The sequence below is a fragment of the Gossypium hirsutum genome, chromosome D08 (genome assembly GCF_007990345.1).
Source record: "Gossypium hirsutum isolate 1008001.06 chromosome D08, Gossypium_hirsutum_v2.1, whole genome shotgun sequence".
Classification (NCBI taxonomy): domain Eukaryota; kingdom Viridiplantae; phylum Streptophyta; class Magnoliopsida; order Malvales; family Malvaceae; genus Gossypium; species Gossypium hirsutum.
In genome coordinates this window covers 62,218,565-62,280,590 of record NC_053444.1, presented here as the reverse complement: position 1 = coordinate 62,280,590, position 62,026 = coordinate 62,218,565, and the positions used below count along the sequence as shown (strand labels likewise).

Sequence of the window (62,026 nt, the reverse complement as noted above, 5' to 3'; positions counted from 1 at the left end):
CAGAGCGTCACATTCTAGAACTAACGTGGACTAAAAAAGTTTGGGAGCTAAGTGGAAAAAGTTGCCAAGTTTAAAGATTAAATACATATATTCAATTATTATTATTGGTAAAAGCATTATGGAAGCCTTGTTCTAGGAGTCAGGTTGTATTTTGCCTCTTCTACTAAAAAAGTAGATAAATTAGTCATTGTACGTTAGATCAAAGAGTATATTGGTCCTCCTGATAAAAAATTCATCTATTTCTATTATTAAAAACCAGTCATTATATGTCAAAACGAGGTATATGTGGTACTCTATGTGTAATTGTTTGATTATTTTGTCAGTCACACCAGTTCTTAACAGAAATGATCAATTTGCTATTTGATCTAACATTAAAGAATTAATTTACCCCCTTTTTTAGTAAAGAAAGCAAAATACAATCTACTCCTAATACAAGGGTCTCTATAGTATTTTTAACATTTTTTTCAATTATTTTACATATATTAAATGAATATAAAAAATAAATATTCAAATAGGTAGGAAAGTGGGCTAATTTAGGTAAGTTTATAAGATGGTGGTATTGGCATATAGCATGTTTTTGGCCAAACAATTGTACTCTACACTCCTTCCCACGTGACTTAACAGCGACGAGGTAAGTGCATGAATCTTTATCCACCATATCGTCACTAAAATATCTCTTTCTAGAAAGTCTTATAATTTAACTAATAATAGTGTTTCCATTTTTATTTTATTTTTTGCAATTTTTATGTCACGATTTGGGAATTTGGGGTATATTTTAGTTAGACCAAAAATAGAAACTTTTGTTTGTGATCCGACGGTTTTTAATGATTATTAGTTTTAGTGACCGGAGATTATGACGATTTTGATGATGCGTGCATGGAGTAAAATTACATGAATTTTTATTTTTAATGGATTATGATAAAATTTTCAACCCACGAAAGTTTTCTTCATATGAAGGTTGTTTTTTAGGGGTTGAAATTAAATTATATATTTTTATGATAATAAAATTGTAATTTTATTATTTTAATAATTTATATTTTTATAATTTTTAAAAGGTTAAATCAAGATTTTATTATTTTGAGGACTAAAATATAATTTTACTATTACTAATTTAAAATTTTAAATGAGTTTAAATAAAAAAAAATTCCATTTTAGAAAGTATAAGTCCTTGTCACCCCTAAATTCGCTACCGAGGCATAAAGAATTAGGTCATTTAAATGTTTATAAACAAATTATTATTGAAAGAGTTCATGAATTCAAGTAACAAGTTAGTACTTTTAAAGTAAATTTATATCATATGGGCTGAATTTGGAGGCTTAATTATGTTTCTTTATGCCAACATGTGATTTCATTAATGATGCATTAATAGTTTTAAAAGGCTTTTGTAAGACCTCAAATCCGGTCTAAACGTTATGACCGAATCTGGCGATGTCACATTGTAACACCCCTTACCCGTATTCAACGCCGGAATAGGGTACGGGGCATTACTAGAAGACATACATTTGCTTACGTATTAAACCGAGTTACAAAATTTCATTCGAATTAAAACTTTTAAATTATTAACGTGCTTTTATAATTCTTTACAACATATTCTCGAAATATTATATTCATAACAAATAGGGCCTACGAGACCCGATATTTACTCATGTAATTCAAAGTTTCATTGCCATTTCATTCAATTCACAATTTCTCATGTTCACAATTCAAATCAATTTCTCAATCCAATATATATATTTCAATCATTTAAGAATATAATTCAAGTTACACGAACTTACCAGGCTAAATTGCAAAAATATCAAAATTTAGGGACGTTTTGGTAATTTACTATTTTCCTTGAATTTCCACCCAATCTTGATATAAATTAATATTTCATTCAATTTATTAATTTAAATAATAAAACAATTCATTTCATGCAATTTGGTCACTTTTGGACATTTTTACCAATTTACCCTTAAAATATTACTTTTATTCAATTTAGTCATTGAACCTAAAACATGCAAATTGACCATTTTTAATGAGAACTCATGCTAGTTGAATAATCATTTATTTTCCTCCTCCTCCTCTCCATTCCACATCCTTAATGTATAATATGCTTATATGTAACATTATCTATAATTCCACCATTTATTTATATATTAATTCAAAGTTGTCCACTTGAGTCAAAGTCACTAAATTATTTATATCTTGAGCTACGGAACTCCAAATTAAGATAAGCTAAATTCCTATGAAACTAGACTCACATATATTCTTACCATAAGATTTTCAAAATTTTTCGTTTAGCCAATAAGTACAGTTTATTCTTTAAAGTTTCTCCTATTTCACTGTTTGACAGTTCCGACCCCTCTTCAGTAAAAAATAATTATCTCTTTGTACAGAATTTGGATGATATTTCCGTTTCTTTCAATTGAAAATAGACTCATTAAGGATTTTAAAAATATAAATTTAAGCCTCTAATTATTTTTATTCAATTTTTGATGATTTTCCAAAGTCAGAACAGGGGAACCCGAATTCATTCTGACCTTGTCTCACAAAATTTATTATATCTCATGATTTACAATTTCATTACTTACATCGTTTCTTCTATGAGAAACTATACTTAATAATTTTTAATTCCATATTTTTTCATCCTCTAATTCGATTTCCACAATTTATGGTGATTTTTTTAAAGTTAACCTACTGCTGCTGTCCGAAACTGTTTTAGTGCAAGATGTTGATTACTAAGTTTATAACTCTCTAATTCTCTTTCTCTATAATATTTCCCATCATTTTCACTTATTTCCCTTCACTAATATATCGAGAACATAAGACTTTTGTTGACACCATTTTTTTGATGAAAATGGGTTGACTTGGTTTTTGAAAACGAAAACGAAAACGGGAGTCGCCACCAATCCTTTTTGATGAGGTGTGATCAGATCACCCTGAAGAGTGGTTATTTTTAATAAACGATTTGATTTTATTAAAACAACGATTTCGGTCCACGAAATTCAGAAAAAACGGGTTCGGGAGTCGGTTACGTATGAAGAAGGATTAGCACCCTCGTAACGCCCAAAAATTGGTACCTAGTTGATTAGTTAATGTCTTAATGTCAAAGATTGAAAACTTTAAAGAATTTAAAAATACGATCCCTCTTTATATTATGTTATTTTAAAATGTTTTAATTAAATCAAAAATGGAAAATGCCTTCTTATCTCAAAGTAACAAGATGTCACACCCAGTAAGTTAGGACCCGGCATCTCATATTTTGAGAGTAAGTTTGCATTTCACTTTTTATTTAAACCTCATTCATTTCAATTTTAAAAGGACATTCGGTTATTTAGGTCCAACGCGAGAAAAATTGAGGCTCAGTAAGTTAGAGCACGATTTCTCGAATTTTCTAAATACAGAATAGTGCCTTTATTTATTTGAAATTTTGTGTGTTTGGAAATTTAAAAGGATATTTTTCTATTTAGGTTCAATGAGAAAATTGAGACCCAGAGGGTACAATATCTCGAATTTTCAAAATGCGAAACATTGCCTTATCTTGAAATGTGTTACGAACTTGAGTAAAAAAACAATGAAATAAAAATGTTTAATTCATTATGCTTTTAATAGAATCATTTAACACACAAAAGGAATCATACATGGCTCTACAACATACATTTAAATAACCGTAGCATAATACGCATAAAAATACAAATATTTTGATATTTAAAAGTTCTAATGTCAACATGCATGAATAATAATACAAATAATCATATAACAACAACAATAATAATGATAAAGATAACACTAAAGAATCTAAAAGTTCAAAAAAAATTTAAAAATTGGCACATAACTAGATAATGAAATGATAATAATAATAATGACATAAATGAAATATACAAATCAATACACATATATAAAAAAATGAACAATAAATAACATAAATAATGGTGTAAGTTTGATTTAAAATTGAAAAATGAGCAAATACAAAAAAACATTAATTGAATTATTTAATGAAACTATTTTTTTTTAAAAAATATAAATGGGAATACTAAAAGAACAATAAATAAACAAAATAAAAAAAGAAATAATAAAAACAGGTTAGGGACCGAATTGAAATCTGGCCGAAAATCGAAGTTTAAATTGCAAATAAAAGGTTCAGGGGGCTGAAATGAAGCACACGCAAAGTGCGAAGGACTGATCGGGCAATATGTCCAAGTCCTGAAGCGAAGTGTTTATGCGCGGACTAAATTGGAACATGCAGCAAATTTGTGGGGCCAAATAAAAAAAATAAAGAAACAAGTAGAAGGATTAAATTAAAACAAAACAATAATGCGGAGGGACCAAGGGCACAAATTACCCATCCAGGCGCAATACGCGGATCCCAGCTATGTAGCGGGTCGGGTCGCAGGTCAGAGCCAATGAAACGACGTCGTTTCGACGTCAATACACTTTAAGCAAAACGGCGCCATTTAATAATATTATAAAGGCCAAATTTTTTTTCAAACCCCATTTCAGCCATTATGTTTTTACAAAAAATAGAAAAAAAAAGCTTCCATTCTCTCAACTCTTCCCCTTCTCCGGTTCGAGGCTCCGGCGAGCATTCGGGGTGGCTCCACCATAGCGCCACCGCGCCGGAAGACGGAAAGCGTCCGAAATCCTTTTTTTTTAAATCGTTCCTTTTACACACAAACCCGATTTGAGTATTTTTTGAATAAAATGAAAGGAAAAGGAAAAAAAATGGCCTTTCGGCCTCGTCGTTTCTCTTCTCAACAAGCCCTGAACGAAACCTTAGTGGCTCCGGCGACTCGTCGAACGGAGGAGGCCTCCAACGGCGGCGCACCACGAGGAACAGGTATTTCAAAACCCTTTTCTTATTTCTAGTTTTTTGTTCAAAATAGATTTGTAAAAAAACAAATAAAAAGAACGAAAAACAAATAGGAAACAATAAATGATTTTAATCAACCTTTCCGAATTTCTGATATATTTTTTTGATTACTTCGTGTGCGTAAAAAAGAGAGGAAAAATTACAAGTCTCTGATTTTTAGTTTTATAGCCGATCTAAACAACTCTTTGATGTCTATTTTTTGTTGTTTTGTGATTTGGTTGCTTCTTTCTGTTGCATGTTGCACGTTTTGCAGATGTCAGGGGTCGGTGATAGGCGAACGGCGGTGGCAATGGGCATGCGAGTGGTGGCTGGTCAGAAGAACACGCGGCATTGGGGGCTTGGGCAGAGGTGCGGCGCGCCTTAGGGTTGGTTGCTGCTTGTTTTTTCATTCTGCTGGGCTAGGGTTTAGTTTGTATTTGGGCCTGGTTTATGCTTTTATTTTGTGTTTGGTTTTAATTGGTATTTAGGCTGAGATTTATTTAGGTTTGTATTGGTTTCGGGCTCCAGGCAAAAATGGGCTCTTACAGCTGCCCCTCTTTGCTCATTGTCATGTAACAAGAATAGAGAAAAGACTAAGAAAGACCAATTTTGCCCGGTCTCGCCGAGTCTTGACATCTTAGTGCTTTTCTTCTTCAGATAGCTTCATTCTAGTCCACTGCGTCTTTTTTCTTCAATCCTCTTCACGGCCTCTTTAGAGAGATATGACTTCAATCTACTCTGTTGCAAATCCATAAGGATGAGATTTGCAGTTTTAGTCTGCTCCGCTGCAACTTTAGGGAGATAAGACTTGATGCGATCTGCTCCACTACTGCTTAGAAAGATAAGATCTGTAGTTTTAATCCGCTCTATTGCAACTTCAGGGAGATAGGATTGGTTTTTTTCATCTGCTCCACTACTGCTTAGGAAGATAAGACTTGATGCGATCTGCTCAACTACTGCTTAGGGAGATAAGACTAGGTGCGATCCGCTCTACTGCAACTTCAGAGAGATAAGATCTGTGGTTCTGTCTGCTCCACTACTGCTTAGGGAGATAAGATCTATGGTTCTGTCTGCTCCACTACTGCTTAGGGAGATAATATTTGTAATCTTCAATCTATTCCACTGTTGCCCAGGGAGATAGAACTACTAGCTTTAATGTACTCCACTGTAATCTCAGGGAGGTAAAATCTGCCATCTTCGATCTGCTCCACTACTGCTTAGGGAGATAAGATCTATGGTTCTGTCTGCTCCACTACTGCTTAGGGAGATAATATTTGTAATCTTCAATCTATTCCACTGTTTCCCAGGGAGATAGAACTACTAGCTTTAATGTACTCCACTGTAATCTCAGGGAGGTAAAATCTGCCATCTTCGATCTGCTCCACTACTGCTCAGGGAGATAAGATCTGTAATCTTCAATCTATTCCACTGCCAACCAGGGAGATAGAATTATCGGCTTCAATGTACTCCACTGTAGTCACAAGGAGGTAAAATCTGTCATCTTCTATCTGCTCCACTACTGCTTAGGGAGATAAGATCTGTAATCTTCAATCTATTCCACTGCCAACCAGGGAGATAGAATTATCGGCTTCAATGTACTCCACTGTAGTCACAGGGAGGTAAAATCTGTCATCTTCGATCTGCTCCACTACTGCTTAGGGAGATAAGATCTGTAATCTTCAATCTATTCCACTACCAACCAGGGAGATAGAATTATCGGCTTCAATGTACTCCACTGTAGTCACAGGGAGGTAAAATCTACCATCTTCGATCTGCTCCACTACTGCTTAGGGAGATAAGATCTGTAATCTTCAATGATCTGTTCTCTAGGGAACATGACCTGTACAATCTGTTTTATGAACCTAATTGCTTCTAGTGATTAGGATGACATGATCAGAATGAATCAAATGCTCCTAACTAGATGTGTATGAATGACATTTGAATGAATACAAAATGTCATGAAAATGATTCCTTAATGCTTAGATTATCATCATGCCAAAGCTTATTAAAGTTTTATCACTGACGTGCTACAACGCCTTCTTGTTCGACTGACATATCTGAAGAAACACTTAATCCGATTGCCCCATCAAAGTTCAATCCACTGGGACATAAAATTTGTACCATCAATCTTCCACTGTAACCCAAGGGTAGAAAAATATAGCTTTTTTCAATCTTCTCCTATCGCAATTCAAGGATACAGAATGTGAAGCTCTTTGGTCCTTTACCCCATTCTAATGGTGTCATACCAAATGCTCATGCACAAAATGGAGAAATTCTTCTCCGAAGAAACCTCTTCCTATTGCCTAGCAGTTATTGCTTGCTTGTTTATTGAAGCTTTATTACCGATACGACATCTTGTCATTTTCCTCAATCAATGTTTTTGACAACAAAATCCAAAGAGAAAGTCTTAATTTAGACTCTTTCTTCTCAGTTTTCCATCCTTTAAATTTGGCGCGTTCTAAACAATAGTCTTGTTTCAAGTTTCTGTATTATTTAGAAACTTTTTGGAGTAATATGCAAAACTTCCATTGTGAAAGTTTTATTAGTCCATTAATCATTATTCCAATACAATATGCTTGCAAAAATATCATAACAATGGATAAAAATAAAATTGATTTGGAAGCATAGCTCAAAATGAATAAATTATCAAGGATAGTAAGAATAAAAGGGGAATTAATTGGGAACACGTATCTTGAAAAAGAATGAAGTATTCCAAGAATCAATCAAAAAAATTAATACAAATAGTATGAAGGTTAGGTGCCCCAGATATCGCAGCTTGAACTTCTCTGTACAAACTTTCTGAAGACCTTTCTGAGTTTGACATGTGTTTAGGAGATCTACAGGACTTTGTCGATGCCCCAAGATGTTGCCTACCCTTTCCTGTTGATTCAGGTATCATCACATGTCCCGATCTAATTAAAATTTGAGCTGCTCTGATCACCTCATGCCCCAATTTGATCCAAAATTTAAGTCACCCTTTTCGGGTTTTCAACTCAAGCCCTTTTGGTTTCAAGGCGCCCTTTGCAGGTTTTCGCCTTGGCCTCTCCTTTTTATTTTTTTTTTCTTCTTTTTTTTTAAAATATTCTTTGATTGCATCTAAACTCACAGGATTAGGCATGTCCTTGCTATCATTTCTGATCAAGATTGATGTTTTTCCAAATAAGGCCATCCACACAAGGTCCTTTTCATCTTGGCATAAAGTTCTTTTTGTATGGGAATGATCTTCCTCAATACCAGATCCCTCTTTATGGAATTCTCTAGGACGAACTTTTCGTGAGCTCGCATCATTTACTTTTGGTGCATTTGACCATGATGGAAAACTTTGAACATTCCTCTTCAATTAGGATTGGATCCAAAAACTCAAAGAGAAGGAAATCTCGACCTCAATAGGTGAAACCACGATAAGCCCAAAAAGAGGGCGTTGCCCCGGCAGAGTTTTTTTTGCCACCATCCTTTTTTGGCGATATGGTGTTAATCTTGAACAGACTGCAAACTTCTGATATCGTGTTCTTGTTCAAATTTAGTGCATTGTCAGATATGATCCTTTTCGACTTTTCATGCTGACATGATTTTTCCAAAAATTTACTGTCGACTTTGTGACACTGGCATATGAAGTGGCTTCTTCCCGTGAAGATAAACTGATGACCGCCAGGCTCTTTTGGTGAGATCGACCCAACAACCTTCATGCCCCACATAGGGAGAAGTCATGGATTTTATTAATTCTTTGTAGGGTAGGATCTATTTTCCATATCGTTCTACCATCCTTAATAAGTCCAAAAATAGGCTACAATACATGTCATCTTCGAAGTCATGAGATCCCTCTAGACACATGCCTCGCTCAAATGGAGATTCTGAGTCTGTAGCAGCGTCACTCATGTCATTGATATCTGGGAACCTATTGTAGGTACAAGAGAATATACAAAGAATGTATGAATTTAAGAATAATTGTCTGCACAGTATGATTATGAATGAATGAATGATTTGGAAGAAAGAATGAAAGATTAAAAATAATTATTCATAAATAATGAAAGAATATTGGCTCAAAAATGATCGCAAAGATGCATTTCATTAAAATAACGACTTTCACACATGAGCCTATTTCACAAAAGAGTTCTTATTGCTTCTAGGCTAAAAGCAACAAGTTTGTTTTGAATATTACTCTAAGTAGGCTCTAAATACTATAGAGACTTCTTTTACAGTCTGATTTATTTAGAATACTTCCAAATTTATAAGGGCAGACATCTAACAAGGTCCCTTCTTCAGTGGTGTCTTCATGCATGTCATTGATGTGAACACTTTCCAACATCTCTTCATACATCGCATTCACCTTATTGTCAATCATGATTGGGTAGCAGATTTTCTGCAGTAGATGAGTCACCCAACTTGACAATACCCATGTTGATGAGTTTTTCAACTAGCTGTTTGAAGGTGATGCAATTCTCTATTGAGTGCCCTGTAATTCTTGCATGGTAGTCACATTGTGCGTTCGCATCATACCACTTTGGATACGGAGGTTGTGGGGGTTTTAAGTAGGAAGGGAAACAACATACGCATCGAATAAATTTTGATACAGCTCTTTATATGACATCGAAATTGGTGTGAACTGGAACTTCTCAGTACCTAGTTTCACTCCAGGTTCTTGTCTCAATGAGCCTTGTTGGTTAGCGACCATTTTTCTTGGCTGATTCACCGTGATTAGTTTTGAATAACCCTTGTTATATGTACTCGTGTTGTTCACCTCATTGTCTTTGTGCTTTGGGGTTGATCTCTTGATGCCTTCTCCCGCATCTATCTTCCCTCTTCTTATTGCATTTTCAATCATTTCACCAGACATCACTACATCTGAGAAGCTCATGGTAGCACTTCCTAACATGTGGTTAATGAACGGTGCTTTCAAAGTGTTGATGAAAAGCATCGTGGTTTCTTTCTCCAAAAGAAATGGCTGAACCTGTGTCGCGATCTGTCTCCATCTTTGGGCATATTGTCTGAAGCTCTCACTTGGCTTCTTTTCCATGTTCTGTAATGTGATTCAATCAGGTGCTATATCCATCACATGGCTGTACTGCTTCATAAAAGCCTGTGCCAAATCCTTCCATGAGTGGATGTTAGCCCGGCTTAATTAGTTGTACCATCTTACCGCTGACCCGATCAAACTGTCTTAGAAGCAATGAATCAATAGTTGATCATTGTTGATGTATCCCGTCATCCTTCGGCAGAACATAGTGATATGAGCTTCAGGACAACTTGTCCCGTTATACTTCTCAAACTCCGGCATTTTAAATTTAGGAGGGAGGACCAAATCGTGTGTCAAGCTAAAATCTTTAGCGTCTATTTCTCGATGGGACTCAGCATTTTCCATGGCTTTAAACTTCTCATCTAGCCATTTACACCGGTCTTCTAGATGTTTTGGCAGATCCACTCTTGCTTTTTCTATTTCTGCCATTTCATCTAAATCAGGAACTACAAGATTAGTTGGATTGTCCATCGTATTTGAACCTGAGCCTATTCGGTAATTCACCGGAGCTGAGGCGCCGGCCTGATATTGTTGGGGTAAGGGTGCCCATTGTGGATTTGCCTCCAGTTGTGCCTGGGTATTAGTCGGAGTGAAACCCGGTGGATAGGTAGGGTCTTCATGATCATCTCCAAGATTAACTGCAAGGCTCTTCCCCTTATCATACTCCCCAGCCATTAACTGCTTTAAATGACTTAACAAATCTCTTTGGGATTCTTCCATGTATTGCTGCATTTTATTTAGTTTTTCTTGCATCTGATCTTACATCTCCTTTTGCAATTGTTCCAGTCTTTCTAATATCTGATCCGTTGCTTTTGTTTTGCGACGGGTACCGTAGTTCTACTATTAATTTGGGTCATTTTGTAAAAATCCAATGCATATGATGCAATGTAATGAAAATGCATGAAATGAATGCAAAAAGAGATGTTGATTCTTGGTTCAATTATATTAGAACAACTTTACTAGAAAACAAATCTCTTTACATAAAGCAGATATATATACGGTTTTGCCCTCATAGGCGGAGTCATTCGATCCTCTTCTTCATTCGAGCGTTAAGATAAGTCTCACGAACTCTTCAAAAGGGACGTCTCTTCTATCTCCTTTTTACTTGATCCGGGCCGTGACTCGTTGCTCACTTATCCTCGTGATGCTCGTCGGCTTCTCTTTTAAGAAAGTTCAACGGCTCTCGAATAATCCTTGTCAACTTGTATTCTCGGGCAACGGAGCAATGGTTGTGTATTCCTCTATTAAACTATCATCCTTCTCTTCTCACGTTTTCTTGGACCATATTCGGACAACCGTATTATTATCCACTTTATCAAGAAACTCATTTCCTTATGACAAGCTCTCTATTTAACAACCGAATGTGAATCAACACCTCTTTTTATGATGAAAATGCAATGCAATCATAACCAAAAAGACAACAGGTTAGTACAAAGCAAAAGCAAGCAAGAATAAATAGAACACCTATTCGGGTGACCACTAGGGGTTTGAAGTGGTTCTACCTAGGGTGGCTCTTAAAGTCTTCTACATGTGGTTTAGCTCTAAAGCGAAGGTACCCGAACCAGCAGATTCCTCGATCCTCACCCATTATAGGCTCATACGGACCGAGTTCGGTTTAGGAGAATACATTTCCCTATGGCTGTACGGAGATGAAAATCTCACGAAGACATAGGTACGGATGTATCCCGAAAGCGATCCGCTATCCTGCACGGAGGCGAAGACCTCATGAAGGAAATAGCTTTTCACTCCCACTTAAAAGGTGTGACCAACAGTCATGCAATGCAATTCATAAATATATCAAGACTTAAACCAACACAACAACTATAAAAGCACAATGATGAAGATCGTAATAAAGACGAATCAAATGCAATGAACGGATCGTAAATTTAAATTAAATTCTTGATTTTCGACAAAAAGACAAAAAGTAATCAACACGTGGCTTGACTCACAAATTTCATCCCCAGTGGAGTCGACAAGCTGTTGACACCATTTTTTTGATGAAAATGGGTTGACTTGGTTTTTGAAAACGAAAACGAAAACGGGAGTCGCCACCAATCCTTTTTGATGAGGTGTGATCGGATCACCCTGAAGAGTGGTTGTTTTTAACAAACGATTTGATTTTATTAAAACAACGATTTCAGTCCACGAAATTCAGAAAAAATGGGTTCGGGAGTCGGTTACGTACGAGGAAGGATTAGCACCCTCGTAACGCCCAAAAATTGGTACCTAGTTGATTAGTTAATGTCTTAATGTCAAAGATTGAAAACTTTAAAGAATTTAAAAATACAATCCCTCTTTATATTATGTTATTTTAAAATGTTTTAATTAAATCAAAAATGGAAAATGCCTCCTTATCTCGAAGTAACAAGATGTCACACCTAGTAAGTTAGGACCCGGCATCTCATATTTTGAGAGTAAGTTTGCATTTCACTTTTTATTTAAACCTCATTCATTTCAATTTTAAAAGGACATTCGGTTATTTAGGTCCAACGCGAGAAAAATTGAGGCTCAGTAAGTTAGAGCACGATTTCTCGAATTTTCTAAATACGGAATAGTGCCTTTATCTATTTGAAATTTTGTGTGTTTGGAAATTTAAAAGGATATTTTGCTATTTAGGTTCAACGAGAAAATTGAGACCCAGTAAGTTAGGGTACTATTTCTCGAATTTCTAAAACGCAAAACATTGCCTTATCTTGAAATGTGTTACGAACTTGAGTAAAAGAATAATGAAATAAAAAAGTTTAATTCATTATGCTTTTAATAGAATCATTTAACACACAAAAGGAATCATACATGGCTATACAACATACATTTAAATAACCGTAGCATAATACGCATAAAAATACAAATATTTTGATATTTAAAAGTTCTAATGTTAACATACATGAATAATAATACAAGTAATCATATAACAACAACAACAATAATAATGATTAAGATAACACTAAAGAATCTAAAAGTTAAAAAAATATTTGAAAATTGGCACATAACTAGATAATGAAATGATAATAATAATGACATAAATGAAATATACAAATCAATACACATATATAAAAAAATGAACAATAAATAACATAAATAATGGTGTAAGTTTGATTTAAAATTGAAAAATGAGCAAATACAAAAAAACATTAATTGAATTATTTAATGAAACTATTTAAAAAATATATAAATGGGAATACTAAAAGAACAAGAAATAAACAAAATAAAAAAGAAATAATAAAAACAGGTCAGGGACCGAATTGAAATTCGGCCGAAAATCGAAGTTTAAATTGCAAATAAAAGGTTCAGGGGGCTGAAATGAAGCACGCGCAAAGTGCGAAGGACTGATTGGGCAATATGCCCAAGTCCTAAAGTGCAATGTTTATGTGCGGACTAAATTGGAACATGCAGCAAATTTGTGGGGCCAAATAAAAAAAATAAAGAAACAAGCAGAATGATTAAATTAAAACAAAACAATAATGCAGAGGGACCAAGGGCACAAATTATCCATCTAGGCGCAACATGCGGATCCCAGCTATGTAGGGGGTCGAGTCGCGGGTCAGAGCCAATGAAACGACGTCGTTTTGACGTCAATACACTTTAAGCAAAACGGCGCCGTTTAATAATATTATAAAGGCCAAATTTTTTTTCAAACCCCATTTCAGCCATTATGTTTTTAAAAAAATAGAAAAAAAAAGCTTCTATTCTCTCAACTCTTCCCCTTCTCCGGTCCGAGGCTCCGGCGAGCATTCGGGGTGGCTCCACCATAGCGCCACCGCGCCGGAAGGCGAAAAACGTCTGAAATCCCTTTTTTTTAAATCGTTCCTTTTACACACAAACCCGATTTGGGTGTTTTTTGAACTAAAATGAGAGGAAAAGGAAAGAAAATGGCCTTTCGGCCTCGCAGTTTCTTTTCTCAACAAGCCCTGAACGAAACCTTAGTGGCTCCGGCGACTCGTCGAACGGAGGAGGCCTCCAACGGTGGCGCACCGCGAGGAACAGGTATTTCAAAACCCTTTTCTTATTTCTAGTTTTTTTGTTCAAAATAGATTTGTAAAAAAACAAATAAAAAGAACGAAAAAAAATAGGAAACAATAAATGATTTTAATCAACCTTTCCGAATTTCTGATCTATTTTTTTTATTGCTTCATGTGCGTAAAAAAAAGGAAAAATTACAAGTCTCTGATTTTTAGTTTTATAGCCGATCTAAACAACTCTTTGATGTCTATTTTTTGTTGTTTTGTGATTTGGTTGCTTCTTTCTGTTGCGTGTTGCACGTTTTGCAAATGTCAGGGGTCGGTGATAGGCGAACGGCGGTGGCAATGGGCATGCGAGTGGCGGCTGGTCAGAAGAACACGCGGCATTTGGGGCTTGGGCAGAGGTGCGGCGCGCCCTAGGGTTGGTTGCTGCTTATTTTTCATTCTGCTGGGCTAGAGTTTAGTTTGTATTTGGGCCTGGTTTATGCTTTTATTTTGTGTTTGATTTTAATTGGTATTTGGGCTGAGATTTATTTGGGTTTGTGTTGGTTTCGGGCTCCGGGCAAAAATGGGCTCTTACAACTTTATTTAAGAAAACTCTACTATAACATTATTCTCATGCTTTTTCAACAATAACAAACTTAAAAATATATTGAAATCTTGATGTTCTTACCTTGTGCTATTGATTTCAATCTTTAACTTGATTTTCTCTCTCTTCCAGCTTCTATTTCTTGAATCTAACCTGACATTCTAGCTCCCTATTGTCTCCTTATTATTTTTCTCTCTTGGAAGCTATGGAAATTCTTTTGATTTCTAGGTGAAAATAGTGAATTTTTGGTGAAAGGACCAAATTGTAAAGAAAACAAAACTTTCTTTCTTCTCTTCTAACGTTGGTTGCATGGAAAGATGATAATTTTTTCATCATCTTTCCTCCCTTTTATATTAATCATTTAATAATAAAATAATACTGAAAATCTTAATAAAATATTAATTAAATAACATTTATCTAATTAATTAATTAAAAATATCACAAACATCATCATTACCTTCTAGAATTCTCTCTCTCTATTTGACCATTCTTCCCTTTATAATCTTTTGAAATTCTATCCTTGAGTCATCACTTAATTTGGTAAAATTGCAATTTAGTCCCTCAAAATTCTTCACCTTTTCAATTTGGTCCTAATTCATCCATTTTCCTTAGCTTCTAGATTATTCCACCCTTAAAATATTTACACTATTGGTCCTTCAACTTTTTTCGTATTTACACTTTAACCCCTCAAATTTTAAGTATTTACTCTTCGGCAACAAAACTTTTCTCAATTTTGCAAATTAATCCTTTCTTGAATTAATATGTCATAATATACTTCCCAATGTTGACATAACTCAATATTACCCTTTTTATCACTTTATTTTCTTATTTTATTATATCAATGATATTATCTTACTTTCTTACTGTAGTAATTTTTGGGGTATTACAGCTTTTTTTCTTCTTCTAAACTAGTTTGGAGAAGGTAATTTCTTATTTCTTTTAATTTTTTTTTCGATTTAGGATAACATTAGTCGTATTCATCAAGTTTAATCAAGTAAACATGATAAGTTCCATGACTAATAAGTCTCCTACTTAAATTAAATTTTATCAATAACTTATCGTTTAAGATAACAAGAAATCCTAGTTAAAGTTAAACTTATTATTCTTAAAAACTATTGTCGTATGAAAGAGAATTAAAACTCTTTTTAAATCTAGTTTCCTGAAAAATATTCAACAGAACTCCATTTGTTGCTTAATATAAATAATTAGTATTATTTTTTATGGGGTGTACTTTGTATTTTCGGTCGAACAGATGGTGACGTCACGACAAGAAGTTTCTCAATGTTACGACGACGAACAATGCAAATGGGATGTTGCGACGTGTCCCCACATAAATCGAGTTTCTTCTTCCAGTTAAACTCTGTTTATGATTACTCCAAGGAAATTTTAGTATGACTAGACCTCTAATCTTAGCCTATTAAAAATGACATTGTATCTCTATTTTAAGAGGACAATCTCTATTTTAAGAGGACAATTAAGAGGCAATTAAAGATATAGTACTACATGACTTTTCTTTTGGGGATGACAAGATGTAGTCGCAGATGAATTTTGGTGAGGGTTTTCGTGGTAACTATGGGGAGAATTTTATTCTCGAGTTAGGGTTTTATTTTCAGGATTTGAGTTTGTATGTTTAGTACATTTAGGTTTATTTTTTTATATTATACTCTCGTTTGTTTACTCATTTAGTGAAAATGTGAAGCCTCCTTTACTCGTAATTTTTATCCTCTTTGGAGGAGTTTTTCACGTAAATATTTATGTGTTTAATCTTCTCTATTTTACTTGCTCGTTCCTTATACAGATGATATTCAAATTGAAAATAAAACAAGATATACTTTCACTGCTCTAAATCGATTATTCTAATTGTTATTTGAACATGTTTCACAGAAACAAGTCGTCGGAAGTTTCCAACAAAAAGGATTGAAGATTTTTCTTGGTTTATTTCAAAAATTATTTATTTATCATGCAATCTTGTTTGTGGGTTTTATTATTATAATGATCTAAATTTATACGTAATTTTACTTAAATCACATAAATCAATAATTACATTTATATGAAATAAATAATTATATTTACTCATGAAATTAATTCATTCATTTTTTAAAATGTAAAATGAATAAGGTTTGTGTATAATTATGACAATTTGAAGTTATATTATTGTACATATTATAATTTACAAATTAAAAGATGATTACAACAGTGTTTGAATTTTAGTATACATACTTTGTATGTGTTTTTTTCGGATTCTTCATTTATTATGCTTTATATTTATTTACATTATACTTGCTTTGATATATATATATATTTATATTTATATTATACCTATAAATATACTCTGACTTCTCATACAAGATGAAGTAATTTGATTGCTTTAACCGGTTAAATCATTATGGTTATGTGATTGGTACCTTAATTCATTTAATTGGAAAATATATATATATACATTCAAGCATAAAAATGGAATCAAAGTTCTCAAACAAGCTATAAAGAAGATGAAAATATAATGATTCCATATGAAATACAATGTACCGATAAATATAAAATAACATAATCTAATAACAAAAAATTAACTTGTTTCATTCAATCATTAATTTAAGCTTTTTACAGCTTAAAAGGCTGTAAAGCTAAGTCAGCATCCCCTTCCATGGAATAAAAATTATCCAGGAACTCCTTGAATTGAAAACCTCTACACAGTGGTGGATTTGTTGCAGTAACCACAGATTTCGCAGGCTCTATATTGCTATTACCAGCCGGATTCATACAGAAGACGACCGATATCCGATGATCGCTCGAATTCGTCACCACCCGATGTTCAGCACCCTTCAACTTATTATTACTGATCACCTATATGTAAAATCAATGACACAAAATTAGCCATTCATTACCCTGCAAATAACCCATACATACATACATACATACATACCTGTAATATGTAGCCTATGTTAACTACAAATGCATTAGGAATAGGCCTAACACCAATCCATTCCCCATCTTTTAAGACCTGAAGGCCACTTATATGTTCTTGAAGTAGGATGGTTAAGATATCAGGGTCAAAATGTTTAGGAATTCCTAGAGTTAAACATGGATCAGGGCATGGTGGATAATGGTTAGCCCCTAGTAGCAGATCTTCGGTTAGTTCGTGTTCGAAGTACCCATGTTCAATGCCTATGCCTTCGCAAAGTAACTCAAGGATTTCTAATCCTAATTTCTTTGCTTCAATTGAACATGCTGCTACTACCTCTCTGCAAAGTTAATTTTAAGTCATTAGGCCAACGATAAACGTGATAAGACCGAAAAATTCTTTCGTAGCGTTAAGTACCGGTATCTAAGGGGCTTTCGAGGCCAAAATTCGATGCAGTCCGGATGACAAGGGTGTCTTAAAACATCGCGCCACAGGTGGATCTTTTCGCGGTCGTAATCCAAAGTGCTGGTTACCAGCTTGCATCTCTTTGGATCGTTTGTGTACACGGTGAGGCTTGCCTTGTCTTCGGCAGGTAACTCGAAGAACTTGTGGAAAACACTCATGGTTTCACTCATGATATTTGGAGGAACCCCATGGTTAACAACCTGTTTAAAGAACAAGCAGTTAAGTTGTAAGAAATTAGATATTTAATTTACTTTTTTTTGGGTGATGAAGAACCTGAAACAATCCGAACTCTTGGCTAGCCTTCAAGATTTGGTGAACTAAATTGGTTCGGGTATCGCTGAGATCGATTACCGGCACGGTGTTGCACCTAGGAACAAGTAGCTTGCCAGGTCTTTCATGGGGTGGGAATATGTAAGATTCAGGCAAAGATTGATCATTGTACCAGCTTGAAACAAGCTTATCCATAAATAGATTTTTTTTAAAAAAAAATTGGGGATAGTTGGAGTTGAAGGAGGGCTCTTAGTGGAAAAATAAGCTAATAATTGCTCTGTTAATTGACACTTTACAATAATGGTCACCCTAAATAGCCCACACTGTCTCTGCTTCAACCAACTCATGATTGAATGCTATGAGAATTGTTTATACTTAAAATATGTGTGCTAGATCCAAAGACAATACAAATGTGTTCAAGTCTAAACAAATATAAATATTGAACCAATGAGTCGGCTAGTTAATCATAAAAAGACCCATAAAAGTTATCCGCTCATAGCATAACGAGAATAAGCTTGAAAAGTCTCGTAAGGGACTTTTTCCTACAGAGCTCAAAAGCTCTTAGGCAAAGTATCTTCCTTGTGCCTTCATGAAAGAGCAAGAAACTATCTTCATAGGGAAGAAGCTAGAAGAAGTTTACCTTTAGGGAGCTAAAATTAAATTATAAGACTTTAAAGGGGTCAAAGTACAATTTTATCTTTATATATGCTTGTTATTTCAGAATTTTAAACAGATTAAATTAAATATTTTTCATCTTTGTGAGGCCAAAGTGTAACTTTACCATTAAATTAACTTATAATTTCAATAACTTCAAGAGACAAAAAATAATTTGCCAATTTTAGGGGGCAAAGGACCCAAGTCCCTTGCTTGCCCTGGCGCCGTTTTTGAACCATGCGGAAAGATGCTTAAGTACAAACGGTTGAATTTTGGCACCAATTAGGGCAAGTGACACAAGGCTTATAAATATTCATTTTTAGGGATATAAATGAGACATCGGTGCTCACAAGCTATTTCAATTCGACTTGAAAAAAATTCAAACTCTATTCAGTAATTATCAAGCCGAGTTCGAGTTATCGGTCAAGTTGAATTCGAGCTTAGTAATACTCGACTCGAACGGCTCGTGAGTCTTATCGAGCATTTTATATTTTAATATTATTAAATTACCTTATTGATCTTAATTTATATTATTAACTTTAAGCTTAATTATTGAGTTTGAGATTGAGTACAAAAATTAGCAAACGAGCTTAATTGAGCTCAAGCTTGAGTAGCTCGATTATATCTTGAGCTGACCTCAAGCTTAAAAATAGATATTCGATTGAGCTCAAACCGAGTATCAAACTTCAAATTTCGAGTCAAAACTCAAACTGGACAGTGTTTGTGTTACAGCCTAAATCACCAGACAACCAACCACTTGAGTAAATATTTTAAATTTAAGCTATTTATTGCCTTACAACGTTGACTCGTTGAGAACATATACTAATACAACATCATTAGATTTAGCAATATCATTTGAGCATAAAAATTACTTGTTATAGTTTAAAATGGCAAAATGGAGTAAAAGCGCAATATTAGTTTTAGTCATATGATCTTACTATCGTTGAAGTTTGAAGGTAACAATTTTTATTTTTTTATAAAAGGGTGAGTCGACTTATAAACAAAAACCAACTCTCAGCACCTAAAACTATCATAAATACATGGTATGTACATCTGAATCTGATCACTAGGCCCGAGAGTACTATAAGGGTGCAAACCGAATAACAAAATTGTTGCTCACATGCTTGGTCTGGCAACTCCTTGGCAGCGATCTATTTTGAGTAGAAACCGGATCCACCTGAAACCACGTAAAGAAGATTAGTCATCACGCTCAAGTGATCCAAACCATATTTTTATTCTTATTTCAAGAATCGGATGAGAGATTTAATGCCAAGGAGATAAAAAGGTTATTAAAACAGAGATTTTTTCCTTGTATAGAACTTTGGTTTTAACTTCCACATAACCAAGGATTTATTCGTGTTTATCGCAAATAAAGCAACCACCATACTAATTTTACATTTAAATGCATGAATATGATCCAAGAGTGGCCTATTCAACCTAAGAACGGATGCCAAACCACCACGGTTCTGTAGGGATCTCAATGACCATTGTACTATAATGACTAGACCCATGGTACAATAGTGAACCCCCCCCCCCAAGGCCGCAAATACAGTAGTGACACGGTTGTCACGGTCAAATAAAGGCCTCAAAAATTACCTTAATTTCCACAGTTCAATAGTGGCAAAGTTGCCACGACTCCATAGCGGCCTCAAATGCCACGGTTCAGCAATGGCAAGGCTCCCAAGTTCCTATACTGGCTTCAATTGCCACGGTTCAGTGGTGGCAAGGCTGCCACGTTGCTATAGTGGCCTCGATGGCCACGGTTCAAATTAGGGCAAGGCTGCCACCTACTTGCTTCATTTCCCTACTAAATCATTTGTACATGCCACTCTATATATAAGCATCATTTCAACACTCATGAGTTTTTCCATGTTTTTTTTACTAAACATTTTATTATAATTTAAGTTCAATTTCGTCGAATACAATAAGAATTCACACCGTTTCACAACCGAAACAAATCATAACTCAAATATAAATATTGAAACATGAATGTGGTCTGTAATAGGTCAAATTTGCCCGGCCCATTAGTAAAATAAACCAAATAAGATAAAAAAATGGTCCAAAAAAACATAATGTCCAGATTACAAACCCAATTAAATCAAGTAGGCCCAAATGCACTAGCCTAGCCCAATATCCCCAACCCAATCAACCCAATCACCTAACCCTAAGCCCACTAGCCTTAACCACAAGCAGAAACCCTAGCAAAGATTTTAGTTTTTTTTAATATTATTTTTCATGCTGCAAATGTTTTTGAAAAGAAATCTTGGTTTAAATAACAATACCAAAACGGCACCGTTTGAAGTCTGACATGTGGTTCCAAAACAGTGCCGTATAGGCCTGTGCCCGATGACCCGGTCCAACTGCGGCTAGATTCGCGTGTTTGGTAGGGGAGGGGTAATTGCGCGCCGAGTCCTCCTTGTTTTGCGTAATGTTTTAATTCGATACCTCTTTTATTTTATTTCCTTTCTAAATTTAATCTTCTATTTCATTTTTGTTTCGATTTGATCCGCAACGAAGTGCCGCGTTTTGAGGGACGAAAATATTTCCCTTTTGGTCCCCCTGTTATTCGCGTATCTCGTTTCAGCCCCCGCATTATGATTTATTTCCATTTGTTACCTTTAATTCTGCTTTAAATTAAAATTCGACCCTTATTAAGTTGTTTTATATTTTCTTTTTAATATTCGTTATCCCATTATTATATAGGTAATTTTAAATCTAATATTATTTTTAATATTCGTATTACTTTAAAGTTATTGTACATAAGATCTATCATATAATATTATTATGTACTATATTTTAAGTTTACCACATATTATTATTTTAAACCTATTATGCATTATTATTTTTTATTTCATCATGTATTATGCATTCATATTTTTGAAGTTATTGTGCATTATTATTCTAAAATTATTAGTATTATTACCTAAAAGTTATGTTGTATTATTTTTTTTTATTAGTACATATTTTAACGTATTTCATTTTATTTATAAAATTCTCCTTTATATTTTGTGGTGCTTTTTCTAAATAGTTCTTCATATAAATAAAACTCTCATATAATATTATTTTATATCTTCTCATTAACTTACGATAAATTATTGTTATTTCTATATGTATGGTATTGTTTTTATGTCATTATATTAACTTTCAATTCAATTTTTACTATTGTCGTTAATGTTTGTATAATATGTGCTATGAAATCATGGTATTCATGTGTTTTGTATTGCTCATTTGTACTTATTGATTGTTTGTCGTTCGTTAGTATACGTTTTAACTTGCGAATTATCACCTCGGGGTCTAATTTATCGTTCAATCACATTTATTTCGTTTAAGGGGTTGTATTTGGTTTAAATATCGAAATTGATTTATCCATGAGTTTTCAAATATTTGGTATCCAAGATTCTCGAGAGGATTGCGCCCTCACTTACTGGGCTTCAATTCTCCTTGTTGAATTTAAATAACCAAATATCATTTTTCAATTTAAATGTATTAAAACATGGATAAAAAGCTCATTCTCGGGAATTCGACACGTTGTGTCCTAACGCATTGGATATGACATGTTGTTTTCTCGAGACGAGAATTTCTCTAATAAATGAAAATAAATGCAATATTCGATATTTAGGAATTTTGTGAAATCGAGCCCTAACTTACTGGGTTTTGATTTTCTCATTTGACCCAAATAATCAGATATCCTTCTCAAAATGCATAGATTTTAAAAGTCAAAAGATAAATTTAACTTCGAGGATTTAAAATGTTGCACTCTAACTTACTGAGTGTGTCAATTTATTTCTTTGAAATAAGTGAGTCTCATAATCCAATTTATTCAAGTTTCCTTTTCCAATGATCGTATTTTAAAATATTTTCAAAATTTCGACACTAAGACATTAAACAATCAATTCGGTACCAATTTTGGGCGTTACGAGGGTGCTAACCCTTACTCGTGCGTAATCGACTCCCGAACCTATTTTCTCAAAATTTGCAAACCTAAAATTATTTTTAAGGTGATCCGATCAAACCTCAATAAAAGATCAGTGGCGACTCCCTATTTTATTTTTAAAAGTCGATCCCCATTTTTTAAACCATAAAAAGTGGTTTCGACATGGTCAATATAAATATTTATAATCACAAAAGTAGGATTTCCTTCAAGTGATGCTTTTCCTAGTTCAGAAGTCTACAAAAATAAAGATCCACATTTACCAAGACATCTACAATGTTTCATTCCCAATTAGCAAAATTCTTAATTATGAATACAATATAATTCGAAGGGTGCAACATTAACCTAACTTTTATCCATAACACATAAAGCCATATACATGAACAATGAATACATTTTTACTAAACAAGATTAACAGCCTTGAACAATCATGCATATATATATAAGCATATACAAGAAACATTATTTATAAGTAAATTACTTACCAAAACGTTCAGCTCATGCTTCATTCCTTATGAAGCTCCTTGCTCTTGTCTCGTACCCCTCCTCCTCCTTGACACATTTGAGAAATCTTTGCATCAATTTTCTTTTATTTGACAGACCCTTAAACCCAAGCCATTTGTACACTTCAAATTTCAGCAATCACACATATAGTTGTACATGCTCAACAAGAAAAGTTCAACCCATGGTACTATCTAACATTAGAATTAAACTAATTGAAAAAGGGTTTGCAGCAAGCATCCTTGCTCCTCTCTACATTCGGTCTAAGCCAAAAACCTCACTCCAAATAAAAAAAAATTGCTTGGGTTCACAAAAATCATGATTACTAACCTTGATTTCTCAATTAATTGAACTAACTAAGCTTCCAGACTAAACCTTCTTCCCCTCTATTAAGCAGCCGGTGGTGGAGGTGCCTTTTTCTCATTGGAGGATGCTTCAGAGGTCAAACTCCGACACCATTTAACTCATTTTTTATCTTGCAAATCACCAACCCAAATTGGAACAAAAATTACTTTTTTTTTCAGCAGATCCCTTATATGTGCATATGTATATATTGTCAAATGTGGCATTGGGATGTTAAAGAAAAAAGTGAAAATGATCTATTCTTGTACACCATAATCAATTGATCACTTAAACAGTGAGGATTTATTCTTTTGATCCTAAATAGTAACTATTTTGGGATTTTGTTACCCAATACATCTCCCCAACTTTGAAGAATTTGCAGAGATGGCCCATAGTTTAAACATTATTGATCAACCATGTCGTTTAAAGGGTTCCAAACTTTTTTCAGAATTTCCCCCCATTGTTACATAATTATACAAAAATTCTTTGAATTTAAAAGCCCTATAAGCCGGAGACTCATCAGCCCTGATAAGAGATTTAGCAGGCTCTACAATACAATCCTCAGACGGGTTGAGAAAGATAGCGGCCGTCGTTCGAGCAACCGTCGAGTTCGTGACCACCCGATGTTCAGCTCCCTTCAGCCTGTTGTTACTAACAACCTATGCACCAATCCAACATATTGTTAGTTCGGATCAAATTCAAACATAAGTCGAGCTGAGACAAGTGGAAAGATAATGTACCTCTAATTGATGGCCAATGTTAACCACAAATGCATTATGCAAAGGCTCAACACCAATCCATTTACTATCATTGAGGACTTGGAGACCAAACACATCACCTTGAAGCAAAATAGTTAAGAGGCTAGGGTCACAATGTTTGGCTATTCCAAGGGTTAGGCTTGGATCAGGGCATGGTGGATAATGGTTCACTGATATTACAACTGATTCACTTAATTTATCACCAAAGTACCCTAGATCAAGCCCCAACCCTTCAGAAATCAAATCCAGGATTCTTGAACCTAGTTTCTTTGCTTCAATTGAATATGCAGCCACAATTTCCCTGCAATGGAATCAAGGTCAAGAGAATTGGGGAAATAACAAGGGCTAATGCCCTTGAACTTGGCAACTAACCGTTGAATGCCACTTTCAAGATTTTAATAATCGAACCGGTGGTTGGATAGGTCAGACCACCAATTCTCGATTCAATCAGTTCAATCGGTCAAATCATTAGACTAACAATAACTAAATAAACAATTAAAAATCTAAAAATATTTAAAAAATAATAAATTTTATTAGACTGGTTCAACCTTTTCAACTAATCGGTTTTTGATTTTTACCAATTTCAAGTAGTTTTCGAGTTAATCAGTTCAACTCCTTTGTTCGAACCATTATGTCAATAAGTTCTCAATCTGTTCAATCTGGTCTTATTCCTGTAACACTAGTCATATCATCAAATCTTGATGGAATTCAAGTTCAGGGACCAAAATGGTTTAGTTGCTAAATTCAAGGACCAAAGTGAAAAAAAATTATAGGTACAAAGGTGTTGTCAAGTTCAGGGGCAAAAAGTTATATTATCCCAAATAACAATTATGAATGTAAGTGTACCTATATCTAGTTGGCTTCTGAGGCCAAATTTTGATGCATTCTTCTAAAGGATGACAAGGGTGTCTCAAACTATCACGCCATAGATGAACCTTGTCACCATCATAGTTAGCACTGCTTGTGTAAAGCTTGCAAGGCCTATTGAACTCCTCAGAATAAAGGTCGGCTTTGTCTTCGGCCGGTAACTCGAAGAACTCCTTGAACACATTCATGGTGTCATTCATCAAGTCTTCTGAAACTCCATGGTTAATTACCTGTTTTTCAAGAAGAAACAATATGATTGAATTTGACTTGCAAAAATAAGAGTATTTGTAATTTTCTAAAGAAAAAAAAGGGCCATTGACCTGGAAAAATCCGAACTCTTGGCTAGCTTTTAGAATCTGTTGCACTACGAGGGTTCGGTCATGAGCCGAAGCGTTGCCGAGGTCGATTACCGGAATGGCATTGCTCCTAGGAATGATATGGTTACCAGGCCTTGTTTCGGGGGGGAATATGTAGGATTGGGGTAAGGTTTTATTATTGAACCAGCTTGAAACAAGCTTCTCCATCACTTGAATGTTGAAGTTTTTTTGAGATTTTTATCTTGTTTTTGATGATCATGACGGAAATATTAGTAACAATTTAAAGGGTTCATATAGGATTCTTAGACAATTGAAAAAATACAAGATTATGTATACCAGGGACAAAAATAAGTTGAATAGTCCTTTTCAGAAAAGGACTAATTAGTATAAATTAATCCCACAAAATGATGTATGAGTCTGCAACTACTTGAAGATAATCATAATAATATGTATAGACTCTTTTATTTTATTCTGTTTTTTTTTTTTTTGATGAAGTAATCATAATATAGTAAATGTTTTTATTAATTGAATCATTGATCATGATTGACATTTGACCTTGATGGTAAGACAATTTAGCCTTTCATGACCCTGTAAATAACCCACAAATACATACACACACATATATATATACGTGTAATTGGTAGCCTATGTTAACTACAAATGCATTAGGAATAGGCTCAACACAGATCCTTTCGCCATCTTTTAAGACCTGAAGGCCACTTATATGTCCTTAAAGTAGGATGGTTAAGAGATCAGGGTCAAAATATGTAGGAATTCCTGGAGTTAAACTTGGTTCAGGGATTGGTGGATAATGGTTAGCCCCTAGTTGCAGATCTTTGGTTAGTTCGTGTTCAAAGTACCCGTGTTCGATGCCTATGCCTTCACAAAGCAACTCAAGGATTCTTAGTCCTAATTTCTTTGCTTCAATTTGATATGTTGCTACTACCTCTCTGCAAAGTTATTATTAAGTCATTAGGCCAACGATAAACCTGAAGCAACTGAAAAATCGGTTTTTAGGCATATAAATACCAGTAACCGGGGGGACATTTGACACCAAAATTCGATGTAGTCCTCTAAAGAATGATGAGGGTATCTTAGAACATCATGCCAGAGGTGAATTTTTCCAAGATGGTAATCAGAAGTCTTGAACTACAGTGATCGTAACTCAATGTAGTCCTCTTAAAAGATGACAAGGGTATCACATAGATTACCGGCACGGTGTTGCACCTTGGAACAAGCAGCTTGCCAGGTCTTACATTGAAGGGAATTTGTAAAGATTCGGGCAGAGATTGATCCTTATACCAGCTTGAAATAAGCTTATCCATGAACAGATATTTTTGTTTCAAAATTGATATCAACAAGAGTCAAAGAAGATGCCCAACTGAGCCCAAATTGGATGAACAGACACTTACTTATTGTGAGCAGATCCCTCTTATATATATCGTTAAAGGTGACATTGGGATATTAAAGAAAAAAGTGGAAATGTTATATTCTTGTACACCATAATCAATTGACCACTTAAACAGTGGGGGGTTTATGTTTTGATCCTAAATAGTAACTATTTTGGGATTTTGTTACCCAATACATTCCCTAACAAATTCAAAGTAAAGTGATTTTGCCATAATCATTATAAAGTACAGTTTGATTCAATAACAAGAGGTAAAGTTATGGAAATTAATGATCAACCATGTAATTTAAAAGGCTCCACACTTTTTTCAAAGTTCCCCTCCATGTTTATGTAGTTAAGCAAAAACTCTTTGAACTCGAAAGCCCTGTAAACCGGAGACTCATCGGTGCCGATAAGAGATTTAGCAGGCTCTATAATGCAATCATCAGATGGGTTGATAAAGAAGGCGGCTGTCGTTCGGGCAACTTTCAAGTTTGTCACGGCACGATGTTCAGCACTCTTCAGCTTGTTGTTACTGATAATCTATGCAATAGTGCAAACCAATCCAACATATTGTTAATTCGGATCAAGTTCAGGCTTCAACATGAACATAAGTCGAGCCGAGACAAGTCTAGTTTGATATATTTAAGGAAGGAAAGACATGTACCTCCAACTGATGGCCTATGTTAACCACAAATGCATTATGCAAAGGCTCAACACCAATCCATTCCCCATCTTTGAGGACTTGGAGCCCATACACATCTCCCTGAAGTAAAATAGTTAACAGGTTAGGGTCGCAATGTTTAGATACTCCAAGGGTCAAGCTTGGATCCGGGCATGGCGGGTAATGGTTCAATAATAGTACAGCTGATTCACTTAGTTTATCCCCAAAGAACCCTGAACCAAGCCCAAAGCCTTCAGAAAGCAACTCCAGGATCCTTAAACCCAGTTTCTTTGCCTCAATTGAATATGCAGCCACAATTTCCCTGCAAAGGTTATTAGCAATGGAATGAAGGTCAAGAGAAATGAGGAAATGACAATCATGTATGTAAGTGCAGGGTTCTTAGTACCTATATCTAGTTGGCTTTTGAGGCCAAATTTTGATGCATTCTTTTAAAGGATGACAAGGGAGTCTCAAACAGTCACGCCATAGGTGAACCTTTTCGCGATTATAGTTTGGACTGCTTGTGTAAAGCCTGCAAGGCCTTTTCAGATCCTCAGAGTATATTCCGGCCTTGTCCTCAGAAGGCAACTCGAAGAACTCCTTGAAGACATTCATGGTGTCATTAACCAGGTTTTCTGAAACTCCATGGTTAATTACCTGTTTCAAGAAGAACAATATGATGATTTGACTGCAAAAAAATTGTACTTTTCTAATGCAAAAAAGGCCATTGACCTGGAAAAATCCGAACTCTTGGCTAGCTTCCAAAATCTGTTGAACTACAGCAGTTCGTTCATGAGCCAACGCCTTGCTGAGGTCAACTACCGGAATGGTATTGCATCTAGGAATGACGTGGTTCCCAGGCCTTGTTTCAGGGGGAAATATGTAAGACTGGGGCAAGGTTTTATTATTGAACCAGCTTGAAACAAGCTTCTCCATCTCTTGAATCTTCAAGTTCTTGAGATCTTTGATCTGTTTTTGATAATTATGATGCAAACTTTCGTAACAATATAAAGGGTTCATCGACGATGCTCAGCCAATTGAAAAAATCCAATATATGCATATCAGGGAAAAAAACAAGTTGCATAGTATTATAATAATGTCCTTTTTTTTTACGAAGTAATCATAATATAGTCAATGTTTTATTAATTAAATCATTGATCATGACTGGCACTTGACCTTGATGATAAGACAAATTAATAAGACAAAACTGAAAGGAAAAGGAATATCTTAGGTATTGACAAATTGATCCTAAAATGTTAGAATTAGATCAATTAATTATTGTCACATAAGTAAGGTATAATAAGAAGTTGTGATGAAACACAAAAACTAGAGATTTTGCAGGATCTATAATGCTGTCACCGGAAGGGGACCGATATCTGAGCATTGAGTTCACCACGGCCCAATGTTCTGCACCCTTCAACACGGTGTTACTGATTTACAAATATGTGAATCTCTGAAGGAAAATGAGTCATTCATGGCACTGCAAATAACCCAGAAATATATACATACATGTGCGTATATATACTTGTACTGTGATTGTACAGCTTAACCAGTGGGATTTATGTTTGATCCTAAAATATTTGGGGGGTTTTCACCCAATACATTCCCCAAAACAATCAAAGTACATGGCAAGATAACCCTAAACCCTAACACCTTATACCCAGTTCGACTTAAAGAACATGATATAGGAATATTAAATTTGGTATCAAAGTAATTTTGACTAATCATTAATATATTTGAACATTAAAAAAAATTTCACTAAATTATATTTTAGTCCCTACTATTTGGAACACACTTGACCTTTCTAAATATATATCATTCTATTCAAAATTTTAAAACATACCCTCTTAACATTTGGAGATATGTTGAGATGGATGTCCACAACCTCAACTATGACTCTTCAAAATCACTTTACCTATACATTGAAAATAAACGCATTAAGTCGGTGAAGACTTAGGTCTGTTCTTTATTGCTTAAAAAAAGTACTTCTGACTCCAAAACCAAAAGCACTTTTGGAATAAAAGTTATGTTAAACAAACTGCTTTTGGCTGAAATTTTTAGCTTTTCAGAAATGCTTTTTTGAAAAGGAGAAGCTAAAAATTTTAACTTTTCTTCTCCCAAAAGCACTTTTGGTGCTTAATTACTTTTTCACCCCTCCAATAATATAGTACTTTCCTTTTTTTTTTCTTGGTGCTTAATTACAAATGTGTTAAAATCATTGATTAAAAATAAAAAATATTTTTTAAAATATTAATTATAAATATTTAATGTTTATATTTAAATATTTAAAATATAGCTTATATATTCTAATTAAATTTTATAAATAATTAATATGTATTGCTTAAAATTATTTAAAATTTATATTTCATATATTAAAATATTAACAACAAGTTATAATAATTTTTTATATTCTTACTAAAATATAATAATATTAACTAATTTAAATATTATTTAAATGCATATTTGTTACTTGATAATAACATGTCTAAAATTGATATTTTATTTCTCAAAAGTACTTTTTGACAGCAATGCTAAACACTCAAATTTCAAACTAAACTTTTCAAAAGCACTTCTCAAAAGCACTTCTCAAAAGCATTGCCAAACTAACCCTTAGTAAGTACCCATGATTTTCAAATTCTATTAAATTTCTTAATTCCCAATATCTCATTTCTTTGTTTATTTATCATATTCATTTGTAACTTTTTACTTATTTCACAATTTAGTCCTTAAGTCCTCAGATCAACTTATAAAAATTACTACTCTTTTTATACATGTATCATATTTCACCATTTAGTGTAAATTTTCATGATTTCCTCACTATTTCTTTCACAATTTATTTTTACATATTTAACCTACTATTCATTGTCTTTCTTATACTTCCTCAAATACATTCAAACTTACGTCTTCACTTTACTAATTCAAGATTTCAAACATGAATCGGAGATGAACCTTTACCTTATAACGAAAATTGTTTACCTTTTTAGCAGAGGCTCAGTAGACTAAACAGAACACTTAGGATATACGAAACTGATACAGAGGTGCATTATTATGCATTATTAAACAGAGAGCACTAAAGTGTCATAGAGAGAGCACAAATGTGCTAAACGGAGAGCACTAATATGCTAAAATCGGAGAGCACTAACGTGCTAATAATCGGAGAGCACTAACGTGCTAATAATCAGATAGCGCTAAGGTTCCTTAATGGCATGCCACTAATATCCCAATAGTACTTATTTCGTCTACTTGGGCAAGTCATAATATACACACATCACTTTTACACTTTTCGCATAATGCTTTTACATACTTTACAATTTAATCATTGTACCAATAATCCGTATACTTATATCTTCACTATCTTTAATACATGTAATATATTTCTTGTGATAGCCTAAAATAGGGCCTAATCGAAATAGTGGTTTCGTAACCACAAATCCGAAGTGAAATAGTTTAATTTTATAAATTTTTATTAATTACTGATTGAATGAAATATTGTGTGAAAATATGGATAGGAAATTTTAATGATTTAGTGCCTAATTGAATTTTTAGGACTAAATTGAGAAAAATGCAAAGTGTGTTCAATTAGTGATTAAATGACTTAATTGAATTATTGCATGAAATTGGAAGTGTTTATGTGGCAATTAGACCATAAATTAGTGTTATGGACACAAAAGGGTAATTCTAGAAAAATATCTAAGTAATGGGTCAAGGGCATTTTTGTCCAAATTGAATAAAAGACAAAATAAAGAGAAAATAAGTGTCCATCTTCTTCAAAAATTGAAGAGTTGCTGTCGAAACTTTCATGTTCTATAGACTAGGGTTCTTGATTTTTCTAAGCTCAATTGTAAGTGATTTCTTGCCCCGTTTTTAATTATTTTCGTATTTTTATGCTTATTGAAGCTTGAATTTCATGTTTCTACCTTTTAATTTAAATGAAATTAAAGTTTAAAAATTGACCCATTCATGATATAATTGTAAATTGATTAGTGATGTTAGATAATGAATGTTTGAAGTGTTAATTACAAGTTTTACTAGATGAATTTAGATGAAAATGTTGAAAAAGGACTAAATTGTGAAAGATAGTAAAGTGTGCATAAAGTTGTGATTTTTTGAAATTTAGGGTTGTTATGAGCATGAAATATGATTTAGTGAAGTTTGAAATTTAAGAATTTAGTGAATTTTATTTTTACGAGCTTTGGGATAAAAGTGGAATTTTTGAAAAGTTATGGGAAAAAATGTAAGTTTGCCAAAATATTGTGTATGAATTGTATTTGAATGAAATATTGATAAAATGCATTAAATTGTGTTAATATAGATCAAGAAAGAAGAAATAGTGGAAGTGATCGAAGAAAAGATAAGGTTATCGACTAAATTACAAAAATAGTCATTTTGCATCCGAGGTAAGTTATGTGTAAATAATAGTAGTATATTTTTATAAATTGTGAATTTTATTTGATATGTGAATCAATATTGAATGTGGAAGGAAAACTGTTCATGAATTATTCAAGTGATAAAGTGTTGAAAATAAAGTGTTAAGTGTAAATTTCCGGTTGAACTTAGGAATAGAAGTGGATACAAGTGACATGTTACTAGAGATCAGTGTTACAGTGTTACAGTGAGTCCCGAGTCCTGGGTGATCTAGCATGTGTTGCAAACCTGACAGCTTGTGTGAGCAGGCCCGTGGACATTTCTAGTGTTATTGATCAGTGGTAGCTTCGGTTACATATCAGTGGTAGCTTCGGCTACATATCAGTCTGGCACTTATGTGCTAAATCTCTACGTATCTGTGTATATTCCGAGTGTTCAACGGGATTAATAATGAGTTAAAGTGAATATGAAATGAAGTGTGTATGTAGGTACGTTTAAAAGAATGAGCATATGTGATAAATGTTAAGTGTAGGGGTGAGCAAAACTCGATTCGACTCAAAAAAATCGAAAAAAATTCGAATTTCGAGTTAAACGAATCGAGTTATTCGAGTTAATCGAGTTATTCGAATCAACTCAAATTTTTTTTCGAATTTCGAGTTCGAATCGAGTTGAGTTTTCGGATTCGAATAATTCGAATAATTCAAATAATTCGAATATCAAACTATAATATTTTACATTTTTACCCCAAACTCTTAAACCTTTTTACTTTTCCCTCAAAACTTTTACTCCTTTCCACTTCCCCCCAAAACTTTTACTCCCCTTTCCTCCCAACCCCCACTCTACCCAAAAGCCATTTCCCATCAAAATTTTACTCTCCCATTTACTTTTTCTCAAAATTTTACTCCCAAAAACCCTTAAAACCTTTTATTTTCCCCCAAAATTTTTACTCCCTCCCACTTTTCCCCTAAAAATTTTATTCCCTTCCCATCCCACCTCCCATCTACCCCAAACCCTCCCCCTTCCAATTTTTTTTTACTCTCCCTATTTACATTCCCTCAAACTTTTATTCCCCAAAACTTTTTATTTTCCCCCCTAAACTTTTACTTCTCACCCTTTACTCTCAAATAAAAAATAAAAATTATCCAAAAAAATCACTAAACATAAATAGTAATAATTTTATTTATATCTACTATTTATATTATTAAATTAAATTAAATTTCACATTTTATATTATTTATATTATTGAATTGTTTAGTCATATTGAATATTTATATTAAAATTGAATTATTAATTATGCCATAAAATATTCGTATTAAAATTTTATATTGGTATCAATTTCACATTTTATTTTTAAAATAACTTTTATTAAAAAATCATATTTTTACATTTAATACATTTTTTAATTCCAAAATACATAGTGACAAGAATTTGAAGATAATTGAAACAACTAAGCAAGCAAAGAAGCTAACCAGTATATAAAAAATTAATAAATAAATTATGAGGTGATGAAAGTTAATAAAAAATTTGATTAAGGTGGACAAATTTTATTACGATGGGTGACAATGGTTACAAGGACCCAAAATTATTTTTTAAAATTTAACTCGAACAAATATATTCGATTCAATTCGATTCGAATTCTATCTCACTCGACTCGATTCGAGAAAACTTCAAATAAAGTTAGGATGATAAAATGAGATTCGAAAACTCGATTAACTCGAAAATTTTCGATTCGATTCGATCGAATGCTCACCCCTAGTTAAGTGTACAAGTGCATGTGCAAGTGAAATGGGTAAGATTATGCATGTGTAAGTGATTGAAATTGCTAAGAAATGTTTGATTAGTTATATGAGAGAAATGTCAATTATTAAATGAGTACTTATTGTTTACATATAACTTACTAAGCTATTTGTAGCTTACACATTTTCTCCTTTCCTTTGTTTTATAGTGATTTGAGCTTGTTCGAATTAGGGATCGTCAGAGCTCGTATCACACTATCATAACCATCTCGGTATTATGTGTTTTCAAAATGTTTAAAACTATGGCATGTATAGAGTCTTAATCATTTTGAGTATGTTCATATGATATGACTAAGATTAGCTATTGAAATGGTTAGTAAAGATTATGTTTTGGTGTTATGTATGTTTAAATGGTAGCTAATACAAAGAAACAGTTTCTTTGACAGCAGCAGTGATGTGAATGTGAAAAATCACCATAAATAGTAGAAATTGAATTAGAGAGTGAATGATATATAGGATTAAAGCTTATCAATTCTATTTTTACATGAAAGAAACGGTGTAGGCAAAGGAATTTTTTATTTTGAGATATTTGAATTTTAGTGAGATAGGGTCAGAATAGTTTTTGAAGTCCCCTGTTCTGAATTTAGAAAATCCTTATAAATTGTATAGAAAGAATTATGGGTTATAATTTATATTTCTAGATTCCTTAGTGAGTCTATTTTCAAAAGAAACAAACAATAATATTATATGAATTCTGTACAATGAGATAATTGATTTTTAGTATCAAGAGGTCAGAACTGTCGAGTAGTGAATATGAGAGATTTTAATGAATAAACTGTACTAATTGGCTAAACCAAAAATTCTAAAAATTTTATGGTAAGAAGGTATAAGAGTCTAGTTTCAGGAAAAATTTATGGATTTAAATTTTGAGTTTCGTAACTCGAGATATAATTAAATTAGTGACAGTCGCGCATGTGGACAGTTTTGTTGTGAACAGTGAATTTAATTTTAAAAGCAAATTTTTATGCTCCGAATTGGTAAGTTAAGTTGGATGACATCTCGTACTCGATTTCGGTGATGGTCTCGGGTAAGGGGTGTTACATTTCTAAATTCATTATTCATCCATAATTCACTAATAATCCTTATCATGTATTTCACATATCACTTTTATATATTTTGTAATTTAGTCATTAGTACAATATTTCGTGTAGCAATATATTTTACTTTTAATAACACATATAACATAATTCAATACTTATTAATATTCTAAAATTCACTACACCAATTTTTCTCATTTAACCCTTAATTTCCACAACTTAGGAAATAATTATAGTTTGGATTACAAAATTCATATATTCTTTTATTTTTCACTATGTGCTTTATTATCAATATTTCCTTGTAAACTTTTATAACTTTCCAATTTAATCACCTTTTTTCATAAAAGTTCTCTATTCATTATTACACAATTTATCTTTGACATATCACTTAATTCACATAATTAATTTCACTATCTCATTTTCCACATCAAATTTCTATGTATTTTACTTGTATTATTTCCACCACATGTATTTCTCAAGTCTTTCAATTTAGTCCTTATTTCCATAAAATTTCACATTTTCCCATAATTCCACTTATCTAATTCTTTGTATATTTTTCGCTAACACATAACCCAACTATTATACTTTTATTATAAATTCCTACTTCACATAATAAATTATTTCACACTATTTTTTTATTTTTTTACTTAATTACCACTTACTTTACAAAGATCACATTTTAATCCTTAAATAATAAGGAAGTTAATAGGTACTTACCTCTTTTCTATCAAAATCTCTTGTTTTTCTCTTCTCCTACCACTTGATTCACTTACTAAACTTCTCTCTTCATCATGTCAAAAACACAATATTACCTCATGAGAAATCTTTACTTTAACATCATTTTTATGCTTTTCTATAGCTAATAAACTTAAAAATAACATAAAACCTTAACATACATATCTTATTCTCTTGAAACCATACTTTAACTTGACTTTTTCTCTCCTCCAACTTCTATTTTCTTGAATCTAACTTGATATGCTAGCTCCCAATAGTCTCCTTATTATCTTTCTCTCTTGGTGGCTATAAAAGTTCTTTTGATTTCTAAGTGAAAATAATATATTTTTGGCGAAAGGATCACACTGTAAAATTTTCTTTCTTTCTTCTTCTTCTCACATTCTTCATCTTTCTTTCTTTATATACTAAATAAAATAATAATTAAATATAATTAAATGTCAAATCAAAATATTAATAAATTAATATTTATTTAATCTAAAATATCACTAGTATCATCATTACTCTTCAAAATTATCTTCCTTGCTAAATGATCATTTTGCCTCCCATGATTTTTCAAAATTCCTCCATTGAATCATCACTCATTTTAGTAAAATTATAATTTAACCCCTCATACTTTTTCCACTTATTCAATTTGGTCCTAATTCATTCTTAGTTTCTAAATCCTTCCACCCTTAAAATATTTACACTATTAATCTTTAAATTTTCTATATTTACACTTCAACCCCTTAAATTTTAAGTATTTACTCTTGGGCCACAAAAGTTTTCTCACTTTTACAATTTAATCCTTTCTTGAATTAATATATCAAGATATACTTCCTAAATAGATTTTGTTGACATAACTCAAAATTTCCCTTTTTTTGACTTTATTTCTTTATTTTACTATATCAAGAACAATATCTCATTGTAACAACTTTCGGGGATGTTACACAAAGTGTCTTTGCCATAATCATTTAATAACAGTTTTGCGTTTAGAGGAGGTAAGCTATGGAAGCTGTGGAGGTGGTCCAGAGCCATTAATCAAGCATGTAGTTCAAAGGGTTCCAGGCATTTTTCAGGGTTCCCCATCAAGGATGAGTAGTTAAGCAGAAACTCTTTGAACTGGAAAGGCTTGTAAGCCGGAGACTCATCGGTGTCAATAAGAGATTTATCAGGCTCTATAACGCAATCATCAGATGGGTTAATAAAAAAGGCCACTGTCGTTCGAGCAACTCTCGAGTTCGTCACTGCCCGATGCTCAGCACTCTTCAGCTTGTTGTTACTGATAATCTATTCAAAGTGCAAACAAACCCAACATATAATTAGTTCAAATCAGGTCAAGCTATGGGGCACCAAATTAACAGCCTCCAACATGAAAATGTCCATAGGCCGAGCGGAAAGAGGTCTATTTAGACTTAATTAAGATATACCTGCAACTGATGACCTATGTTAACCACAAATGCATTATGCAAAGGCTCCACACCAATCCATTCCCCATCCTTGAAGACTTGAAGTCCATATACATCTCCCTGATGTAGAATAGTTAAAAGGTTAGGGTCACAATGTCTAGATACTCCAAGGGTCAAGCTTGGATCCGGGCATGGCGGGTAATGGTTCACTGATAGTAACAACGATTCACTTAGTTTATCCCCAAAGAACCCTGAACCAAGCCCCAAGCCTTCAGAAAGCAACTCCAGGATCCTTAGACCTAGTTTCTTTGCCTCAATCGAGTATGTAGCCACAATTTCCCTGCAAAGGTTATAAGAAATGGAATGAAGGTAAGAGAAATGGGGAATAAAAATCATGCACGTATGTGCAGGGTTTTAGTACCTATATCTAGTAGGCTTTAGAGGCCAAATTTTGATACAATCTTCTAAAGGATGACAAGGGTGTCTCAGATTGTCACGCCAAAGGTGAACATTTTCGTGATCATAGTTTGAACTGCTTGTGTAAAGCCTGCAAGGCCTTTTCAGATCCTCAGAGTAGATTCCGGCCTTGTCCTCAGCAGGCAACTCGAAGAACTCCTTGAAGACATTCATGGTGTCAGTAACCAGGTTTTCTGGAACTCCATGGTTAACAACCTGTTTTAAGAAGAACAATATGATGACTGATTGAACATCTTTTTATCATTGACAAAAAATTTTCTGCAATAAATTGTAATTTTGTAAAGCAAAAAGGCACTGACCTGGAAAAATCCGAACTCTTGGCTAGCTTTCAGAATCTGTTGAACTATGACAATTCGGTCATGAGCCAACGCCTTGCTGAGGTCAACTACCGGAATGGTATTGCATCTAGGAATGACATGGTTCCCAGGCCTTGCTTCAGGGGGAAATATGTAAGACTGGGGCAAGGTTTTATTACTGAACCAGCTTGAAACAAGCTTCTCCATCTCTTGAATGTTCAAGTTCTTGAGACCTTTGATCTGTTTTTGATAATTATGATGCAAAAATTTGTAACAATATAAAGGGTTCGTATAGGATGCTCAGCCGATTGAAAAAATCCAATATATGCATATCAGGGACAAAAACAAGTTGCATAGTCCTTTTCAGAAACCAATTAATTATTTTCAAATCATTGCATATTCATATAGATTATCCCAAACAGATGGGTGCCTGCCTCCGCAATTATTCGAAAATAATCATAATATAGTCATTAATTGAATCATTGATAATGACTGACACTTTAACTTTATGGCAAGACAAAAAGGAAAAGAACTGGTATAAGCAAGTATATACTTGAGGCAAATAGCACATATATAAATGACATATCAAAATAATATCGAAATTTACAAGAATTAAAGATAAAAACAAATGTCTCAGATTGTGAAATGTGATAGCAGAGCAAAAGCTATCAATTCTCCAAGCCTACAGTATAGAGCTGGCTGAATTCTGGGTAAGAGGAATACTGGGTTGCGAATTTCTTGAAGCAATACTATATTGTGGCAAAGGCAAGGCCTGTGTAGGAACTCGGTTAGTGGATGTACCACGGGCTTTTGTCTTTAACTCTTCGAGAGCATGCCGAGCTTCTCGGAGTTCTTCTGTACTTGGTCAATGGCCTTCCCAGGCATCAATTACTCGCTGCTGGAATTCAATTGCAAGGGTATAACTGAGACATCGAAGAAAATGAATTCTTCCAATCTGAATTTAACCCTAAAGGCTTAATACACATTTACTAACTGATTTTCATTTCAGTTGATGTTACCATGAGAATGTATAGTTGCAGGCAACGCATATGTTTGTCCATCTACATGTATCAGTGTAACATGCATGCAAGTTTTCTATAGAAACATCAAATTTTAGATTCTTCAAAGTGGTACTTCCATTATTGACCCTTTGAAATGCAATTTTCTTTCAGCCATGAACAGGTTTCACTTCAGCATGGCACCAGGCTATCTCTCATGACCGGGCACCATTAAAAGCAAGATATTGAACTAGTAAAGGCAAGATGCATAGAGACTAAAGAACATTTTACCTTCCCATTGCACTATATGCTTTAGAAAGATTCTGGCAAGTTTCAATTGAATCTGCATGATGAGGACCAAGAGAGACATCCAAGATGTCCTTTGCAACTGCAAAGATTTGTGTCGCTGACTGAGGCCTATCTAATTCCAAATATGCTGCCCCTAAATTGTTGTAAATATACCCGACCCCAAAATGCCTGGAGCCAAAGCTGTCTTTCAATTTCTCTACTGCATTCTCCAAGTAAGGAATTGCCTGTGGCACCTCACCTTTTAACAAGAGTAACCACCCTGTTCTAGCAGAAACACCTCCCTCAGATTGCTGTTCTTGAGGTCGTTTCTCAAGTATAGCCAATGTTCTCTTCAACAATGAAATTGCAGTCTCGAACTCATTCATATTCTCATATAGCATTGATATCTCACAGTATGCCTCAGCAACTTCAATCGGAGAAACAGTCTCTTTCTTGTCAAGATTTCCACAAGCAATCTCCAAACACCTCTTCGAGTCTGCAAATTTTTCCCAATGACAAAGAGCTTTCCCCATTGAAATAAACACCAGAGCTCAATTCTCACTGTCTTTCTCTGTCTGCTGAACTATACTTTTCAAAGTATTAATAGCCTCATCATACTTTCCCAACGCAATCTGCATATTAGCAGCATCAATTTCCGCACGAAGCAACTCAGAACTAAGACCCCAATTCTTCAAAACCCTCTGTGACAACTGATTCTGTTCCAATGCCTTCTCATGCTCCTCCATAAGTGTAAAAATAACCCCAAGAATCCTCCTATCATGTGCAACCTCCACTGAATTATGCCCTAGCCCCTTCCTATGAATCTCCAATGCCTTCAAACTGAAAGGTAAGGCCTCCTTAAAATTTAGAACCGAAACATAAGCTTCAGCCAAATCCCTATATCCCACCCCTAATTCCTTACTATCCTTCCCAAGAGTCATTTCCTTAATTTCCAAAGCCTTCTTAAAATTTAAAAGAGCCTCCTCTCTCCTCCCCATAGCTGTCTTCACATTCCCCAATTCAAGCTGCACCGCATGTAGCACTGGCCTTATATTCTCAACATTGGCAATACCCTCTTCCTCTAACCTACCAAGCAACCTATTAGCCTTATTAAGATACCCTAAACTATCATTAAACCTTTTTAAACCATAACTAACAGAACCCATCAATTGTAAAGCCACAGCAACTAGTAAAGAAGGTTTACCATCTTGATCCAATACTTTCAATGCTCTGTCAGCAAAAGATAGAGCCTTTTCAGGGTCTTCACCTTATCGGTCAAGTTTGAGTCCAATTTTTAATGAAGCTATTCCCAGCTCTCTCTCGTCAAAACAAGCTTCCATATCTTTAAACACTCTGAACATTTCCCCAGAGGTTTTACCAGACTCAAAAGCTTCCTCAAGATCGGATTTTTCTCTGAGTTTTCTCTAGCTAGAAGGCAATTGGGTTGGTTTTTCCACAAGTGTGTTGAGATTACGAGATGGATTTGTTTGGAATTGGTGTAGCTTGAAAATTAAACCTCGGGTTTTTGCACAGCATTGAAGGTGACGGCCGGTTGAGTGAAACTGTGAAGAAGATGATGATGATGGAGAATTCTCAAAAATGTAAGCTCTCGAGAGTAAAGGAGCGGCCTTTATGGATCTTTGACGATTGAATTTTGATAACAGTAAATTTGAAGCCTTCTTCATCCTGAAATTGAGAAATTCTCTGGGGATTTTCACAAGCTTTGGAGCAAGGGTTTTTTTTTTTTTTTTTGTAAAACCCTTGTAAAATCCTTTGTTTTTATCTCAAGGTTTAGTAAGGGAAACAGCACTGAAACGTTGTCGTTTCGTTTCTAGTCCTACCTTTGTTAATTAGAATTGTCTTTGTCCCAATGCTTTAGTACCAAAGAGAAAAACAAAGAAAAGGGTTAATTATGCTATGCGTCCTTAAACTATAATCAGATTTTTATTGATCTTTAAATTTCAAAATATTTTAATTGAGTCTTAAAAGTATCATTTTTATATCAATTAAGACCTCTTTTTCACCCCTAACAATTAGTTTGGGCGTTAAACAGTCCTTCAAACATAACATGCAACATATTTAGTACACATGAATCAAATTATCAATACGTACTTGTTCCTAATTAATACTATACTAATATATTGATGATTCAATTTGATCATTTTGAAATAATTTGAGGATGTTTAGTGAAATTAACCCCAGAAAAAAAAAAGCTTAATCATGGCAAATACGTATACATAAACAAAAAAACTATACAAAAAAACACATGGATTTGAATGAATCATTTGAAACGATCAATGCCTTACAATTGTTCGTTTATACATATCAAAAGGCTAACACTGAATTGGAGTGCAATATATTTTCTCTAAAATGGAGTTTAGGCCTTAAAGAAATGAACCTCATAATGAACATATATATACAACAATGAATATGGAAAGTTGGAATTTGATTTGCATTCCATTCATCTGAAGGTAAGTACCAATCCAGAAACTAAGAGCTTATTTGATTAATGGAAGCCCGGGGGTCTTAAATTTACGGTGGGAGATTCGGGAGATGTGGTATAGATACCGTCAAAATGAAGATTTATGTCCCCTCCAGCTTCAAGATCATCCATGTAAGACATATGGGATAACCTCCGAGAATCCCGCCAATCAAGGTATTGATCTTGCCCTTGTATGCTTCTCTCGGATAAGTTATCATACCGACAGTCTGCAGGATAGTGGTTGAAATCAGGAGGCTCAAGAAAACTTGCTTGGGGCTGTGAACCGTGTAAGCCACTTCGGTCCCACCAATGGCTCCATGTATGGTGTGCCAAGTCATTTGCATCATGATGCTGAAGTGCACTGTCATGGAAGAAAGGAGCTGATGTCGAAGCTTCAAGTTGCGACTGCGACCGATTGTCATAGTGGTGTAGCCAGCGATCTTCATCTATTCCTTCATTATGTCCTAGGCTAGTTGGCCCCCAATAATCCACGTGCTGTTGCTCGGCCGGTTCAAATTGCCTTGTTGTGGTGTCTCTCCTATGACTTCTCACACGGTGAGGTCGAGAGGTATAATACCAATCGAGAAGATATGGGTGATTCTTTTGAACAGCGTCAATTATCCATGAAGACCTCGAATCATTGCCGGAGCCCGGAATATTGTGTTGCATTTCTCTTGATGAAAGGCCGTTTCTATCTCTGTAAGCTCTTGGTGGGCTACCACGCCACAATCTATCCAGAGAATATGTGTGTCCAGTTCCTTGCCCTTGCAACTTTTGCTCCCTGAAAATTCTAATATTTGACAGGAACTGCTTACCCTGAGCATCCGGTTCCCACAAAGGATAGCTACTCTGGAAACTGCACACGCAAAAACAGAGAAATTATACACGAGGAAAAAGAAGAAAAGAGAGGGAAAACACCATAATTAAAGAATACCATGAAAAAGGGAAATCATGGCTCTAGAAGGAGAGGAATGCATTCGAAGCACTAAACCAACAAATAAATCGCAAGTAGCAGAAAAACAGTATTTCGTACAAAGCAATAGCATATAATGTCCCATCAGATAGCAGTTTAAGGTTAAAGCCGAGACTAACTGTCAACTTCTATCATGGCAAATGTAATAAGTAGTATAACATTTTGGGCTGATTTTGGGTTTTCCGATTTACATTCACCTCATAAATAGCTCTAAGTGCAGCCGTAGGACAGAGCAAAATCATACCTCAAGAATGACTTCTCCATTTTCCCTTGGGAACTCCTTTGTGCACGAGGCACATTGTGTGGAGACCCATATTTGCTATTGCCGTGGTTTTGGAAATCAAAGGCACTAAAACTGCAAAACAAAGGGAACAATCGTGCACGTCATATCATTTAATAGGCACGTGATATAACTAGTAATAAGGTCCAAAAGAAGTTAGAAGAAAAAGAGCAGTCTACCTGCAAACGTGACCGACACCTTCAACATCTATGGTAAAATCGGCGATGAACTGTAAAATGTCATCCACCTGCTGCAAAATAAACATTCTAACAGTCAACATTTTAACTTGAAAAGCAAGATGTAGGGTGTGGGAATCAACAATAGAAGAAAAGAGACAGAAATAAAACCTTTGGGACAACAAATAGAAGCAACAATGGAGTGAGGAAAATCGAGGCCATCTCCTCTAGCAATATCATTCCAGTGTACTGCATCACAACGACACAACATTGATTCAAACAAGCACTTGATGTAGCAAAATACTCGAATGAAACAATATTTCCCGGACTTTTATAATCAAACAAGCATGCAACTCCGAGATTACGAGTATAACAAAAATAGGGATTAAGTGGGGTTTACCTGATATAGAGTTTCAAACTCTATCCGGACTGTTTCGATGTTTTCTTTACCACGCCATCTCTTCGGCATATAATGTGTATGCTGTACCACCATAGACATTGCTCCTCCTGGATCAAGGACCAGAAGTTCATCTGCAACAGCAGCCCGGCTAATTGCTGTTATGGTTCCAAAAATAGCTGCATACCAAAACAAGTTCCGACCAAATATCTACAAATTTCAAATAAACATGTAAATAACTAAAAAGTAAAAATATAGAACAGTTGAACGGAAAAGAAAATAAAAGAATTTGAAAGGGTGAAAGCTTTAGAATATTACATGGCCCTCTAGCAAAGATTCTTCCACAAAGGCAATGATGATCAAGACAGCAGCAAAGCCGCCAGATACAAATGAGATAAATTTTGCGATAATGGAAATAACTGGTGAGGGAAATTGCTTTAGGTACTCGGAAGCATGCATTACACTGCTATTAATCCGATGCCTAAATAAATGTTCAACCTGTAAAAAAAAAGATAAACAGTATATATAAAAACACAGCATGACAACATGTGAAACAAGAGAACCTATAAGTGTAAAATATGCATTGCAAGAAACAAATTGTTATCATCTTATTCTCACGGTAGATTCTAAACAACTTTTCTTCTGTATGAATAAACTTGAACAATGGACTAACACTCAAGATTACTGGATAAAAGTAATAACACAAGCTTGTGAAAATAGGCAAAGAGGAAGGGGAGATGATAATACCTCGTTGAATTCCCTAAACATCCATTTTGACAAATTAGACCATCTTCGAGAAGAAGCTGTACTTGGATGATTATAGAATTGCTCAGCATGCCTTAAGAAGAGATAAACCAGCATGAATATGACGAGAAATGGAGAGAGTAGAAGCATAGTAAGCCCAACAATTATAAGCCTCTTCTTCAATGTTCTAGGATTAGTAATGAAGTCCCTTCTAACACAAAAGTTTCTGCCAAAAAAACAAAAAGGCGTTCCAAAAGGAAGTTGGTTATGAACCCCAGAATTGAGGTGTATTTTGTTTCTTAAAAGTAAAAAAGAAAAGAAAAGAAAAGAAAAACCAATCACGAGTGCTTTTAGATACTAAAATCAGCAAAACCTCATAAATATGTCAAGGTTAATTTCAGGGTTACATTTGAAACTTGCAGTACTTCATAAAATATTTCCTTCCTAAACATAGAAAGACAATGGATCAGTAAAACCTTTCAGAATTTTGATATATATATATACGCGCACGCGTACACGCACATACATATATATGAAAAAACTGTATATCTTGATAACTTGTCTACAAAAGCCCCGCAAAACTTATCTAGAGAAAAGCAAAAACAATTCAATGGCATCACTTTTGTTCATATTTCAACACCAAAAATGTATCTTGTTATACTTCCTCACACGATAAGGATTGTATAATAATCTTGAAATGAAAGTATAATACATTAGAAAAATGAAGAAATAAGCAATTTTATCTTTAGTTAGAAAGTAGAGAGCCAAATGTTCATGTAAAGCTAAACATACCGGTCAAACATGCTTTGCAATATACACCAATTTAAGGTCCATTCAAGTGACTTTGTCAGGATCAGACGATGTCGCATTCCACCAGAGCCAAATTTGACAGTTGGACCAGCACCTGGAACCCAAGGTGAAATAGGAAAAGCAAGCACTCCTTTATTAAGCATTCCAATCAAATAGTTCTCCTTCCGCATCAATCGCATAACCACATCATGAGTAGAAAGATCCTTGACCACACAGAGTTGTGAAGAACTTTGTAATCGGACAACCCTTTCAAGTATCATTGCCCAAGGCATGGTCTGAATCTCACTGTCGGTAATATGGAGACTGCAAAATAAAATTAAAATAATTATAAAATCATCAAACAATTATAAGGCACTACTGCCGTAAATGCTCTACCAAAATGCAAATCTTGTAACTTACCTGTTATAAAAGAAATGTTGTATACCAAGAGTATCCTTTAATTGTGCAAAAAACCTCAAAAAACAGAATACCCAATAGACGGAAAAAAGCACCAAATATCCAACAACAATAGCTTTTGAAAGTGTTAAGGGAGTTAATGGGTGCTCATGAAGTGCTTCCTTAGCAAGATCACACGGTTTAGTTCCAGACTCAACCGCATCCATCCCACATTTTGCATTGCAGAGACCATTCCAATCAACAAACAATAAGAAAAACCCTGAGAAACATATGGTAAAGCACACACTCAGAAGTTCAACTATCCATTTTATAATTATGCACCAAAGCCCCTTTTCACAATAGTAGCTATAGAGCCGCTCGAAAAACAAGTCCAAGTCAGCAATCGGTTCCACATTTAGACTCTCACCATTGAGAAGCCCCGAAGGGCATTCGCTACGAGGACTAGCTGGTAACCTTCCATAGTCAGACAACTCAATCTCAGGAGGCACATCACCTAGTAAGCCTGTTGTCAAAGAGGATTCACCACCCCATCTCAACCTAAACATGCCAAGAGCATTTGCAGCCCTTTGCCCCCAGAACATCATTTATAAATCTTGATGGCAGATAAAAACAGCCAGTCCATTCCCAAAATACGCAAATTTTTTATGAAAAGGTTCTGCCAATAAGAAGAAAATCAAAGAATTTCCCTTTTTATGAAGTACATATGCACATGCTGACATTCATCAGTAGGTGGAAATAGAAGCAAAAGTGAAAACCAATCAATCATAATGGAGGATAGGACAAGAAACAGATTAAGCAAAATTATGGACAGTGAAAAACCGATAAAGCAATTACTGGGACAAGTAAAAACCAATAAAGCAAGATGTTAAATCCTTGCACTAATTAATTAAGTTCAAATACCTGCAAAATCATGGGTTGGAACAGAAGCACGACCGTTTCCTCGATCAACCAGCTGGTAACAAGTTACTAGATGCAACACTCTGAATCTAGAAACTTAAATTGCCGATTTTTGAACACCGACAGCAAGAACTGTCTGCAAAACCATAAGAATAAGCAAATAGGAAAAAAATTTAAACCGGGATAAAAATTTCAGCAGTTATATGCTATGTGGTAACATGAATTTGGAATGCATATAAGAAAACATGAACTTTAAATTTACAGATATCTACTAGTAGTTCAACTTTACCACTAAATAAGCATCCAACAAATCCACGAATTAAAGAAAATAATCATAAATATTACATTTACAGGTGCTTTATTACACAATTTCACTATTCTCAAAATCCAAGTCCATTATTTTAAGATCTAAAAGTTCCCAAACTCAACTCTATAACATCCTAAATATCACAAAAAACAAAACTTTACTCCATATATCTATCAAAAGCTTAGCAGCAAAAACATGCTAAAATTGGCCATTTAAGTCAACCAAATATTTCAATATAAACTAAAATAAACCCAAAATTTATCCATATAAAAGATAACAAAAATAAATAAATAATCTGCCAAGACTATTCATTTTCTACAGTAAATTACAAAAAGTTCTCGAAATTTACCCCCAACCCATCAACGAGCAGCTCCTACAATACCCGAAAGAACAAAGACATAATCAAAAAGCGCGAATTTGGCCAATACCCACCAAAGATTATTCCACTAAACAAAAGAACACAAAACCAAAAGATTGAACTTTACCCGGGAATTATAAGAAAAGGAATAATGCAGGGTATGGAAGGGAATAGATAGGGTCTGTAAAAAAACCAATTTTTTATTAATCAATTCAAGAATTTAATGAAATGTGTATTGAAGGGGTTTTTTAATTTTTAATTTAAAGATTAAATGCCCTAAACTTCGCTTTGAGCGGCAGAAGGAAGGACATTCGTTTTGGTTTTGGCAACGGCAAAACATCTATTTACAAGTTTCTCTTTCAGAATTTAATAGTGGCTAATTTACCAAAAAAAATCATTTTTTAAAAAAATTACTGAAATGGGCCGGTTTTTTAATTATTTACCGAAATGGGTCATTTTCCGCGAAATCGCGTCCACGTTAGCGCGATGTCAGGGTACGTGACAGGACATCGCGTCCACGTCAGCGCGACCTGCTAACGTGGAAGGAAATCGCGTCCTTGAGGAAGCGATTTCCTTACACGTCAGCAGGTCGCGCTGACGTGGACGCAATGTCATGCCACGTAGCGCGGTACCGGGGACGCGATTTTGACGCTGATTTTATGTTTGGGTTTTCTGGCTTTTAGGGTTTAGGGTGCAGGCTTTTTAAGGGTTAGGGGTCCCGGAAAAATTGTTTTCGAGTTGATGTATCTGGTCAAATAGTGAGAAATCGCTTCTACCAGGATGCTATTTGAGAAGAAATTGTGAAATCGTGGCCTCGTGGACGCGATTTCGCTACAGTGGTCATGTAAGAAATAATTTTTTTTTGACGTTTTCTGAGCAAATAGTATAAAATCGCTGATACCAGGATGCTATATGAGAAGAAATTGTGAAATCGCGCCCTCATGGACGCGATTTCGCTACAGTTGGTCATGTAAGAAATAATTTTTTTTGACGTTTCTGAGCAAATAGTGTCAAATCGCGCCCTCGTGGACGCGATTTTGGTACAGTAGCAAGTTTGGGCTGAGGCTATAAATTAGGCAGAAAATGTTCTTAGAATGCATAACTCACAGCAGAAACATTTTAGAGAGGCTAAGAAACTTAGAGTTTCAAAATGAGTGAACATATTAGTGTTGTTATTTACTACGATGGTGAGGTTTGCCACACCGAGAATGGTGTTGTTTTTTTGTCGGAGAATACGGTGCGACTGTCATTTAGCCAAAACATAGATTTGACAGAACTCTGTAAAAGAATTAGGCGTAAAATCTTCGGAACGACGCCAATGAAAGTTCTGTCAATGACGTATCGATTTTGTTCTTCTTTTGATCCGGTGACATATGACTCGTTCGACATAAAAGGTGCTCGTAGCTTGGAGGCAATGGTGCAGACTCATCTTGCTAGCGGAGCAACTTATATTGAGTTATATGTACAATTTACGTCGCCAACTGATGTACTTCCGTCCGGTGTTCGAGATGTATACACGATCCCTGGCCGACACTCGGTTAGCGTGTTACAAAATATGGAACAGCCCATGTTCGGTAGCAGTGTCGAAAGCACATCCCCCCTAGACACTCTGTCGGTGGATGGGACATGTACGTCGGTTGCTCGACGTTTGACGCTGGAAATACGAGCTGGGGAACTGCATCAAGTTCTACTGGATGGCAATCTACATCTAATTGGGGACGTTATCAAATGCCCAGAAGAAGGGATGACGTACTACCTACGACATCAACCGGTGAGGGGACGTCGTACGCTGCAGATGATTGTGGGTTAGAAGGTGACTCCGATGTAGATCCACCTCGAGAGCCCGGGCCGGATGGTGCAGAGGTGGGATTATTTTCTGAACCGGAGCCTATTCCAACAGAAGGTGAAGATGGTGATAGCAGTGCAGATGATGAAGAAAATCCACGATTCAGAGCATACTCACCTCCAGCCCACATGCATAATGTGGATCTGTCAAATGATGATGCGTTAGAGTTTCCAAATCTACCACACCGGGTGCGCAATCGTACAAGTTCGGAGGTAGATCTCGGTAAACTTGAAGTTGGTAATCAGTTTACCAATAAGGATAGTTTTATTGGTGCTTTGAAACAACATAGCATCAAAAATGGCGTTAATTACCACGTCGTTAAATCAAAATCGGATAAGTTTGAGGCGAAGTGTGCGATGCAAGACGGCACATGTTCATGGAAAATCGTCGCCTCGTTAAGGAAGAGGACAGGGTTGTGGGAGATCAAAAAGTACAAAGGTCCACATACATGTACTGCAGGTACAGTATTGAATGTGTCTGAATAATATTTTTATTTTCCAATGTTGCATTATTTAATGTACTCCCTCCCTCTGTAGGTGTTTCAGAAGATCATCCGAAAATGGATTCAACTATGTTGGCTAGCTTGATACTGCCCACGATAAAAGTAGATCCTCGGACTTCAGTGTCGGTGATAATTGCCAATATCCGTAGCCAAATGGGGTACACGCCCTCTTACCGCAAGGCTTGGATAGCTAAGCAAAAGGCATTGGAGAAGATGCATAGTGGGTGGGACGCCTCATATAATGAAATGTGACAATAGTGTCAGGTGGTACAGAGATACGTCCCAGGTGCCATCACAGACCTTGAAATGGAACATGCGTACTACAACGACCAATTGCTACGTGGATGCCAAGTGTTCAAACGTCTATTTTGGACCTTTAAGCAATGCCGAGACGCATTTCCCTACTGCAAGCCGTTGGTACAAATTGACGGTACCTTCATGTTCGGTAGGTACACTCATCGGCTATTGGTTGTAGTGGCACAGGACGGCGGTGGGAGAATTCTTCCAATTTCCAATAACACCGGGGGAGTCGTCTGATGACTGGGATTTCTTTCTCTCTAGATTAAGGAGGCATGTGTGCCCCCAACCTAATATCTGTGTTATTTCAGATCGGGGCGCCGGTATACTAGCTGCATTTGATCGAGAGGGAAGCTTGTGGCAGCATACACACCATAGGTATTGCCTGAGACACGTTGCTTCGAACTACTACAGGCAATATCCATCTAAGACGGAATGACGACAAGTGACCAACATGGGTATTTACTGTATAACTGTATTATTTATTTTGTCAAATTGAATTAGTTTTATTGGTAGAAGCGGTATAAAATATTCACTATGTTCTTATATTGGTAGGGTATGAAATGAATAAAGATCGTTTTCACGAGATGTTGGCAATCTTGCGATCCCAAAACGAAGAAGGGGCGGACTACCTTTGCAACATACGTTTCGAACAGTGGGCACAAGCATACGACGGAGGCCTACGATATAGCCATATGACGTCGAACCTGGCAGAATGCATAAATTTTGTTCTTAAAGGAACACGCCCCGATAGCAGCGGTTGTGCGAGAGATATATTTCCGTTTGGCGGCGCTATTTCTAAAGCGAGCAGCAGGTTATGCAGGCCAAATGCAGGGTGGGCATGTATGGTGCAGTAAGGTAGTTCAAGAAATTAACAAGGCGAAGGCGAGGGCAAACATCATGCACGTTGTGTGTCACGATCGAGACAATTTATGGTTTCGCATGACGCAGTTCGACATACCGCACCAAGGTGTTGTTGGCGGGCAATATCGTGTACACTTGCGAAACAGGACTTGTGACTGTGGGAAGTTCGATGCACTTCGTTATCCATGCGCTCATGTTATTGCAGCCTGTCAGAAACTCCGTTTGGATCCGCTGAGTTATGTGGACGAAGTGTACAAATTAGAAAACATGTACAACGTATGGAGACACGTTTTCCCACCGGTCCCAGATGAACGTAAGTGGCCGGCCGTATCTCTTGCTCCTTTTAAGCTGTTACCGGATAGAGAATTGCGTCGCAAGCCGAAGGGTCGACCTTTCTCCACTAGAATACGGAACAATATGGATATCCGAGAAACAGCCAGTCAACAGAAGTTGTGTGGATGGTGTAGGAACCTAGGCCATACAAGTCGATCGTGCCCTAATCACAATAGTTGAATGTAATTATAGAAAAAATTACCTTTTATTCAATTATTAATTGATAATTGTATTAATTGTTAGTAAAATTATCAAATTACTACAATTTCTTAAATGTTAGTACCAGTCAAAACATTTTACGAAATCCAACATTATGTAAAACTACAATTTCTTAAATGGTTACTAAGATTATCAAATCCGTTGAGTTATGTTAGGGTTTTTACATTAATTAAATTAGGTTAGGGTTAGGGTTTTTAATTAAATTAGGTTATGATTTTTAATTAAATTAGGTTAGGGTTTTTAATTAAATTAAATTAGGTTAGGGTTTTTAATTAAATTAGGTTAGGGTTAGGGATTTTAATTAAATTAGGTTAGGTTAGAGTTTTTAATTAAATTAAATTAGGTTAGGGTTTTTAATTAAGTTAAGTTAGGGTTTTTAATTAAACTAAATTATGTTAGGTTTTTAATTAAATTAAATTAGGTTAGGGTTTTTAATTAAATTAAATTAGGTTAGGGTTTTTAATTAAATTATGTTAGGGTTTTTAATTAAATTAAATTAGGTTAGGATTTTTAATTAAATTATGTTAGGGTTTTTAATTAAATTAAATTAGGTTAGGGTTTTTAATTAAATTAGGTTAGGTTAGGGTTTTTAATTAAATTAAATTAGGTTAGGGTTTTTAATTAAGTTAGGGTTTTTAATTATATTAAGTTGGTTAGGGTTTTTAATCAAATAATGTCAAAATAACTCGGAAAAATTTCTATGTGTATTACATCGTCATAAACTTCTATTTCATTACATCAAATGATAAATTTTAATACGGTAATCAATGCCTATGACCGGAGGATTTGGTTCCACATGGCTGCCGTCGACGGTTACGCGCTGGATTCTTCCTTCCTTTAGCTTCCGACGGCGGTTGTTCTTCCTCGGGTGGTGATTGTTGTTCTTCCGATTCGGCATCTGCTTGTCGGACTTGGGACGATGATCCACCTTCAAAGAATACTGTATGTGGAGGTGTTTGCATCATGAACGGCGACGGAGTTTGAAATTCATGCGTTGCTGGCGATTGGTAAAAAGGAGAGCTCCCCGACGGCCCCCTTTGCGACCCCTTCTGCACTGATGGCCTAGTTATTGGTGGTCCGCTCGGTATTACAGGAAATGAAGTTGATCCGAGCATTTGGCTCCAAGCTGCCATAAGCTGTTGAAAAGGATACATGTACGGGTTAGGGTACATATAAGGGCTAGGAAACATACCTGGCATCATAGGGAAAGGCGATTACGTGGGTATCATCTGTTGAATTGCTGCGTCAGGTGACTGCGCCGGTGCTCTCGTTGGGGACGGTGATTGCATTGCCGCTGATGATGGGCCTGGGTGAATGCCTGGGCCTCGTTGATGGGCTGCCCTCGTAGTCTTGTCCTCTTGGATTTAGAGGCCCGCGCCTTTCCCTTCCGACACGTATTTGCCGCTGCCTCTCCTCTGGCGTAAGTAAATACGGCTTCCCATGGATCTTAAACCATGGCATATATTCTGGAACGCACGCTAACTCGGGAACGATGATTTGTTCCCAAGTAGGTAGATATTCATGCCGATTTTCCCACATTTCCGTGTACTCTGACCAATATCTAGGCCAATCCGTACCTAATAGCCGAAGGTCGATTTTGTGGTGCTCGTCAAACACCTCAGGGTCCGCAGGGATCGGTTGTCTACATCCAAACTGTCGTAGGACTCTGTCTGTCTGGTGGGGCTCCACAGTTGCATAGTTGATCAACACCACTTTCACGTGCCAAGCGTTGGGATTTTATAAAAACTCTTCCGGGATTACTGCCCGGATTGCCGGATCCTCGTATGGTGTCCATTGAAACTACATGAACATGATAGAAATATTACTTATACACATAATACTAAATAGTAAATACTAAATATCAATCTACTAGTGAATGTATGGAAATATCTATTTGCAATAATACTTACTTCTGCTTCCGACCGTTGGTCCAATAGAAGCCGTATATCTTCAAGTTCAGACTGTAATCCACGATAACTCGCCGGATGGTTCCACCTAATTAAATAAATTTTTAGCATACTTTTATTCTTACAAAATCTACATAACAATTTCAAAATGTAATATAAAATTTACCTCGTTATGAGTGGGAATGTATATGGGTGGTTCACTCGATGACGTAGAAATGGAAAGCGAAACCGTGCCCATAATTGCAGTAGTGACAGGCATCCTCCGATTTTTGCTCTCCTCGGTTTGGTCGCCCCGCACATCTCCCGATATAATGTTGCCAAGACGGCAGACCCCCAACCAAATTCACCGGCTACTCTAAAATCAACGAGTTTTAGCAGCCACCTTAGATGTACACGGCTCCGTGACGTGTCGGCCATGAGATAGCCTCCAATTATTTGAAGAATATATGATCGAGCATATCGGATTCGTTCAATTTCAGTTGAATTTTCATTCAGACCGGGGAAGGTGGCACGTAACCAGCCCATCTCCACCTGACCTCCATCCATTTTATCCAGAACGACGCCCAAAAACTCGTAGCACACCGCCTCCCAATTGCTAGATTGGGCAGACCTAGTGACTGGTGCCCGTCCACCGGCAATCCCAAATGCAGATGGACATCTTCTAGAGTGATAGTGCACCCTCCACATGGAAGATGAAATGTGTGCGTCTCAGGTCTCTACCTCTCGATCAACGCACTGATCAGTTTCGTCTCCAACTTGCATTCCTGGCCTACCGTCGCCACGTGCCAAAATCCCGCTTCCCGCAGGTAGTTCTCTACTAACGGTGATGGAGGAGCATGCATATTCCGAATATTGCATTCCAATACCCGATCTTCAGCCTTTTATAAGAAAAAATAAATTAATAAATATCTAAAAATACATGAATAAAAATATCTTAAATAAAATTTAAAATTTAAATTTAATACTTACCATTTTCATTTGCTCCATCGATATGTGATTCCTATCAAGACGAATCAATGATCCGGCCATTGTTGAAAATATTAAAAATATTTAAAATATTTTAAAAAAATAAAAAATTTTAAAATTTTCTTAAAATAATGAAATTTAATGGAAAAAGAAATTTAATATGGATTTGGAGATTTTTTGAAGAAAATTGAGAGGATTTTGGAATGAATTTGAGAGTTTGAGAGAATTTTGAAAGGAATTTGAGAGAATTTTTGAACGGAATTGACAGAATTTTTGAAGGACATTGATATTGAATTTTTTTGTGAAAATAAAAGGGGTGAGGGTTTATATAGTAAAAAAAAATTTACCGTTGGGGGGGCAACGGTCAATTTTTTGACCGTTGGGCACTGTTCACGCGCGCGGCCACATCGTGTCCACGTCAGCGCGACCTGCTGACGTGGACGCGATGTCCTGTCACGTACCCTAACATCGCGCTGACGTGGACGCGATTTCGCGGAAAATTGCCCATTCCGGTAAATAATTAAAAAACCGGCCCATTTCGGTAATTTTTTTATAAAAATGAGTTTTTTTTGGTAAATTAGCCTATAATAGTGGGTGCTTGGGAGTTATTTATTCTTATTAGACTGCAAGAAGGGTGACAAATGTACTATAAAATATAAAATATTATAAATAAATGAATATTTAAAAAAAAAACATATATAAATTTTTTAAGATTATTTGTGAAATAAAAAAACATACAGTGTACCAAATACTTGTTCGTAAAATTATGATTAAATAAGTCTATGTAATTTTTTTAAAATTTTGGAATTTAATCACTTTATTTTTCAGATTTTAAAATTTAGGTTCAAATGTTAATACTGCTAAATTTATTAGTGTAATATTTTGAAATAAATAATAATAATCACTTGGTAGCCATGTAATTAAAAAATGACATTGTAATAAACTTGAATTAAAAAAAAAAGAATTAACAATTGGAAGTTGGAACTGAATTTTGAAATCTAAAACATAAAGAAACAAAATTGACATATTTTAACCTAAAATTATATTTTTATGAGTTGTACATATATACCTATTTTATTTTATTTATGTATAAATTTATTTTTTTTAGACTTTTCACCATTTTATTATAATCACTTTAGATCTTAATTATATTTCTTAAAAGGATAAAGTTCTTTTAATATCTTTTTTATCCACAAAACTTAAAACCTAAAATTTTATGCATGACTTGATTTCCGTTATTATGTTGAGACCTCAGAACTTTAATATCCCATGTTCAAATCTTACTATATATAAGTGTGGGAGTTATTCTAGTTAATTATTAGATTTAGTACTTCTAAATAAAAAGTATGCCTTCTCTTTTAGATTTATTCTGATTTAATCAAATATTTTTGTTAGTTAGAGTTGAATTATTAGTTGTTGAGTTAATTATTTGGTTCAGTTTTCCTTTAAATTCTTTTAATTTTTTTCAAGTTAGTTAACTAGTTTATTAATTAGTTGGTTAGAGTTAAGTTAGTTATTGAGGTAATTATTCGATTTAATACTTACACATTTATGTGTAATTTTTTTTAATTAATTAGTTAATTATTATTCGGCTCAATATTTGTAATAATTAATTATACGTTCAATGAGGATAAAGTATAATGGAGGTACTTGTAATAAGGGTTGGATTACATTTTGCCTTCTTTAATTAAAAATAAGGGGCAAATTAGTCCTCATATGTTTAGATCAAAAAGTAAACCAACCATTCTCTTAAAAAATTAATCTATTTTTAATATTAAAAACTAGTCTCTATGCGTAGCATAATATACACATAGCCATGTATAATTGTCTAGTTATTTGTCAGTTGTGTTAATTTTTAATAGTGAAAATAGATTAAAAATTTAATAGAAATGATCAATTTACTTTTTGATTTAACGTTAGGGGACTAATTTCACTATTTTTAAGAGGAGTAAAACCTTTGATCAGTTATTAATTTGATCTCTCCTCTATTGGGCTATTAATGAAGGACCAGAATATCTTGGACGTAGCTTTAGGCCCAAAATCATTACGTTTACTTTATGGCCCAAAATCAATCTTCAGAAATACGTGTCCGCCGCCTCGGAGCATGACCAAGCGCCGCCTCTGAAGCTCGTCCAGAACCACCGTTTACATCTTATTTCTACACCAACATCAAATTTCCCTCTCTATCTGTATCTTTTTTTGACAATGGCTAATCAATCTTGCAAAAGCTTCATACGCCATCTTTGTAAGTACTTTGCTTCACCTCTTCTTTCAATCCACCTCTATCAAATCATTTAAAGCTTTTAAACTTTTCATACTTTTGTCATTTTCAATCTGGGTTTTTTAACGAAAATCCAAAGAATTAGTAAAAATCTCAGCTTTCTTATTTTGATTTTGGGTTTATTGGTTTTTGTGTGCAGATAATAGCAACATTTTGATTACAAGGCAGAAGAAACTTTATGGTAGATTTATGAATGGTGTACTTAATAGGTTTCAATCACAATGGTCAAAACCAGAAGGATTAAAAGAAGTAATTAAAGAAAAAGAGGCAAAAGATATGGCTGAAATTGAGACCAGTTCCAGGTTTTTCAAGTATAGTTCTGGTGATGAAGATTATGTTGGTGATACCAAGTGGAAACTAGAGCTTGCTTGGCTCACAAAGGCTCTTGAACCAGCTCTGCAATTGTGTAGGTGGGCTCTGCCAATAGGTCTGTTTTATGTCAATTCATGTTAAGCTAAATTGGTTACTGCAGATGCAGTTTCATTGCATTTTTATTAGCAATTAGTTAATGGCACTAGTTCTTTAATCTAATTTGTATGTATAGGAAATGAAGTAAGGGATGATAAGCCTCAATACGCTGCTCGATCGGTCTCGGAAATCATATCTAGCATTCAAAAGAGTAAGACTGTCATTGAAGGTTGGAGCTTAAGTGATCTTACTATAGGCCTATATCTTATTTACCTTCGACAGGCGTCTTTGAATCCATTTGAGGATGTTAAGGGTGTGAAGATCAAGTCAGTTTCGATCGTAATTGCCGAATCCCTTGCACTAAATTGTAAAAGTATTTTTAGTTTCGTTTCAGTTGATATGGCTAAGGATCTTTTTCTTTTCTCTTTTTTTTTTTTTTTGTGATGTAGGTTCAGGATCTGATATACCACATTGAATTAGCCAAAGGATGTTATAAGGATAATGCTGCCATCCTTGCAAGGACTAGCATGCTTAGAGAAAGCAATGTTTTGAAATTCGTAAAGAATTCTAGTGTGATGAGGCCTGGATATTATATAGGAATTGATCCTCGAAAGAAACTTGTAATATTCGGAATCCGTGGAACTCATACCGTGTATGACCTTATTACTGATATTGTTACGTCAAGTGATGGAGAGGTTACATTTGAAGGCTATTCAACTCACTTTGGCACAGCTGAAGCTGCTCGATGGTTTCTTCACCATGAAATAGGAACGATAAGGCAGTGCTTGGAGAAATATGAGGTGATTAATTTACTTCGTATGTTTCGACCTTATTGTATTATCCTAATTTTAAACCTAAAGTTCTATTTTTGTTGTTGTAGTTAGCCTAATTCATTTACAGGGATTTAGGTTAAGGTTAGTGGGGCATTCTCTCGGAGCTGCGACAGCTTCTTTACTGGCAATAATGCTTCGTAAAAGGTCAAAAAAGGAGCTGGGGTTTAGCCCTGATGTTGTGTCTGCTGTTGGATACGCGACTCCTCCTTGTGTTTCCAAAGGACTTGCTGAAACTTGCTCCGATTTTGTTACAACCATTGTAATGCAGGTAAACCTGACTCATCTAATTGAATGTTGAGCAAGCTTCTAGGTATTGGAACATTTCCTTCTATTAAACCAGGTTTCCCAGTCCAGTACTTTTCCTTGTTGTAAATCTCTTAACTTTTTTTTTCTGGTTGCTCTTTATTTTCTTCTGCATAAAGGATGACATCGTGCCTAGACTAAGCGCGGCATCTCTAGCACGGCTGAGGAATGAAATTCTTGAAACAGACTGGTAAGCATGCAAATGCCTACTAAAATTAACTTTTAAATTTTCCTTCTGAAGTTTCCTTCACAAGATTTGAAACAAACGAAGCATGTGAATAAGGTACTCGAAGGACAAAAGCTTTTCGAGTATCCGAGATGTTACAAACCCGAGTTAGTATTGACGTCAAAGGAAAAATTTTCACGAGATAAGTGTTTGCATTTATGTATCGACTTGAAATTGATGGTACAATAACCTACATCAAGGAACTGATCTTTCTTTATATGTTTCGACTTTTATTACTATCTTCTATATTATTGACTATTGTTTATTGGATGATTGTATCTGCAGATTTTGATTTATTGGGAATGAGAATTTAATTGCATTCCTCTGTCTTAACAGGATGAGTGTGGTGGAGAAGGCAGACTGGAAAAGTATAGTAGATTTAGTTACAAATGCTAAACTGGTCGTGTCATCCGTACAAGACGTAGCTAGGAAACTTGCTGATTATGCACATTTCAAGAGTGCAAACGGATCTTCGGGTAAGTGTTGCACCTATAATCTGGTTGTCGTAGCACCCAAGTAAACTCAATATCTAATTACTTGGAAACCTTCCTTCTTTGTTCATCTGTTTAGTCATCTTGGATAAGGCATGCGGAAAAACAAACCAGAATTAGTTTTTAGAGAAGTTCTCAGTGTCTAGGCATTAACACTAATGCAGCTAACCTGCAGCCATTCATTTACACCTATTCTAACCAATGCTCTACATGAACACAGACGTAGCCATAAAAACGGAACCAACGTCTGTTCCTAAGAAAGTCACTGCACTTCAAAAAGAAGAAGGTGCCTATACAGTGCCGGAGGAGTTATTTGTTCCGGGGACAGTCTACTATTTAAAGAGGAACATTGATGATCACACCGGAAGCAATGATAACAGGGGCCAAGAATATTTCAGTCTTTGGAGGAGACATCCAGGCGAGCATTTCCAGAAGATAATACTCTCAAGCAACTTAATATCGGATCATCGGTGCGATAGCCATTATTTCGCGTTACGAGATGTGCTAAAAGGTTTGCCTCTGTCCCATGAAGAAGACCTTTTCAGATAAGAAGACCCTTGAAAGCTTTAAACATCATTTACATCATACAAGTTGTCAAAATAAATGTATGTTCGTAAACCAGATAGGCTCATATAAAGACAGTTTTGAGCAACTTTTTAGGGAAGAAGGTATAGGTGATGAGCAATTTTATACAAATGAAAAATATTTAAACCACGAGTCAAAATTTTAGTATAAAATAATTTTTTGGTATGATTAAGGTATTTTTTATGTTTGATTATATACTTCATCCAAAATAATTATGTTGGAATTTGTGGTTGTATTTTTCAATATTGTGGTTTTTAAATTTTTTATATAAGTATAAATAAGGTTTATGCAGATTTAGTCACGATTTATATTTGTTCAAGTTTGGTTCAATTTGAAGGATTTTTAAATTTTTTCGAGTTTATTCATAATAAATGATTATTTGAATTCATTTTAAGTATTATTTAAATTCAGCAAGAATTTATTCATTTTTAATGTTTATTGTATAATGTTATATCACATGGTATATGTAAAACAACAAAATAATAAATCATAAAATTAGAAAGTAAGTTGGATCGCAGGGTGTAGATAGAAGGTAGGTAGTGGTAGCTAAATGGTATAATAGTAATTTTAGTACTTTTCAATTATAATATATTCAGTTTAGGCTCCTTTTCGAATAATTCTTTTACCATTGACCCCTGAAATTATAAAATTTTATCTTCATCTCCCTGACACCAAATTTCTGGTTTTAACTCATGTTTTAATGATAATATAAACCGGTCGTAAAAAAATGTATGACTGAGAAAGAAATGGCGGTATTAGGGCATAGGCTAATAGCCCTAGGGCTAGGGTTGTCTTAGCATCCAAGGTAAAGTAGAAAATAACAAAAAAATACATTTAAAGAAATCTTTAGTGCTTTAAAATATCAACAAAAAAAGTTGTTGCTTTAAGCACACATTTTCCTCAATTAACATTGGCATATACTTTGTACTAAACTATAATTTAAAAGAATAGTAAAAATAATTCATGATTAAGCTCTAAATTTAACTTCCTTTTTATTACATTGTTGGAAGTGTTGTATTTATTTATATCATTAAGGGTAAGCAAAAATTAGTTCAAATCAGGGTTAAGCTTTTTTTTGATGAGTATTCGTTTATCTACTGTTAGTATAAAAATAACAGTGGTGGTAAGATTAGATGCTGTAACGTGAGACAAAAGAAAAGTTAAACGTACTACACTGGAGATAAATGCCCATCCAAAAGGGGCTCTTAGTTTCGCAATATTGTTGCAGTTAAAAAATTATTTTATTAAAATATGTTATAAATCTTTATACTCTTCATAAATTTAGAATTTAGTCTTTGTACATTTATTTCTAATATTTTAGTCACTTTATTTTTCAGATTTTAAAATTAAAACTGTTAAAGTTATTTTATTAAATTCAAGTTCATTACATTATTTGTTTAGTTACATTACTATGAAGTGAGAATTTTTTTTTATTTCAAAATTTCAGAGAATTTTTTTATTATTTCAAAATGTCACACCAACCAATCTAGCCAAAAAAAAAATTAATAGTTAACAATTGAACCTGAATTTTGAAATCTGAAGTAAAAGATCAAATTCTTAAAAATTAAAATATAGGGATTAAATTTTACATTTTTGAAGAGTACGGAGATATATGGTACATTTTAGCCATATTGTTTTGAAAAGCTTGATTTAAGAAAAATACTTTTGAAAGGTATTTTTTTTTCGGTTCAAAAGGTAGTTAATTAAATTAAATACTTGCATATATAGTCAACAACCCTATTTGTAACCGTTCATTTGTCTATCAAGATTTTGTCTGTTATAGAGGAGTGGTTGTTATAACAGCATGTTGTTGTAAACCTGTAATAGCTTATTACTCGACCCAATCGTTGAGTCCAAGTTACAAAGTGTCTCATTCTTTGCCGAAATAACTACGATCAAATTACATTTATTTACAAATTGTTTAAACATTCAAATGTACTAAAACAAATATATAAAATGGTACATAATCATTTTCAGGCCTTATACGAGCTTATGAAAGATCTTTTACTAACTCAACGTTGAAATAGAATCAAATTGTAATAGTTTTAAAATCTTGGGTTGATGTCGCAACGTTGAGGATTTTTCATTGTAACACCACATACTATCCTGACTTGTCCCGATATTGAGAGTCAATTGTCACAACGTGACTCTCTGTCTAACTTTCGTCACGACATTGAAGGACCCACGTCGCGACGTGACCCTATTCCATTCAAAGTTTTGTTGCATACATTGTCTCACAAGCATATTTCAAATACATGGATGTCTTTAAAGCTACAATCGATCATTTACCATAATCCAACCTGTTAACTTTAAAGCTACAATTGATCATTTGCCATAATCCAACCCGTTAACAACCATATACTAAAGCATCAACACCCATTTTTAAGTATATTTTCCAACTATTTACAATACTAACTTTCAAAATGACCATTAGAAGATTTGAACTAATAAAACCTAAGCACATGCCATTTGATCATAACGAGATAAGTTATACAAACTTATTTGAGTCGAAAATAGAGGTTCGGATGTTGTTTTCAAGTGTCGGGGCTTCGAGAATCACCTGAACTTGTGCACAGAGAAAACAAACCATACGCTGAGCAATAGGCTTAATAGTACTTTCATAATTCAAAATAGTAAAGCATAATATTTTCAATATACCATTATGCATACAACTTGTAATCTATCCATATATGACTAATAATACTAAACATTACATATTCATCTTCACATGAGATCATGTACATACCAAATGGGAAATCAACCTACTCAACCATTCATCCTATTAAACCAATTCTAATCATTTGTTAATTACCTTTCAAATAGCCATTTAGTACCCAATCCCAACCAAGTATTCAACATATAGACTTGCATAATATTAGCATCAATACAATCAACTTTCACAATAAAATCATTTTACTTACCAATCTATCCTTTCCTGGAATCTATCGACTAGTACGTATTTGTTTCGACCCTCCCAAGGCTTGTTTTCATCTGAGTTGCATAATAAGTTCTATACATTCTTACCACAAATCACATATGAACATATTTCATTCTATAACATCAAATAAATTCATTTCGGTATCATTCATCATGCTTACTTTTTATAACCCCTATTAACTTGACTTGGACTCAGACGAATACTCGGAGCATCCAACCAACACACCAAATTGGCACCGAAGTGCATCTTGGCGTACAAAACGCATATCTGGCACGCAAAGTGCATCCACACGCATAAGCGCATGATCTCATACTCAATCCAATCCTATGACATGCCAACTAAATCCGACTCAGCCTGACTAGTTAATAAGGCTTTAATATTCAAT

The 62,026-nt window shown here is 34.7% G+C and overlaps 5 protein-coding genes and 1 pseudogene across 10 annotated transcripts; 1 reads left to right on the top strand and 5 right to left on the bottom strand.

The window, feature by feature from the left end:
• Positions 1 to 16,852: 16,852 nt before the first annotated feature.
• On the bottom strand, positions 16,853 to 18,391 carry LOC107939948 (hyoscyamine 6-dioxygenase). Its single transcript, XM_016873335.2, has 4 exons — positions 18,028 to 18,391; positions 17,707 to 17,954; positions 17,311 to 17,629; positions 16,853 to 17,231 (listed from the first exon to the last, which is right to left on the bottom strand). The coding sequence occupies exons 1-4, from the start codon at positions 18,217 to 18,219 to the stop codon at positions 16,989 to 16,991; spliced, it is 1,002 nt and encodes a 333-aa protein (XP_016728824.1). The 5' UTR covers positions 18,220 to 18,391; the 3' UTR covers positions 16,853 to 16,988.
• Positions 18,392 to 23,686: 5,295 nt separating this feature from the next.
• On the bottom strand, positions 23,687 to 28,472 carry LOC107939960 (hyoscyamine 6-dioxygenase). 3 transcript variants are annotated; one of them, XM_016873359.1, is made up of 4 exons: positions 25,398 to 25,664; positions 25,057 to 25,307; positions 24,193 to 24,511; positions 23,687 to 24,111 (listed from the first exon to the last, which is right to left on the bottom strand). In XM_016873359.1, the coding sequence occupies exons 1-4, from the start codon at positions 25,599 to 25,601 to the stop codon at positions 23,863 to 23,865; spliced, it is 1,023 nt and encodes a 340-aa protein (XP_016728848.1). In that variant the 5' UTR covers positions 25,602 to 25,664; the 3' UTR covers positions 23,687 to 23,862. The 3 variants fall into 3 exon arrangements, with proteins under 3 accessions (XP_016728848.1, XP_016728845.2, XP_016728847.1); XM_016873358.2 differs by lacking the exons at positions 23,687 to 24,111; positions 24,193 to 24,511; positions 25,057 to 25,307; positions 25,398 to 25,664 and adding exons at positions 26,859 to 27,324; positions 27,449 to 27,767; positions 27,852 to 28,102; positions 28,178 to 28,471; XM_016873356.2 differs by lacking the exons at positions 25,057 to 25,307; positions 25,398 to 25,664 and adding an exon at positions 27,852 to 28,472.
• Positions 28,473 to 36,216: 7,744 nt separating this feature from the next.
• Positions 36,217 to 37,926, bottom strand: LOC121219931 (hyoscyamine 6-dioxygenase). The gene is made up of 4 exons (XM_041098704.1): positions 37,540 to 37,926; positions 37,185 to 37,435; positions 36,785 to 37,103; positions 36,217 to 36,644 (listed from the first exon to the last, which is right to left on the bottom strand). Exons 1-4 carry the CDS (start codon positions 37,741 to 37,743, stop codon positions 36,396 to 36,398), a joined length of 1,023 nt encoding a protein of 340 aa, XP_040954638.1. The 5' UTR covers positions 37,744 to 37,926; the 3' UTR covers positions 36,217 to 36,395.
• Positions 37,927 to 38,060: 134 nt separating this feature from the next.
• On the bottom strand, positions 38,061 to 40,507 carry LOC107939958 (protein KINESIN LIGHT CHAIN-RELATED 2-like; annotated as a pseudogene).
• A 566-nt stretch (positions 40,508 to 41,073) lies between these two features.
• Positions 41,074 to 46,980, bottom strand: LOC107939956 (autophagy-related protein 9). 4 transcript variants are annotated; one of them, XM_041098702.1, is made up of 13 exons: positions 46,770 to 46,962; positions 46,634 to 46,657; positions 45,981 to 46,113; positions 45,487 to 45,735; positions 45,084 to 45,339; positions 44,667 to 44,987; positions 43,878 to 44,100; positions 43,449 to 43,628; positions 43,134 to 43,340; positions 42,905 to 42,982; positions 42,737 to 42,807; positions 42,522 to 42,632; positions 41,074 to 42,160 (listed from the first exon to the last, which is right to left on the bottom strand). In XM_041098702.1, exons 4-13 carry the CDS (start codon positions 45,662 to 45,664, stop codon positions 41,329 to 41,331), a joined length of 2,457 nt encoding a protein of 818 aa, XP_040954636.1. In that variant the 5' UTR covers positions 45,665 to 45,735; positions 45,981 to 46,113; positions 46,634 to 46,657; positions 46,770 to 46,962; the 3' UTR covers positions 41,074 to 41,328. The 4 variants fall into 4 exon arrangements, with proteins under 4 accessions (XP_040954636.1, XP_016728835.1, XP_016728841.1 ...); XM_016873346.2 differs by having other exon boundaries at positions 45,084 to 45,735; positions 46,770 to 46,980; XM_016873352.2 differs by having other exon boundaries at positions 42,737 to 42,804; positions 45,084 to 45,735; positions 46,634 to 46,962.
• A 7,913-nt stretch (positions 46,981 to 54,893) lies between these two features.
• On the top strand, positions 54,894 to 58,868 carry LOC107939961 (uncharacterized). Its single transcript, XM_016873362.2, has 8 exons — positions 54,894 to 55,821; positions 55,997 to 56,284; positions 56,402 to 56,604; positions 56,715 to 57,065; positions 57,166 to 57,366; positions 57,521 to 57,591; positions 57,964 to 58,103; positions 58,339 to 58,868. The coding sequence occupies exons 1-8, from the start codon at positions 55,782 to 55,784 to the stop codon at positions 58,665 to 58,667; spliced, it is 1,623 nt and encodes a 540-aa protein (XP_016728851.1). The 5' UTR covers positions 54,894 to 55,781; the 3' UTR covers positions 58,668 to 58,868.
• Positions 58,869 to 62,026: the final 3,158 nt, after the last annotated feature.

Coding starts and splice junctions, on each gene's coding strand:
- LOC107939948 (XM_016873335.2), bottom strand. CDS start 18,219: ATGGATAAGCTTGTTTCAAGCTGGTACAATGATCAATCTTTGCCTGAA. Junction 17,630..17,706: donor CGAAAGCCCCTTAGATACCG/GTACTTAACGCT, acceptor TTAACTTTGCAG/AGAGGTAGTAGCAGCATGTT. Junction 17,232..17,310: donor ACATAGGCTACATATTACAG/GTATGTATGTAT, acceptor TTTTACATATAG/GTGATCAGTAATAATAAGTT.
- LOC107939960 (XM_016873356.2), bottom strand. CDS start 28,465: ATGAACCCTTTATATTGTTACGAAAGTTTGCATCATAATTATCAAAAA. Junction 24,512..27,851: donor CAAAAGCCAACTAGATATAG/GTACTAAGAACC, acceptor ATTCCATTGCAG/GGAAATTGTGGCTGCATATT. Junction 24,112..24,192: donor ACATTGGCCATCAATTAGAG/GTACATTATCTT, acceptor ATTGGTGCATAG/GTTGTTAGTAACAACAGGCT.
- LOC121219931 (XM_041098704.1), bottom strand. CDS start 37,743: ATGGAGAAGCTTGTTTCAAGCTGGTTCAGTAATAAAACCTTGCCCCAG. Junction 37,104..37,184: donor CTAAAGCCTACTAGATATAG/GTACTAAAACCC, acceptor TAACCTTTGCAG/GGAAATTGTGGCTACATACT. Junction 36,645..36,784: donor ACATAGGTCATCAGTTGCAG/GTATATCTTAAT, acceptor CACTTTGAATAG/ATTATCAGTAACAACAAGCT.
- LOC107939956 (XM_016873346.2), bottom strand. CDS start 45,664: ATGATGTTCTGGGGGCAAAGGGCTGCAAATGCTCTTGGCATGTTTAGG. Junction 42,983..43,133: donor AGTTTGAAACTCTATATCAG/GTAAACCCCACT, acceptor GTTGTGATGCAG/TACACTGGAATGATATTGCT. Junction 42,161..42,521: donor ATGGAGAAGTCATTCTTGAG/GTATGATTTTGC, acceptor TTGCGTGTGCAG/TTTCCAGAGTAGCTATCCTT.
- LOC107939961 (XM_016873362.2), top strand. CDS start 55,782: ATGGCTAATCAATCTTGCAAAAGCTTCATACGCCATCTTT. Junction 57,066..57,165: donor AGTGCTTGGAGAAATATGAG/GTGATTAATTTA, acceptor ATTCATTTACAG/GGATTTAGGTTAAGGTTAGT. Junction 57,592..57,963: donor GAAATTCTTGAAACAGACTG/GTAAGCATGCAA, acceptor CTGTCTTAACAG/GATGAGTGTGGTGGAGAAGG.